The sequence below is a fragment of the Pseudophryne corroboree genome, chromosome 9 (assembly GCF_028390025.1).
Source record: "Pseudophryne corroboree isolate aPseCor3 chromosome 9, aPseCor3.hap2, whole genome shotgun sequence".
In the NCBI taxonomy this organism is placed as follows: domain Eukaryota; kingdom Metazoa; phylum Chordata; class Amphibia; order Anura; family Myobatrachidae; genus Pseudophryne; species Pseudophryne corroboree.
The window spans coordinates 405,124,415-405,196,503 of record NC_086452.1 but is presented as its reverse complement, the minus strand read 5'-3'; positions in this window follow the sequence as shown (position 1 = coordinate 405,196,503).

Below are 72,089 nucleotides of genomic sequence, written 5' to 3'. Positions count from 1 at the left end.
ATCTGGTTGACTAAGAGCTGACCGGGATTTGGCCCTAAACCTGTCGGATTCATGAGGCCGATAAACTCTCACAAAAACAGAATGAGAAAAAATTAAACCCCGTTTAATTTTAAGTTTTGGTATGGCCGGTAATAATGTTATGATTCCAGCACTCTGGTCTGGGGAGATCTTATAGCAAGGACCTGAGCAGTGGAACGTAATGCTGGGAAAGGGAACGGGAATAGCCCCTGGCGCCCTAACTCCGTTGTCTCGCCCGTGCTGTCAGAAATCTCTTGGAGACTATGGTTGCTTGAGCCCATGGCAGCCGCGTTTGGAGGGCGGATTACGTCTGCCCAACTCCGATGCCCCCTCAGGTCTTAATGGGAGACAAAGAGAAATCCGAAACAGGGTGATAACAAAGGGCCCTCTAACTAAACAACAAAGCCAGGGGCTACAGACTAACCTAAAACTAGAATATGTGCGGAAAACCGCCAGGGAAAGGACAACCAAAATACCCACTTGTCCACTCTCCTACCCGGCACCGCCGAGTTCCGGAGAGGACTTGTGGAAGCGGAAACCTCCGCAAATGCTCCGAAACAGAATACAAAATGAAGCGGGCTAGGCCGCAGCACGCGGCAGAGCCGCAACTCACGAAAACCACACGAGATCCTCTGGCGACTATTGCGGGCAATTGAGGACCAGAAGACTCCTTGGGATGAGATGACAACTCCAAGATTCAGGAACTCTGAGGACAGGAATGACCGGACACAGCAGGACTGGAACAGACGTTCAGCAAACCTAAGCAGCATGCAGGAAGCTATTACCGGCGTCTGTGTGAAGCACTGAGAAGGTATTTAGCAGGGAGTCCTCCAATCAGATGTTCAGAGCCTGATTAGCATAAATGCCGTGCAGCTGCCTTGCTGCACGACCAGAAGACAAGTGTATGTGGTTAACTTGATTGACCCTGCAACGGGGAGCGCGGTCCGCCCGTGGCGTCCCCGTTGCTAGGGTCCAGGCGGCTCAGCGCGCCCGGCGTCCCAGCATTGCTAGGGAGCCGGCGGCTCAGCGCGCACGGCGTCCCAGCGTTGCTAGGGACCCGGCGGCTAGCACGCTCGGCGTCCCTAGTTGCTAGGCGCCGGGCCGCGAGGACATCGCGGACCACGGCGCCTAACAGCTGGATGGTTAAGCTAAGCGACCCAAGTGGCCGACACAAACACCTGGCCCATCTAGGAGTGGCACTGCAGTGTCAGACAGGATGGCACTTAAAAAAATAGTCCCCAAACAGCACATGATGCAAAGAAAAAAAGAGGTGCACCAAGGTTGCTGGATGGTTAAGCTAAGCGACCCAAGTGGCCGACACAAACACCTGGCCCATCTAGGAGTGGCACTGCAGTGTCAGACAGGATGGCACTTAAAAAAATAGTCCCCAAACAGCACATGAAGCAAAGAAAAAAAAGAGGTGCACCAAGGTCGCTGGATGGCTAAGCTAAGTGACCCAAGTGGCCGGCACAAACACCTGGCCCATCTAGGAGTGGCACTGCAGTGTCAGACAGGATGACACTTAAAAAAATAGTCCCCAAACAGCACATGATGCAAAGAAAAAAAGAGGTGCACCAAGGTCGCTGGATGGCTAAGCTAAGCGACCCAAGTGGCCGACACAAACACCTGGCCCATCTAGGAGTGGCACTGCAGTGTCAGACAGGATGGCACTTAAAAAAATTAGCTCCAAACATCACATGATGCAGAGATAAATATATATATATATATATATATATATATATATATACTGGTGGTCAGCAAAATTCTGCACTGTCCTCCTACTATATACTGCGCACAACTACAATGCAGCACAGATATGGATAGTATACTTGATGACACAGAGGTAAAGCAGTGGACTACTGTACTGTACTGCTATGTATATATACTGGTGGTCAGCAAAATTCTGCACTGTCCTCCTACTATATACTGCGCACAACTACAATGCAGCACAGATATGGATAGTATACTTGACGACACAGAGGTAGAGCAATGGACTACTGTACCGTACTGCTATATATATATACTGGTGGTCAGCAAAATTCTGCACTGTCCTCCTACTACATACTGCGCACAACTACAATGCAGCACAGATATGGATAGTATACTTGACGACACAGAGGTAGAGCAAAGGACTACTGTACCGTACTGCTATATATATATACTGGTGGTCAGCAAAATTCTGCACTGTCCTCCTACTATATACTGCGCACAACTACAATGCAGCACAGATATGGATAGTATACTTGATGACACAGAGGTAGAGCAGTGGACTACTGTACTGTACTGCTATGTATATATACTGGTGGTCAGCAAAATTCTGCACTGTCCTCCTACTATATACTGCGCACAACTACAATGCAGCACAGATATGGATAGTATACTTGACGACACAGAGGTAGAGCAATGGACTACTGTACCGTACTGCTATATATATATATACTGGTGGTCAGCAAAATTCTGCACTGTCCTCCTACTACATACTGCGCACAACTACAATGCAGCACAGATATGGATAGTATACTTGACGACACAGAGGTAGAGCAAAGGACTACTGTACCGTACTGCTATATATATATATACTGGTGGTCAGCAAAATTCTGCACTGTCCTCCTACTATATACTGCGCACAACTACAATGCAGCACAGATATGGATAGTATACTTGACGACACAGAGGTAGAGCAATGGACTACTGTACCGTACTGCTATATATATATACTGGAGGTCAGCAAAATTCTGCACTGTCCTCCTACTATATACTGCGCACAACTACAATGCAGCACAGATATGGATAGTATACTTGACAACACAGAGGTAGAGCAATGGACTACTGTACCGTACTGATATATATATATATATATATATATATACACTGGTGGTCAGCAAAATTCTGCACTGTCCTCCTACAATGCAGCACAGATATGGAGCGTTTTCAGGCAGAGAACGTAGATATTTGCAGCACACTGAGCACAGATATTTGCAGCACACTGAGCACAGATATTTGCAGCACACTGAACAGTGAACACAGAAACTGAGAGAACTCAGCCACGTCCTCTCGCTATCATCTCTAAAGCACAAGTGAAAATGGTGGCGAATCGCGGCTCCTTATATAGAATACGAATCTCGCGAGAATACGACAGCGGGATGATGACGTTCGGGCGCGCTCGGCTTAACCGAGCAAGGCGGGTAGATCTGAGGCTGCCTCTGAACCGTGTAAAATGGGTGAAGTTCGGGGGGGTTCGGATCTCGAGAAACCGAACCCGCTCATCTCTAATTAAAACTAAAAAAAATGTTGAATTAAGACTAAACATTTATGTCGTCATCGTTTATTTTTTAGCCTAAATCATCCAGTGTGTATGGGGGTATTATTGGTGAACGATGCACGCTCCAACACGTCGTACAGCGATCACCAATATTAAACTGACATGAAGCTCAACCCGTCAATGGAGGTCATTCCGAGTTGATCACTAGCTGCTTTCGTTCGCAGCGCACTGATCAGGCAAAAAAATGGCACTTCTGCGCATGCGCATGGGGCGCAATGTGCGCGCGCGATGTACTTTCACAACAGCCGATGCAGTTTCACACAAAGTCTAGCGACGCTTTTCAGTCGCACTGCTGGCCGCAGAGTGATTGACAGGAAGTGGGTGTTTCTGGGAGGTAACTGACCGTTTTCGGGGAGTGTGTGTAAAAACGCAGGTGTGTCAGATACAAACGCAGGCGTGCCTTGGGAAATGCAAGCGTGGCTGGCCGAACGCAGGGCTTGTTCATGACGTCAAAACAGTAACTAAACAGTCTGCAGTGATCGCATGCTAGGGGTAGGTCTGGAGCTACTTTGAAGCTGCACAAAATTATTTTGTAGCCGCTCTGCAATCCTTTCGTTCACACTTCTGCTAAGCTAAGATACACTCCCAGAGGGCGGCGGCTTAGCATTTGCACGGCTGCTAAAAGCAGCTAGCGAGCGAACAACTTAGAATGAGGGCCAATGTCAGACTGAGCTGCTTGTCCGGGAATGCCGGCGGTGACGTCACTGATCGTTATTGTTGAACGATAATGTTCAGTGTGTACGTGCTATATCATTGAATGCTAAATCGTACAACAATATAGTCGTTTACAGCCAGCATTTATACATCAGCTAGCATGTAACTGAACAGAGCATGAAACACACAAGCTAAGAACGTCATAAGCAGCGGCGGCTCTTACTTACAGTTGGTAGGGGGCTGCAGTCCATAGAGGAGAGGAGACAGCCAGGCCTGGATCCCGACACCTGCACACTGGTTCTGGCAGGTGCCATGACCTGCATATATGCAGACACTGAGGTGCGACTACACATACACAAACCCCCAGCTTCTATGGACTATACCGACAGAAGCCAGATTTGGATGCGTGAAAGGCAGGGAGTAGTTTCCTACAGGAAGCCAGCTCTCTTCTAATCGCAGCCCAGTCTGGCAGTCCCAGAGGATGTAAACACCTCCCAATGGGACTGCCTTGTGTGTCTGTGACTGTCAGGGAGGACTTCCAATAGGAAGTCACGGACTGCATCTGGCTCACAGACACTGAGCTGGGTGGCGGATTTTACTGCAGCCCATAGGTAAAATCCACCACTCATCCAAAGGTTAGGCTGGGTACAAACTAGAACGATGTGTATGTTGGCCAACATCACACCCGATGGAACAAGATGTCAATCAGCTGTACATACTGAACAATATAGCGCGTGATTGCGCAATATATAATTCAATAGCCGCATTCAGCAGCATGGTGTCGGGCGCCGGGTTGTCCCATGGGCCGTGCAACACAGCCGATGGGATGACGTGATGTCAGCAGGTGGAAGCATGCGGTAATGGTACACACTACACAGTGTACACGATATGTTTGTCTGATCTGCGGGATTGGACAACATATTGCCTAGTGTGTACCCAGTCTAAATCATTGTCATGTAGATCTTTTGACCCTGTAGACCTAATGCATGTTGACCATATGTGGTGACCTAATAACTGTCTACCTAGACACTTTCCCGTCCGGCAATGTTTGGCAGTGTTTGAGGCGTCAGTTGGTGTGGCTCCTCTAATTGCATTGTGGACTTTGCTGCAGCCCCACATCAGGAACTGCTATGGATTACAAGTAGTATAATTTACAAAGACTCAGCTCTTTGTCCTTGATTTTGCTTTCCTTAAGTAGTATATTTGATTTTACAAATAACAAAATGTTGGAGCATAATGCTTCAGATTGCAAGGTTATGCCTTGGTTGAAAGGGCCATGATGACACATTTTACAGACAACAAGCAACTACAGTCGACTTCACCACTGGCGTATCTATAATGGTTGCAAAGTGTGCAGTGCATACGGGCCCCTGGGTCCAGCGGGGCCCTGACACCGCACATTCTGCACCCATTTTTTGATACTCACCTCTTTGTTGGCCTGGCTCTAGCTGCGCAGCTGCAGAAATCATTCAGAAAATGGCCACTGCGGCTATTTTCCGGTGACTTGCACATGCGCATTAGAGCTGTCCCCAGGTATGCGGCATGGGTGCCATGTTTCTGGAGACCTGCTCATGTGTGGTAGACTCTGGCACAATGCCAGAGTCTACTGCACCGCTGGAGAGGAGGGGGCCCAATTTGAGCCTGCACACAGGCCCCCTCCTCCCTTAAAGTGCCTCTGGACTTCACTATGGAAGTCGGCAGGATCCTGGAGGATCCCTTACTCTTCCAGGTGTCAGAGGGATCTCCTCAAAATTTGGAACACTTAGGAAAGTAGGCAAGTATGATGTACTGCTATCTAACTAAGGGATTAACCCTCAGTCAGGCACAGCTGGCCTGACAGGTGCAGCAAAGCTGTTGTCGCTCCCCTCTCTGCCCCAAGGGGGCTCAGGGGCCTGTCCCTCCTAGTACCTTCCTATCTCTAGGTGCTGTTCAAAACCCCCCTAGTAAGTTTTCCTGCCGCCTGCGTGGAGGCCGGTAGTGACCTTCCTGGCCTCTCAGGCACACTGCGCCCAACTCCTCCGACTTTTGAAGGTTCATATTTCCTTTTATTTTCATCAGTTGTTTATTTCGCTCATTTTATGACTTGAAATTACAAAGGTTGTAGATATTTTGCGTATATATGTAGGTTTGTCCAAGGTGGCCTCTCAGGCATACTGCACCTTCAAATTTCAGTATTTTTTGCTTTACTTACTTTGAGGTTAATAAGTGAGCTTTTTTTTAATCAGATTTCAAATGTTCTCTCTTTGTACATCCTAATGAAGGTCACTGATCACTTTAAGAGCGTTAGAATTGAGCTAATTAGGTGCTATTGACGATTTTCTAACAAGCGCCTGTCAGGCGCACTGTGCCTGAACCCGGGAGTCCCAGAGGACGAAGTGTTAAGAGAGGGTTGGCTGTCTCCTGTGCCTCCACACACTCCATTTTGAATCAGAGGAGGCTCCCTCTGGCGGCTCAGCTGTTCAGTAACAGCAGCCGCCGAGGAGCTCTTCCATGCACAGTCAGTCTCATGGGACAAAGAAATCCCACGAGACAGTGACCTGCTGACATAAGCTGCTGAGGCTTGCTGTCCCTGCTGCTGCTGTCTGTAAGGGACATTCAGAGAGTGTGTGTGCGCGCGCGCGTGTGTGTGTGTGTTGGGGTGGGGGGGGTGGGGGGGCTTTGCAAGCAATTTTAGTAGTGGGGGCCCCCCACAGCCTCCATTGCCCTGGTCCCCCACCAGCCTTAATCCGGCCGAAGGTGTCTTGTGATCTGTGGGCTGAGACCTTCCTGGGACTGACATTTTGACTGTGAATATATCATACATAGAGCATAAGGAACACTTAGTCCACTTAAGGCAGAGCATGAGATTCTTCCAATGTACTTTAGCAGTGCAATGCAACAAGTGCCATATTACGTTATACAATGCAAAAACACATACTGAAAGCCTCCCTAAAGAGCATGTACTGTACAGACGTAAAGGCTTGTATGACTCATATCTTGTCAGTCATCTCATCCCTGCACTCCATCACCTCACTCCTCTTTGCTGTGATTGCTATTTTACAGCTGTATGTTCACTGTATGGAGGCTTCTGATGAGGTGACAATAGGTCCAGGGTTACCACATTTAACGACCAAATTATGATGGAATTTCATAGACATTTTAAGTTTGTGTGATATACTGTATTTCTGTTGCTTCTACTGACAGTGGAAACAGGACGGGAAGGAAAAAGATACAATTAAATATATCTAAATATATATGTAATGTGTATATTATATTGAAAACCCTTTCAAATAACAGAAGCACTTTATGATTATTTAGAAAAAAATATATATATCTGCTTCCTAAAAATATATATACACACGGTTGAGCCCAGATGGACAAAACGAGAATATGACAAAATAAAAATTGGAACCATTTAGCTCAGGCTTTTTCAACCAGTGTGCCGTGGCACACTAGTGTGCCGCGACCAGTTGCAAGGTGTGCCGCGGAGCCAGAGCAGCTTCCTGCACCTTCAGAGTGAACTGTTGGCCCGGGCTCTTCTTAGAGAATCATTCATGCTCCGGCTGTGACCTGTGCCTTGATGACACGGCGGTGTGATATCATAGGTCACGACCACCGCATCTCACCACCCAGCCAGCCCACCCGCCTGCATACACATCTTCCAGTTCCCGCCTGCATCCACTGTTTTCCTTGCCCACTCCCATCCACACCTGCCCAACCGCCCGCTGCTCAGTATTCACAGCAATCCACTATGAAACCACTCCGACAGCTGACCGGTAGGGGCTAATATTTGTTATGTAATTTCTCCTGTGGGGAGCAATAGGATTTATGGATTTATTGGGGGAACAATGTGAATAATTCATGTGGGGAGCAATAGGATTTATGTGGGGAGAAATGTGATTAATTTATGTTTGAGCAACATGATTTATGTGGGGAGCAATGTGATTGATTTATGCGGGGAGCAATAGGATTTATGTAAGGAGCAACAAGATTTATGTTGGGAGCAATGTGATTGATTTATGTGGGGAGCAATAGGATTTATGTAAGGAGCAACATGATTTATGTGGGGAGCAATGTGATTGTTTTTTTCTGTGTAGGCCGATGTATGTGTGGATTTTTTATTACTGTGAGGGCCAATGTGTGTTTTTAGTTTTTTTTCTGTGGGGAACGGATGGTGTGCCTTGGCAATTTTAAAATATTGTTTGGTGTGCCGCGAGTGAAAAAAGGTTGAAAATCACTGATTTAGCTGTTTATCAGAAAACGTTATTTATTGTATTGTTTACCAGACACGGTTGTTGAAGCGGGAGAATTCCGCTCACTGGTAAACAAATAGATGCCTATAAAGGGAAACACAGTATTAAAGTAAATGAGCCTTGATCAGCCAAATGGTCTTCACACACTCCCCTAAAACTGTGTTATGATCATATTTTCTTATTTCTGCTGTGTAAATAATGAGGAAAACTGCTCTAATAAGACTAATTATTGCCCTTACAAACAGCCAATACAGGAATATATTGCACTGTGCAGGTCTGGGTAAAGTGTGGTGCCAGGTTCTCTCATGCTGCTAATTCAACTGAAATAGCTGCTGATCTCGGAAATGGAATACACGTCTCCATGACAGTACCTGTCATATGTACATACTATGTATATATATATATATATATATATATATATATATGTCCAATAAAGAAAGGCACTCCAGAGACTTACATATAGTTGAAATTTGTATTAGGTCGAAAGTTTTCGGGGATACAACCCCTTCCTCAGGACCACACCAGTACAAAACAGTGATAAAATGACCTTACCTATATACCCCACCAAACACTCACCTGACACTTGTCAGATCATTAGGAGCAAATCAATTTGCCTCACAGACAAACCCATTTCCACCACAGGTGTATCGGTTGCCACGGGAACAACCCACTCATGTTCCACAAGGACCATAGCTCACCTGCGTGCGCTGGTAGTCTGGAACGCAAAGGGTAGCTCACTGCGGCTCTTAGTAGTGACATCGTCAACCGCAGCCACTCCCAGCTGCACCCGCCGGAGCGGGTCGCCAAGGAGACATGTAAACACAGTCTCCACAGCGCCAGCACCGTATCCACGAGTACACTGCAGAGAGCGGCTCAGGAGACGTTCACCTACTCAATCAGCAGCAGGGGTGTATAAAAACAGAACAATATAAATCTTAACAAAAAATAATAATGACAATGATAATAACACTGTGCAGGTAGAAACAATATCGATAATTATAGTGCAAAACATCAAATTGCAAAAAGATACAGTAAAATTAATATGCAACATATCTAGTAATTTGTCACAGGAATTATAACATGTTCCAATTGATCTTTTTATTGAGGCCACCAGGAGAGATGGTCCCCAGACGAACAATCCATTTGGATTCTTTGATTAATAAAATTTTTGCTCTATCACCCCCCCGTAATGAAGGGGGAACATGGTCAATTCTAAAATGCCTAAATGAGGCCAAAGAATGCCCGGCCTCCGTAAAATGCTTTGCAATAGGTTGGTTGATTTTGCGGCCTAGGGAGGACAAATGAATGGCTGAACGATGTGCAGCCATTCTTTCACTAAATATACGAGTGGTTTGTCCCACGTAATGTAAATTACAGGGACAAACCACCACATACACCACATAGGAAGAACTACACTAAAGCACATGACGAATATCATACACCTTGTTCACATGTGAGCGCTTAAATGATTTACATGCCACCATATGACTACAGGTGGTACAAGAACTACATCTGTAGCACCCAGGGGGTTTAAAGTACACATTACAGGGCAACTTATTACCCATTCCTGTAATATCAGGGCGTACCAAACGGTCATGTAAATTACGGCCTCGTTTAAAGGTCGCCACTGGTCTCACTTGTGAAAAACAGGGTAGCTCCGGGTCAGATCTAACTATAGGCCATAAAGCCTTAGAAGCTTGCTTAATCACTGGACTAGCAGTAGTAAACTCGGACACCCATGGGATAATCTTATCATCACGTTTGTTAGACCCACTCAACAAGACACTACGAGGAATCAAAAGTACTTGTTTCTGTCTCAAAAGTGTATTATAGTCATACCCTCTAGCTCTGAATTTATCTATCAAATTATCCAACTCATCTGTGATTTTATTAGGATCACTCATGATGCGCGCACAGCGCATCATTTGTGATCTAGGTAAACCCTTCTTTAGAGCTGTTGGATGGTGACTAGAGGCAGTAAGAAAAGTATTCCTGTCTGTGACTTTGTGGTGTACAGTGGTTTCAAATCTCCCATTTTGAAAACAAATGTTCACATCCAAAAATACAGCTTTCTCGTTACTATAAGCATACGTGAATTTAATGGGAGAATCACATGAATTGATATCCTCCATCAAGCTCACAAACCTATCCACCCCTCCTGTCCAAAGCAAAAAAATATTGTCTATATACCTGGTATACCAAAGTATATGCGATTTTGCAATCGGATTATTCAAAAACATCTTCTCTTCCTGTGCAAACATAAAGATATTTGCATACGAGGGGGCCACGGAAGACCCCATGGCACACCCTCGTAATTGCAAATAGAACTGTCCATCGAACAGAAAGTAATTTCTGCCCAAAGTCAGCTCAAGTAATTTACGTGACCGTATGGTACGCCCTGATATTACAGGAATGGGCAATAAGTTGCCCTGTAATGTGTACTTTAAACCCCCTGGGTGCTACAGATGTAGTTCTTGTACCACCTGTAGTCATATGGTGGCATGTAAATTATTTAAGCTCCCACATGTGAACAAGGTGTATGATATTCGTCATGTGCTTTAGTGTAGTTCTTCCTATGTGGTGTATGTGGTGGTTTGTCCCTGTAATTTACATTAAGTGGGACAAACCACTCGTAAATTTAGTGAAAGAATGGCTGCACATCATTCAGCCATTCATTTGTCCTCCCTAGGCCACAAAATCAACCAACCTGTTGCAAAGCATTTTACGGAGGCCGGGCATTCTTTGGCCTCATTTAGGCATTTTATAATTGACCATGTTCCCCCTTCATTATGGGGGGGTGATAGAGCAAAATTATTATTAATCAAAGAATCCAAATGGATTGTTCGTCTGGGGACCATCTCTCCTGGTGGCCTCAATGAAAAGATCAATTAAAACATATTCTAATTCCTGAGACAAATTACTAGATATGTTGCATATTAATTTTACTGTATCTTTTTGCAATTTGATGTTTTGCACTATAATTATCGATATTGTCTCTACCTGCACAGTGTTAGTATCATTGTCATTATTATTTTTTGTTAAAATTTATATTGTTCTGTTTTTATACACCCCTGCTGCTGATTGAGTAGGTGAACGTCTCCTGAGCTGCTCTCTACAGTGTACTCATGGATACGGTGCTGGCGCTGTGGAGACTGTGTTTACATGTCTCCTTGGCGACCCGCTCCGGCGGGTGCTGCTGGGAGCGGCTGCGGTTGATGATGTCACTACTAAGAGCCGCAGTGTGCTGCCTTTTGCGTTCCAGACTACCAGCGCACGCAGGTGAGCTATGGTCCTTGTGGAACATGAGTGGGTTGTTCCCATGGCAACTGATACACCTGTGGTGGGAATGGGTTGGTCTGTGAAGAAAATTTATTTGCTCTGACAATGCCTATTCTATACCTTGTATAAAACACTCTAAAAGGTTAAAGAACACAGTACGCAATTGGCGTATGGAATACCGTAAGAGTACGCACGTAGCGTAACGAACACTTAGCCGTGGACGAGACGCACGAGCGGCACGTTCGCTCACGGCTTAGAGCGTAAAGGCAAGCACGCTATAGGCTGCCGACTAACGTAATGATACGCTAGCAGCGTAGCGGACGCTCGGGACCACGAGGAGATCACAAGCGGCGCTGACGCTCACGGTGTTAAACCTTTAAAACAATACCATAAACAACGTACTTATACTGTAAACCCTTGTGCAGTGATAAGGTGTAAATGCAACACAGTGTAACCTTGTTAGTTTAAAAGCTGTATGAGCGTATGTGACGCTCTGAGAACCCCTTAGCAATATAATAAACACTCAAATACCGGTCTAAGGGTCTAACGCCTTTTAAGGAAATGAATGAACGTTCAATCGCAAAAGAATAATACAATACAAGTTATACACTACCAAGATAACATAAAATACCTAACCGAATCACTACACATAAAATACAATAAAGATACAATTACATTTAAGGGGGAAGGAGAGAGAGAATGGCTTATAACATTAAAATAAGAGACAATATGGTTGCAGAGAACTTACGCACCAGGGGAAACAATCGCAAGCGCCTTTCTGGATATCCAGCTCCCGATTATCAGCAATGAGAACCGTTGAAGAGAGTAGAGAGCTGGCCCAGATCGGCTTGTCTTTATATACACTTACACACAGTACAGTACAATGGTCCCTACATTCTTATTGTTCATTGGACACAGGAATTTGTCTTCGCATTATAACAAAAGGTCATAGGTTGGTTCATACAGGTGGGCTGTGACTATTTCAAACTGCTCAGGTGGGAGGGAAACTGGGTTTCCCGCCGCATGGGTAATAAAGTGCAAATATAGTAAATGTCCATAAACTTCTTATGTCCATAACTATACGCACGAGCGATTAATCCTCTTCAAACCAACACCGGAATATTGCTAATTATATTCTCTTCCGATGGATACTAAACACCACTGTGTAACCCCTGTCTGACCCTTCGTATCAAACAAAGAGGGATCTCTTTGTCCCCGAACATACTACATTAACTAAACTTTCAGATTCTATCAAAGGGACCATAATCTACAAAATACATTATATGGATGAAATATGTTACGATTGAGTCGCCCGCTAGACGAACACAAACTCTACCGTAAATGCGCATACCGCGCGTCCGCGAGTGCACGCGACCTCGAGTATACGCACGGGAGAGCTCATGCACGTGCAGCGGGCACGCGCATGAGGTGCATATATGGCAGTGTGCAGCGTGATATTTTTCTGACTTTGACAGTCCACCCTTTGGCAGTCACCAATAACTGCCACTTCCTAAAACAGTTCAAAAAGAGAAAAATATATGTCATGTATAATACATTTCTATGATTGGGTAGGGGAGGAGAGGAGAAGGTAGGAAAAGGGTATGACCTAGTGAGATAGCAGAAGCATGTGTGTATGAATCCATGTTTGGGGGGTCATGTATCATCGTGCCGTACGTGTTTTAAATCAAGCTTCGAGGTATTGCGAAGTATACATTTGAATTCCTTCTTATCCCGTGGTACGGGTCTGTGGATGGGCTGTCAAACTTTACCGAGCTCTTTTCGGCTTTTGGTTGCAACAAAATGGGGGAGCACATTTTAGTTGATGATACATGAATAGGGGAATATGTGAGTGCTGATATCTGTGCCTATATTCCCTATCGACTATGTGTGTTATTACCTGAAGGTTGTAGAGATGAAGATAAAGAACAATTATGGTAAATGCAGTGATAAACTATGTGAGTTTAATATACATTTGCCGATTGAGGTCTTGTCTTGTGTCTTGTCTTGTCTCGATGTACATGTTGACTGTAGTCTCCCGATGCTTTTGCTATAAACGGTATGCAAAAAGCTTTTTCAATGTCCATAGACTTACAAAAAAATGTTGGGCTAGCGTAAAATTTAAAGTACTAGGGATATGGGGGTCTATGGCATAGTCCATCAGTTGTCTGTGTAAAAGGTTGTCAAATTCTTCTTCCAAGCGGATGTCTTTATACCTTGGAGGAAAACAAAGGAGAAACGGGTGAAAGAAACGGACCGTGGAATCACATTTTCATCACAACATTGTCTCTATCGTTGGGTCATAAACCAAATCAGTCGTTGTTATTACAGTATCTTCACTTCTTAAACTCATCACTCGGGCGCTACGTTTACACTTTGTTAAAACCCGAACGCATCTAAATATCAGACCGACCAATATGATGACACCCAGAGTACACAAAAGAAATTTCCCTACATCCATGATAATTCCTTGAGTCCATTCTCCTAAACCAGAGAACCAATTTCGTGGGTTCAACCATGACACCCAACTGGTCAGCTCATTACCCACAGCGGCAAGGGTGAGATTGTGTTTCCTTCGGAACTCCCACTTTAATTGGAGAATGTCGTCCATCTTTTGGTCTATGACCTCGACCGGGTCCTCGGTGCTATTCGTAATATATGTGCAGCACTTTATTCCATACTGAGTCACTAGGGTAACACAATACCCGCCTGTCACAGCTGTGAGATAATTGAGAATCATCCTATGCTGAACCAGTTCTGTTTTATAAGCTTGGAGCTCCCTTCCGGTATACCTGAATGTGTCATCATACATTTCAGTGATATTGTCTAATAAATTTGCAAGCGCAGATATATATTTAGAATTTATCACTCCTCTGGCGGTACGAGTGATATCTAACGCGATTAGGAATTGAATCCCGGTGGATTCATGGATCAGGTCAGAGGCCGTATGCTCTGTTCTTTCTATTAGGTGCCGTTTAACGATGTGCTCGTAATGAGTGTGAGTATAAGGAGCTTGGGCACTGCGGTGAATATCCTTCATTTTAGTGTGGGATACGGTCATTACCTCAGGCAGTACTTTTCCAATGTAACATAACCCTTCTGAGTTTGGGGCAAGCCACTTATACGCCTTCCTCCCGCATATGAAATATGCATCATCGGGGAGAACATATGGGACGGAGTAGGACATTACCATATTACACATTTTCCATATGAAATCTCCTAACCCTAATTCTCCCATCTGTTTAGTACACGTATCAGTTTGTACGATATGTGCACAGTATCCTGGTAATACTTCTCCAACTCTCATGATCCTACTTCCTAGGCTATACCTATATCGGAAATATTTTCCACTACCGGCTATGTGGCGTATAAGTTCTGTATCTGTAGGCATTCTATCGGCTCTGTATGAAAAGGTCATGGTTTGGTTATTCCATGACACTTCCCAATTTCCCGGCTTTCGGGGATTGGAAATGTTAAAACATACTAGGGATCTATCCACATGATATTGGTGGAGCTTCAAACTAGGAGGACTGGAGATATTAAACCTCCTGTCCACCGGCCTCCCACCACTTAGCTCAAGTACCTCCCCTATAGTTAAAGGGAATGGTACTAATCCTGATTTGCTATGGCTTTGAGGTACTTGAGAGCATACCCAACAATCTGTCTGATTTAACACTTTACCCACTAAGGAATGATAGTCACTCAATGGATGCCGGTCCATGTGGATATTAAAACTGGACTGACATTTCTTGATACACCCATCCTCAACTACACTGTCACAGAGTCTACAGATACAGTTCTCTTCAGCCAACAATCCTTCACAATTTCTTCTATTATCAATGCTACCAGATCGTTTTCTGATACTCGCCTTTACTCGGTGATTATGTTGTTTTTGGAAATCTACGCCTCCATCTCTGTCATCAGAACCCATTCCAGAACCTCTCTCGACCTCCATGGTACTCTCGCCGGAACAGACTGCTCTGGTCAACATCATGGTCAACAGGAAAATCCGGATCACAGTCTCTTGGGGCAAGTCCATCTTATAGGAGGAAATGGAGAAGAATGAGAAGGGGGAAAGAAACAATTGAGGGAGATGGGATGGGAAGTGGAGAAAAACAATAAAAGGGAACAGGGAATCGACAACTGCCTCCGATCTTATTATTCTCAATGCTCAGGTGCCGTCTCAGTCCTCCTGAAACAGACACTCCAGTGATACAACTTCCTCTACCGTCTGTTCCTTATCACGGGACCTCTCTGGATCAGCAACCTTCTTACAATGGGACGAATGAACCCAAGTCTCTCTCTCGGCAACCTTCAATGCTGTCGTGCTAATCAATAAGACTTGGTATGGTCCTTCCCATCTGTCAATAAGGCAACCTGAGCATAGAAAATTCGGTATCATTACATAATCCCCAGGTTCAATGTCATGACAATTACTATCTGGCAGATCAGGAATCACTAACTTCAAATTATCATTCTGATTCTTTAGCTGTTTACTCATCTTAACCAAATACTTTACAGTCACTTCATTGTTACACTTCAAATCATCCTGAATCAAATCATTCAAATCATGACATGCGGTTGTCGACCAAACAGAATTTCAAAAGGGGACAGATTAAGAGGGGACCTGGGAGTGGTTCTGATGCTGTATAATACAAGAGGCAAAGCTTCTGGCCATGTCAATCCTGTTTCCGCCATAACTTTGCTCAATTTATTTTTAATAGTGCTGTTCACTCTTTCTACTTTTGCACTAGCCTGGGGGCGGTACGGAGTGTGCAGCTTACTATCAATTCCCATCAACTTACACATTCCTTGAAAGACATCACCTGTAAAATGGGTACCCCTATCACTTTCAATTATTCTAGGGATACCGTATCTACACACAAATTCCTGTACAATTTTCTTAGCAGTAAACATTGCGGTATTTGTGGCCGCAGGAAATGCTTCGACCCAATTTGAAAACACATCTATACAAACTAGTGCATACTTCAAATTTCGACAAGGGGGTAATTGTATGAAATCAATCTGTATTACCTGAAAAGGACCGCCTGTAGGTGGGATATGAGATGGTTCTGTTGGTATTGCCTTTCCGATATTCTTCCTCAAGCAGGTGAGGCATGACATTGCTCTCTTTCCCGCATGGGAAGAAAATCCTGGGGCGCACCAATATGCTCTTACCAACTTGCACATCCCTTCCTTGCCTAGATGAGTCAGCCCATGTGCTGCTTCAGCCAAACTTGGAAGGTATGCTCTGGGTGCCACTGGTTTACCCTGTCCATCTGCCCAGAGTCCTGAGGACTCCTGGCCATATCCCTTTGCCCTCCAAACTGCCTTTTCCTGTGTGGAACACAAATTTTGCATTTCACACAATTTCTGTGTGTTGACGGTATTAAATACCATCAGTTGTGTGGTGTCTGTCTGTCTGGGGGTACCAGCTGCTAACTTAGCAGCTTCGTCTGCTCGGCTGTTACCAAGTGATATTGGGTCTTGACTATATGTATGTGCTTTACACTTGATAACAGCCACTCTGTCGGGTTCCTGTATCGCTGTTAGAAGCCTTTTGATGTGAGCTGCATGCGCTACTGGTGTACCAGCTGCCGTCATGAAATTTCTGAGGCGCCATAGGGCTCCAAAATCATGGACTACCCCGAAGGCGTATCTAGAATCGGTGTAGATATTGGCTGACTTGCCCTTAGCCAATTCACATGCTCTGGTCAGGGCAACCAGTTCAGCAACCTGGGCTGAGTGAGGTGGGCCTAGCGGTTCTGCTTCTATGGTGCCTTGGTCATCTACGACTGCGTATCCAGTACACAAGTCTCCCGAGTCCGTCTGTCTGTGACAACTACCATCAGTGTAGAAAGTAAAATCTACATCTTCCAGTGGGTTGTCACTGATGTCAGGCCTTGCCATGAAATTTTGGGTCAAATACTCCATACAATCATGCATGTCATCTCCTGTATTAAATCCTCCTTCCCCATCACTCTCATCCTCCACCCTTTGTGCCTGTCCAGGCACACCTGGGAGATACGTTGCAGGATTTAATGCACTGCATCTCTTTATGGTGATGTTTACGGGGGCCATTAATGCCAATTTCCATCTTGTAAACCGCGCTGATGAGACGTGCCTGGTTTGGGCAGAATTCAGCAAGGCTGACACTGCATGCGGTGTATGGATTGTGAGGTTGTGTCCTAGCACTACATCTTCGCTTTTTGTAACTAGCAATGCTATCGCTGCAACACTTCGCAAGCATGTGGGGAGGGATCGCGCTACCGTATCTAGCTGAGCGCTGTAGTATGCTACCGGCCTGCTGGCATCACCGTGCTTTTGGGTTAGGACGCCTGCCGCGCAACCAGCACTTTCTGTTCCGTACAGCTCAAAGGGTTTCCCATAGTCTGGCATACCTAATGCTGGTGCCTGCGTTAGGCACTGTTTAAGTCTCTCAAATGCCATCTCGGATTCGTCTGTATGCGAAATCCGATCAGGTTTGTTTGATGAGACCATCTCCTGCAAAGGTAATGCTAGAATGGAAAAACCTGGGATCCAGTTACGGCAATACCCACACATTCCTAGAAATGTTCTGATCTGTTGCTGGGTTTGTGGCAGAGTCATGTCTCGAATTGCTTGAATTCTATCAGCGGTCAGGTGTCTCAGTCCTTGTGTCAGACAGTGTCCCAGATATTTTACTTTAGTCTGGCATAATTGCAACTTGTCTTTGGAAACCTTGTGTCCTGTGTCTGAAAGATGAAACAGGAGCTGTTTCGTATCTTTCAGGGACGCTTCCAGTGAATCTGAACATAGTAGTAAATCATCCACATATTGGATCAATACTGATCCACTTTCTGGTTGGAAAGACTGTAAACAATCATGCAAAGCCTGTGAAAATATACTTGGGCTGTCTATGAAACCTTGTGGTAATCGAGTCCATGTGTATTGGACTCCTCTGTATGTGAATGCAAACAAATATTGGCTTTCAGGGTGCAGAGGTACCGAGAAGAAGGCGGAGCAGAGGTCAATAACAGTGAAAAATTTTGCAGTGGGAGGGATTTGCATTAGGATGACAGCTGGATTTGGCACTACGGGGAACTGACTGTCAACTATTTTATTAATCCCCCTTAGATCCAGCACTAGCCTATAACCCCTCCCCCCACTCTTTTTCACAGGGAAGATGGGACTATTGGCAGTGCTGGATGTTCTTACCAGAATGCCCTGTTGTAGCAAGCGCTCTATTACGGGGTATACTCCTAACTCCACCTCTGGCTTCAGAGGGTATTGTGGGATTTTTGGAGCTATCCTACCATCTTTTACTTGCACAACTACTGGAGCTACGTTTGCCATTAATCCAGTGTCTTGTCCATCTTTAGTCCAAAGTGACTCTGGTATTTGGGATGTCATTTCTTCTACCTGGGATGAACTCCTATTTATCATAACGGTCTGTGACATTAATTTTGATGGGGAGTCTAGCATGTCTCGTACTTCCTGAGCGTGATTCTCAGGTATGTCTAAGAATACACCTTCAGGAGTACAATAAATGACACACCCCATTTTACACAATAAATCTCTTCCCAGGAGATTAGTCTGTGCCGATGCAGCCAGCAAAAAGGAATGCTTGGTATGCAAAGGCCCTATTGTAATCTCTGCTGGTTTGCTAACAGGGTAGTGTTGTACTACTCCCGTTACTCCCATGGCTGGAATTGTTTTACCAGTGGTTCTCATGCCCACTGTCGAATTTATCACTGATTTGGCCGCCCCCGTTTCTACAAGGAAATTTAATGATTTACCAGCTACATCAATTGTGATCTCGGGTTCACTTCCAAGACTTGCAATCAATTTCACTGGCTGCAGATTACAGGTGTGGCCACACCCCTATTGGGTATGGTGACCTCCCTGAATCGCGCTGGCAGCAATTACCTGTGGTGGGGGTAGATGGGAACTATCAGAGATTTGCCAGTCTCTTCTTGGGGGATACCTTTTTGTTTCCCCTGCATGTGGCTCATAGCTCTGCCCCTTCGGTCCTTGATCCCAATGTCTCGTATCAGGTCGTTGTCTATAGGGTTGATATGAATTTTGTATTTGTCTTGCTTTACAATTACGTGACATGTGTCCCTCTCTGTGACAACTATAACATTTTATACCTCTTGACTTACCCACAGGGGTCACAGTTCTGGGCTGAGGTGGCCGGGTAGTGAGGGCCTGTATGCTTACAGCCATTAACTTATCACTCTGTGACTCCCTGTGTCTGATGATATTCCGATCATGCCCAGCAGCAGCCTCTCCCAATGCATCCACCGACATACCTCTCCAATCAGGCCTAGTGGTTTGTATTCTATTCCTTAAAACCTCTTTTAGACCGTCCATTAATACTGAAACAGCTACTTCCCTGTGGTGTACATTTGTTTTAATGTCATCTATACCAGTGTACCTAGCCATATCCTGCAGAGCCCGGTGGAAATACTCTGGTGTGGATTCACCTTCTTTTTGTTTTATTGTAAAGATTTTATTCCACTTTACTACTGCAGGAAAATACACCCCTAACTGTAAGTTGATTCTCTTTACATTATCCTGATTATACTCGTCTGTTAGTGGTACTTCCTCATCTAACTTGCAATCAGCGATAAACTTTAACGGATCAACGCTGGGGGGTAAACAAACTAAACATGCCCTTAAAACTGTCCTCCAATCTTTGTTATTTGGCTCTGCAGAATTTCCTAGCTCCCTAATATACTTTTGACATGCAACTAAGTCTTTCCTAGGATCAGGGAATTCAGACATCATTGATCTTAATTCTGCTCGGGAAAAGGGACAGTGCATGGCGATGTTCCTGACAGGAGTTGCCCCTGAAGCTTCAGTTTTCCCATTTGGCACTGCTATTACCCTAACAGGATTAAGTCCAACAACGTCATTCTGAGTAGATTCTACAACATGTGGTGAAATGGTTTCAGCATAGTGTATGGTGCCGTACTTACCAGTCGATACGACCTCACCTGTCCCTCCGCTAGGGGCCTTTGCTACTAATCTTACGGGTTGAGTCGTGCCTACTGCTGTTTCTGATATGGTGGCTGCTAGGGAGAGTGCTGATATTGTTGTGGGCTCATCCTCTTGGTCACAATCCTGGGGAAAGTTCAAAACAGGGTACAACTTGCACGGATTAGTGTTAGCATTAATTACTTTGGTTACATTATCCTTAACTTCTACACATTTAACATGTCCCTGAGTGCCATTCTCTGCAACCAATTTCTCTCCAGGTATGTATGGTGGTGGGGGAGCAGTGGCTATCAGTTTCCTGATAGGGTTAGATCCAGTGGCTTGCGCCAACCCCCTTTGTATCTCACCTTCCTGTTGCCACAATGTTAAATAATCATAATGTCTAATACGCCTTTTTGAAGACTTAATCAGGCAAACTCTTCTCCTTAAATTCTGTAACACTTCTGGGTTAAAACTACCTACCCGGGGAAACTTTTCCCCGTCATGCACAGTCATCCTTTCCCATTCATTGCACAACATTTCTGTGTGATGACCATATTTCTCACACATGATATACCTTGCTGACCCGATTGGTCGGTTTACCAAATCAACCTGAACCTGGGTTGATCGCCCCTTACCTGAACAACTGGCCCCCATCTCTGCAGGTGCTGCTTTCACTACCTCTGACTTCAAATCAGGGTCTCCGGCAACCCTTACAAAAACCAAGATGCTCGGGGTAAGGCTGCGGTGGGGGTTTTGCTCCGAAGTCCGCCCACTTAACTCCCGTCCACGCTGGCCAATACGGCGACCAAAGTTCCCAGAGGTTCCGTACCCAGCCTAGGGCACCTAAGTACGTCTACTTGCTCGGGCGTGTGGGAGTGTCTTACCCTCCCCAGCAAGTGTCAGTCGCTGGAATGTCCCTGAGTGATCAGGCTACTTCCCTTAAAATAAAAAAAATTACACAAATCACGTTAACAATGTGCAAGTAGCGTTCTTCTGAATTCAAGACACGCTAATGCACACAATCACATGCGGTACAATCGTATCTGCACACAAGCAACTAATCTTATGTGCGGAACGATCAGTGGAATCGAAAATTTCAGCTGCGAATTCTTTCAGCAATGAGCTTCTTTGGCCTATATGGGTCTAGCACCAACCCTCTTCGGTTGTGCTTCTCTACTTCTAGTCTGCTGTACCTGAACCTCCTGTTCTGTGACCTCCTGGTCTGTGACCTCCTGGTCTGTTATGTACAGCAGACTCTACTGCTCATAAATGTGTCGAGACTAACAAGGGACGCCTCCCAAGCCACCCCACGCTATCACTCTCGCTGGTGTACCTCTTTCTACTGGCCTATGGTTCCCACTTCCGTAATAAAAGAGAAATCTTATATATACACACACTCTTACCACATGTACACTTTAATTTTTTATTTCTGCGCAGAAATCCTTTCATTCGGTATTAGCCTAACCCAGAAGAATTGCAACAGAGAAAGTCTTTTTCTTTTAACTTTTAAACTTTTGGATTTGAGATAGATTTGTGTTATTTTCGCGTTACCTCCTTATCGCTTACTAAACAATACTATCGTGCGGTTTGTATCATGTGGGCGTATCCGTACGCTCCGTTGCGTAATACACGCTCCGTGTGTCGACCCTTGCTGCGTACGCCCTGCCCTTGTAAGGACACGTGTACACAGACCAAGTACGTCCACAGTTACACACTATACGTTTATCAATGTGAATGATCTTTAACAGTAATCCTTCACTGACCACCACTCAAATCTCCCTTGTATTCTAGGCGAGATTGTGTGCGTGCCTTTTACAATTATTCCTTTAAATATTTATCCTTTAACTATTAATAACAACAAATGTCTCAGCACGTTTATCACTAATGTGTGGCAATCAGGAGAATGAGGCACGAAAACAATACTAAACAAGAAATACAGATGTGTATGCTTATGCGTACGTTCGCAAAACAGAAACTAAACAGGTTTTAAAAGACAATAACGTACTGTTCCTACCTTTTGGTTCCGGATTCCTTCAGCACTCCTTACTAAGTGAAGCAGACGCTTATCTGGTCAGCACTACGAGGAATATTACCTCCCGCCTTTTGCTGACCGATAATGTCTGCTGAAATTACCTAGTGCAGATATGTGAAGAGCGGGCGAGTGCCCAATTGACAATGCCTATTCTATACCTTGTATAAAACACTCTAAAAGGTTAAAGAACACAGTACGCAATTGGCGTATGGAATACCGTAAGAGTACGCACGTAGCGTAATGAACGCTTAGCCGTGGACGAGACGCACGAGCGGCACGTTCGCTCACGGCTTAGAGCGTAAAGGCAAGCACGCTATAGGCTGCCGACTAACGTAATGATACGCTAGCAGCGTAGCGGACGCTCGGGACCACAAGGAGATCACAAGCGGTGCTGACGCTCACGGTGTTAAACCTTTAAAACAATACCATAAACAACGTACTTATACTGTAAACCCTTGTGCAGTGATAAGGTGTAAATGCAACACAGTGTAACCTTTTTAGTTTAAAAGCTGTATGAGCGTATGTGACGCTCTGAGAACCCCTTAGCAATATAATAAACACTCAAATACCGGTCTAAGGGTCTAACGCCTTTTAAGGAAATGAATGAACGTTCAATCGCAAAAGAATAATACAATACAAGTTATACACTACCAAGATAACATAAAATACCTAACCGAATCACTACACATAAAATACAATAAAGATACAATTACATTTAAGGGGGAAGGAGAGAGAGAATGGCTTATAACATTAAAATAAGAGACAATATGGTTGCAGAGAACTTACGCACCAGGGGAAACAATCGCAAGTGCCTTTCTGGATATCCAGCTCCCGATTATCAGCAATGAGAACCGTTGAAGAGAGTAGAGAGCTGGCCCAGATCGGCTTGTCTTTATATACACTTACACACAGTACAGTACAATGGTCCCTACATTCTTATTGTTCATTGGACACAGGAATTCGTCTTCGCATTATAACAAAAGGTCATAGGTTGGTTCATACAGGTGGGCTGTGACTATTTCAAACTGCTCAGGTGGGAGGGAAACTGGGTTTCCCGCCGCATGGGTAATAAAGTGCAAATATAGTAAATGTCCATAAACTTCTTATGTCCATAACTATACGCACGAGCGATTAATCCGCTTCAAACCAACACCGGAATATTGCTAATTATATTCTCTTCCGATGGATACTAAACACCACTGTGTAACCCCTGTCTGACCCTTCGTATCAAACAAAGAGGGATCTCTTTGTCCCCGAACATACTACATTAACTAAACTTTCAGATTCTATCAAAGGGACCATCATCTACAAAATACATTATATGGATGAAATATGTTACGATTGAGTCGCCCGCTAGACGAACACAAACTCTACCGTAAATGCGCATACCGCGCGTCCGCGAGTGCACGCGACCGCGAGTATACGCACGCACGGGAGAGCTCATGCACGTGCAGCGGGCACACGCATGAGGTGCATATATGGCAGTGTGCAGCGTGATATTTTTCTGACTTTGACAGCTCCTAACGAGCTGATAAGCGGCAGGTGAGTGTTTGGTGGGGTATATAGGTAAGGTCATTTTATCACTGTTTTTTACTGGTGTGGTCCTGAGGAAGGGTTTGTATCCCCGAAAACGTTCGACCTAATACAGATTTCAACTAAGTAATGTTGTCTTGTCAATGTAAGTCTCTGGAGTGCCTTTCTTTATTGGACATATATGCTGAACTTTGACTGAGCACCATGAGCAATTTGACTTTGGAAGTTTGAGTGCCGACTGCTTTTGGAAATATATATATATATATATATATATATATACATACATATATACACTATATATATATATATATATATATATATATATATATACACACTATATATATGGTGACAAGAACACTGGAATAGTGTTTGAGGGCAGGTATGTTTGTCCGAGGTTCTTGTCTTACATGTATTAGGAAAATGTTTTGTTCTGTCAGAACCTTTTCAGTTTGTTGGAAAAGCTGGATAAGGGCCCTGAAAGAGAGATAGGGCAAGTTCCAGACATTGGGCCCAGTTTGGGTCTTTGGCCTCACAGAGGGCTAATCAGGGTTTCAGCTGTGTAAGTGGGTTATAGGGCTGCTAGCCTGATTAGTGTGTGCAGACTGCCTGGGAAGACTGCAGGATCTCTGTGAGAGGAACACGCTTCCTTAGACAAGTGAGCCAAACAGTGTTGACTGGAAAACTCTGTGTTTTTTTGTTTAGAGACAGTTAGGAACGTCTTGTGTTTAGTTAGTGCCGGACAGGCAAGGTATTTTCTTTTGATGTTTGTTTTGTTTTCTGTTTAATAAAACTGGTCGTGGCCAGTTGCACCATAAAAACTTGACTTGTATGACTTCTCAGCTGCTGCCGGCTGCCATCTACCCCAAGAAACGGGGTCCGGTTCCCCTACAGTGTTACAATTTGGTGGAGAATGGAGCAAGTGAAAGCCGCAGCTTTATGAGGCCTGCGGAAAACGGTGGTTTATGCAGATACAGCCCAGTGTGAAGTTGCTGAGACTCCCCCCTGAGTGTTTAATATATGTCCCGGGTGAAAGCAGCTACAAAGCCGCCTGAAAAATCTGTCGACATGGAGCTGCTTAAAGCCTTGCTGCAAGCTACAGCGGCTCAGCATGAGGCCAACAGACAGCAGCAGGTGGCAATGGAGGAAAATAGGAGACAGCAGCAGCTGGCGATGGAGGAAAATTGGAGAGACTGTAAACACTGGCCCTGGAGACAGGCCAATGGGGCTAGAACGGTCTATGCTGCCCAAACGGGTTAATAATCGTGTGGTTAAATGTTTTAGGTGTGGTATGCCAGGTCATGTTATTGCCAATTGCCCAGTCACGCAAGAACCCATGCAATGTGATGCTGCCTTTGAATGTCGCAGAATGTCTTTCTTTGCTAGGTTAGCCTGTACTGTGGTACCTTCACCTGAGTTGGAAAAACAAATGTGTGATGTGTTCTTAGAGGGTAACCGGGTAGAGGCCTTGCTAGATTCAGGAAGTTTAGTTACCCTCGTGAAAGCTGGGTTAGTGAACCCCTTAAAGGTCCAGCAAACACCTATTGGGGTAACTTGCATGCATGGGGATACCCAACATTATGTCACTGCTGAAGTGAATATAGAAACTTGTTGTGGGTCAGCAATTGTTAAAGTAGGATTGGTCCCCACCTTGGTGCATGAGGCCATAATCGGGAGGGATTTTCCTCATTTTTGGAAACTGTGGGAATCACGTTTATCAACAGATATGAGAAGTAAAGAGCCAGTTGATAATCACGGTGATTTTATGGATGTACGTGTGTCTTCGGAACTTTCTGACCCTTTGCTTTTTGCTAGCTTGGCTGGGGAAGTGACAGATGGGGAGTCCAGTGAAGACCCTCTTGCTGGGAACAGAGACATAGTAGTTAGAACTGAAAGCGTGCCTGACCTGGAGGTAAAGAAGGATCTGTTTGCACCTGAACAGTTAAAGGATCCTACCTTAATAAAGGCTAGAGATAATGTTAAGATTGTTGATGGGGAACCTGTGGTACCAGGTGACAGGGTTACGTATCCCCACATGGCCATCTGTAATGAGCTCTTGTACCACATTGTCAAAAGGGGTGAGGATGTGGTGGAACAGCAGGTAGTTCCCCTGCCTTATTGGAGAACGGTACTAGATTTAGCTCATAGTCACGTTACAGCAGGACATTTAGGGGCAGAAAAAAATACTGAAAGAGTTTTACAAAGGTTCTTTTGGCAAGGGGTTTATAAAAAAGTGTCTGAATATTGTTTTTCTTGTCCTGAATGCCAGTATCATGCCCCTAGACCCCATTTCAGGAGCCCACTAGTTCCCATGCCTATTATAGAGGTCCCGTTTGACAGAATAGCCATGGATCTCGTGGGGCCCTTGTTAAAGTCCTCTCGGGGCCATCAGTATATCCTGGTAATAATGGACTATGCCACTCGATATCCTGAGGCTGTCCCTTTACGCACTATCACAACCAAGGCGATAGCTAGGGAGCTGGTGCAGGTTTTTAGTAGAGTGGGAATACCAAAAGAAATTTTGACTGACCAAGGTACTGCATTTATGTCAAGGATCATGAAAGAATTGTGCAAATTATTTAAGGTCACTCACCTCAGGACGTCCATTTACCATCCCCAAACTGATGGGTTGGTAGAAAGGTTTATTAAAACATTAAAAAGTATGTTAAAAAAGGTTGTTGATAAAGATGGGAAAAACTGGGATTGTTTGTTGCCCTACTTGTTAATGTCCATCAGAGAAGTTCCTCAGTCCTCTACGGGGTTTTCTCCATTTGATTTGTTGTATGGTAGACACCCCAGAGGGCTGTTGGACATTGCCAAAGAGATGTGGGAAGGACAGCCCACTCCTTATAGAAGCGTTGTTGAACATGTAACACAAATGCAGGATAGGATTGCAGCCGTGGTACCTATTGTCAGAGAGCACATGGAACAAGCCCAAAGTGCTCAACAGAGTGTATATAACCGGAGTGCCAAGATACGGGAATTTGCTCCTGGAGATAGAGTTCTTGTTTTGGTACCCACTGTGGAAAGCAAGTTCTTAGCTAAATGGCATGGTCCATTTGAGATTAGGGAAAAAGTGAATGAGGTTAATTACAAAGTATACCAACCGGGAAAGAGAAAACCCGAACAAATCTACCATGTTAACTTAATCAAACCCTGGAAAGATAGGTTGTCTCTGTCAGCGGAGCCTTGCCCTTCGGTGTCTTCACCTCAGTTGCTTCCCGCAGTAAAGGTGTCAGAGACATTGGGGGTAATTCCAAGTTGATCGGAGCAGGTTTTTTTTTTTTAGCAGTTGGACAAAACCATGTGCACTGCAGGGGAGGCAGATTTAACATGTGCAGAGAGAGTTAGATTTGGGTGTGGTGTGTTCAATCTGCAATCTAATTTGCAGTGTAAAAATAAAGCAGTAGTATTTACCCTGCACAGAAATAAATAACCCACCCAAATCTAACTCTTTCTGCACATGTTATATCTGCCTCCCCTGCAGTGCACATGGTTTTGCCCAACTGCTAAAAAAAAATCCTGCTACGATCAACTTGGAATTACCCCCATTATCAGCTGATCAGAGCAATCAGGTTAAAGAATTTCTCATCCAAAATAGGGAAATATTTTCAGAGCTGCCTGGCCGAACAACCATAATAAAACATGACATTGTCACAGAACCAGGGGTCAGGGTCCATTTAAAGCCATATAGGATTCCTGAAGCTCAGCGAGAAGCTGTTTCTAAAGAAGTTAAAACCATGTTAGAACTTGGAGTCATAGAGGAATCTAACAGTGAGTGGTCTAGTCCCATAGTTCTCATCCCGAAGCCAGACGGTAGCATACGCTTCTGTAATGACTTTCGTAAGTTAAATGAGGTGACCAAGTTTGATGCATACCCCATGCCCGTGTAGATGAGCTTATAGAAAGGCTGGGAACAGCCAGGTTTCTCACCACGTTGGACCTGACCAAAGGTTACTGGCAAATACCTTTGTCTGATAGCGCTAAAGAAAAAACAGCCTTTTTGGTTCCGGAGGGGCTTTACCAGTATAAGATGTTACCCTTTGGGTTGCATGGGGCTCCAGCAACCTTTCAACGGGCGATGGATAAAATTTTGAGGCCTCATAGAAAATCTGCAGCTGCCTATTTGGATGATGTGGTAATTCACAGTACAGACTGGGGGTCCCATTTGGTTAAAGTACAAGCAGTACTGGACTCAATCAGAGAGGCAGGGTAAACTGTTAACCCAAAGAAGTGCTGCCTCGCAATGGAGGAGGTCAAATACTTGGGCTTCACCATAGGCAGAGGTCTGATTAGGCCCCAATTGAATAAAATTGATGCTATTCAAAACTGGCCTCGTCCAGTGAATAAAAAACAGGTAAGGGCTTTTTTGGGAATAACTGGGTACTATAGACGGTTTATTCCCAATTTTGCGACCACAGCAGTGCCGTTGTCAGACCTTACCAAAGGGAAGCAGTCAAATATGGTGAAATGGAACCCTGATGCAGAAAAAGCGTTCCAAGCGTTAAAAGTGGCTTTGTGTTCACAACCTGTATTGATAACACCAGGTATTTCAAAATAATTTGTGGTACAGACAGATGCCTCAGAGATAGGGATAGGGGCTATGCTGTCCCAAACCAGAGATGGGGACGAACACCCTATCATTTATTTGAGTAAGAAACTCAATGAGCATGAAAAAAGGTATGACATTGTGGAAAAGGAGGCTTTGGCCATTATGTGGGCACTAGATACCTTGAGATATTACCTTTTGGGTAGACAATTCAGACTAGTGACAGATCATGCCCCTTTAAAATGGATGTATATAAATAGAGGCAAGAATGCTCGTGTAACTAGATGGTTTCTAGCATTGCAGGATTTTAAGTTTACTGTCGAACATAAACCGGGTACACAATTGGGCAACGCAGATGCATTGTCCCGCATCTTCTGTTTGGGGGCTACAAGTGTTCCGGCCCCTAGGTCGAAACAGGGGAGGGGGATATGTGACAAGAACACTGGAATAGTGTTTGAGGGCAGGTATGTTTGTCCCAGGTTCTTGTCTTACATGTATTAGGAAAATGTTTTGTTTTGTCAGAACCTTTTCAGTTTGTTGGAAAAGCTGGATAAGGGCCCTGAAAGAGAGATAGGGCAAGTTCCAGACATTGGGCCCAGTTCGGGTCTTTGGCCTCACAGAGGGCTAATCAGGGTTTCAGCTGTGTAAGTGGGTTATAGGGCTGCTAGCCTGATTAGTGTGTGCAGACTGCCTGGGAAGACTGCAGGATCTCTGTGAGAGGAACACGCTTCCTTAGACAAGTGAGCCAAAAAGTGTTGACTGGAAAACTCTGTGTTTTTTTTGTTTAGAGACAGTTAGTAACGTCTTGTGTTTAGTTAGTGCCGCACAGGCAAGGTATTTTCTATTGATGTTTGTTTTGTTTTCTGTTTAATAAAACTGGTTGTGGCCAGTTGCACCATAAAAACTTGACTTGTATGACTTCTCAGCTGCTGCCGGCTGCCGGCTGCCATCTACCCCAAGAAACGGGGTCCGGTTCCCCTACAGTGTTACAACATTATATATATATATATATATATATATATATATAGTCCAGTGTAGAAGTTGCACTCACAAGTTAACAGAAATCCACATCAGCTGGGGTGTCAATGCAGAGGAAATCTGTATCAGCAGAACCTCGAAATATATGCATGTAGAAAAGGATGCACTCACCAGACTTCTTAATAATGAAAGTAATTTTAATCCAACCTCATATCAGTGATGACAGCATGTTCAGGGTCAACGTTTTGGTACCCCACAGGACCTTTGTCAAGACCAATGTAACAGCAGTCAAAGTGACTTTTCTACATGTGTGTGTATATATATATATATATATATATATATATATACACATACATACATACATACATACATACATACAAATACAAAAGCACTTACTCACACTGACTGACTGATTCATCACTAATTCTCTGACTCCCCGATATGTTGGGATGTTGAAATCTAACACATGTATTTTTTAGGTAGGAAATAGATAAACTACGTATTTCGAATTTTAATAAACCTCCCCTAAGGGGATAAAAAGGGTGTTGACATCATTACCAATGCGTGGCTTTCATTGCATTAATGATAACGCTCAAATGGAAAATCGGATCAAAATTTGGATTGCACCTCCAGTGTGTAGAAATTAAGTAAACTACAAAACTGGTCCTGTCACTTTTTACCATATCTGCTATGGGTGCACCTCGGGTAACGCCAAGAACCATGGATTAATATTTACTTACATTAAGACGTCTCAAATTGACATCTCTATAGATTTACCAAATTTTTAACACTCATTTATATTTACAACCGTTAAAATGAGAAACGGGAAGAACAGCTAGTATATATATATATATATATATATATATATATACAGTATATATATATATAAAATAAATCACAGGGGCTCTGCACTCAATACAGTATATTAACTAACAATAATAAACAGTGGAGTTTTAGTTCATGAATTGATCAATGCATGTTAGCCTGCTGCCCCCGGCAAGGGACCCCACTATACTGCAGGTCCTACTCTAGTAATTACAATAAATATATATATATATATATATAGAAGCAGTAAACAGGCGGCACTCTCAGGTCTTAATGAGAAAAGAATACACAGACAACTTTGTCTAGTTCATTTGATGTTTCAGTCTGGCATAAATTTTTCAAGAACATAAAGACAAGTATACAACACATACCTTATATAAGTAAAGACCCAATAATCCAGTTGCCCACTTCCGCGGCCACCGGTGGAATGATGTCATGTCGGTGCTCACCTGCCATCCCTTCCCCTTATTCCCGCATTGCAGCGTCATGATGTCAAATGCCATTATTGCCGTTCACACGGCAAACTGGGCGGGTCATGACGTCAGCCACCCACAATGTCCCTAGCGTGGAAGGCTGGGCGCTGCCTTCACAACTCCTTCTCCGTTTCCCCAGCAACTAGAACTCGGCACCACCCTATGTATACAAAAATACAGCAATACAGATAAACTAACAGTTTTGGGAAAAGATTTGGGGGTACTCATTGATAATACGCTTAATAACTGAGTACAATGTCAAAGCGCAGTAAAGAAGGCAAGTAAGGTGCTAGCGTGCATAAAACGGGGAATTGAGACAAGAGACGAGGATGTAATCATGCCGCTGTATAAGGCATTGGTACGTCCGCACCTGGAATATTGTGTTCAGTTTTGGGCACCACTGTATAAAAAAGATATCGGTGAACTCAAAAGGGTTCAAAGGCGAGCTAGTAAATTGATTAAAGGGCTAGAGGGACTGGATTACGAGGAAAGGCTTACTAGGTTGAATATGTATACACTGGAAAAGAGGCGTCTAAGAGGAGACATTATTAATGTCTTCAAATATGTAAAGGGACATTACAAAGAGTTATCAGAGGAATTATTAATTAAAAGAACACTGTTTAGGACATGTGGGCACTCGCTGAGGCTGGAGGAGAGAAAATTCTGTACGCAACGGAGGAAAGTGTTCTTCACCGTTAGGGCAATTAGGATATGGAATTCCTTGCCAGGGAAGGTGGTAATGGTGGACCCTGTAAATGCATTTAAAAGGGGATTGGATGAATTTCTGATTGATAAGGATATCCAAGGTTACAACATTTAAAATATTGACATTGTTAATCCGGGTGTAACATGATTTGTATTTGTCAACTAGTCATAAAGCATTCTTCAGCAGGTACAGTAAAATCAACTCAACGTAATACAAAATACAGGTTGAAACCGATGGGCATTTTGCCTCTTTTCAACCTCAATTACTATGTTACTATGTTACTTACCACTTTATATGTAGTTTACATGTAGTTTACAGCTACCAATGAGAAAAACAAACTAACAACCACAAAAACATACAAATGCATATAAAGCAATTAGCAGTCACGCTGGTCCTTGTAATAAATTAATATATATATATATATATTACAATGCCCCATTCATACTTTTATGCAGATTGAGGCAGTTACTGTATTATCATATCTATAGATCTAGTTCCACTTCCTAGAATATCAGCATCAACTTCAAAAGGAAAATGCTATTAAATATATCAGTACTCAAAACTATAGTTGCACACGTAGTACTTTAGTAAAGAATAGGGTCATCACTACCTATACCACTATATACTATAGTCAATGTATATATAAACGATATACATTCTTTACATAAAAACTCAAACAAGATTCAAGGTAATAATCTTGTCTGAGTTTCAATATGAAGAATGTCAATCCAGTATATGGTTGTGAAGGACTATTGGGAATAAAGGTTCTATAGATTCTCCAGATTTGTTCAAAGATTGCAGATGATGCAAATATTTAGGCTAATTTAATCTATTATTTAAGTAATGTGTCACCCTGGGTTTCTGCTAGAATCAGAATATTAGTAATAATGTCCCACAATACTGCTAAAAATTGTCCATCACAGTAACAAGGCCACTGTGATGCAGTTGACTGGAGCTTAAATTACATGCTGCCTCTCACAGATTTACAACATGATGCAGGAGGCCAAAACTATTACACATTGTAATACTGTGCAGGTTACGATATGCTTATATTATCTGTTCCAGCCATCACCATGACAACAAACAAGTGCGATTTGTATATGATCATGTTAAGGTTGCCAACTGTTAAAGGGAATAGGGCATATTACTGTAAATACATTATTATGCACTCACTAGTACAGGTTGAGTATCCCTTATCCAAAATGCTTGGGATCAGAGGAATTTTGGATATCGGATTTTTCCGTATTTTGGAATAATTGCATACCATACTGAGATATCATGGTGATGAGACCTAAATATAAGCACATAATGCATTTATGTTACAAATACACCTTATACACCAAGCCTGAAGGTAATTTTAAGCCAATATTTTTTATAACTTTGTGCATTAAAGAAAGTGTGTGTACATAGGCCCTCATTCCGAGTTGATCGGTCGCAAGGCGAATTTAGCAGAGTTACACACGCTAAGCCTACGCCTACTGGGAGTGTATCTTAGCTTCTTAAAATTGCGACCGATGTATTCGCAATATTGCGATTACTAACTACTTAGCAGTTTCAGAGTAGCTTCAGACTTACTCTGCCTGTGCGATCAGTTCAGTGCTTGTCGTTCCTGGTTGACGTCACAAACACACCCAGCGTTCGCCCAGGCACTCCCACCGTTTCTCCGGCCACTCCTGCGTTTTTTCCGGAAACGGTAGCGTTTTCAGCCACACGCCCCTTAAACGCCGTGTTTCCGCCCAGTAACACCCATTTCCTGTCAATCACATTACGATCGCCGGAGCGATGAGAAAGCCGTGAGTAAAATTACTTTCTACATAGCAAAGTTACTTGGCGCAGTCGCAGTGCGAACATTGCGCATGCGTACTAAGCGGATTTTCATTGCGATGCGATGAAAAATACCGAGCGAACAACTCGGAATGAGGGCCCTAGTACATACACACAATTCATTTATGTTTCATATACACCTTATACACACAGCCTGAAAGTCATTTAATACAATATTTTTAATAACATTGAGTATTAAACAAAGTTTGAGTACATTGAGCGATCAGAAAACAAAGGTTTCACTATCTCACTCTCACTCAAAAAAGTCCGTATTTCGGAATATTCCGTATTTCGGAATATTTGGATATGGGATACTCAACCTGTGCCATACATTCCCCTATGCTGTTCATACGGTAGATAGACTTGTTAATCAACCACATGCTTTCATGGTTTTTCTTATGAACCGCACCAATTACAGTCCTTTAGACAAGTGGAAATGAAATCCAAGTTCTCTGCACATTATTTTCTGTATTAAGGTGGCATCACAACTCATACATTCAGTATATTTATAAAATAGTATATTTTGCTTATAAAATAATGTTAGTTAGTTAGTTAGTTAGTTAGTTAGTTAGTTAGTTAGCTTATCCTAATAAAATAATATTACACACCAGACATAGAACAATTCAACATAGATGCTACAATATTTGTCTTTTGGTACATTCATTTCCATCTGTTAATGTGCCTCCCATAGAATTTCTAACACCAATGGGGGGGGATGTAATTCAGTCCAGGATCTCCGAAGATGCGGGTTGTTGGACTTTTTTTTAAAGGGACAAATCACTTATAATTCATGGTTTTGCCTTGTGATTGTTCCTTTAAAAAATGTCCGATATCGCCCTGCAACCCGCACCAACGGCGAACTCGGACAGACTGCATGTGTACAATTCCCATGTATTTTCCAGTATATTTTTCCACAGATTGTTAAGCGAATATTCCCGGTAACAATTTTTAAAACTGTTACTTCTAGGCACAAACGTTATGGATAGAGGGAAACAATAGCATACAGTATAACGCAAGACTCAAAATATATACTGTACATACTGTAGGATTCACTGGTTCATATTGCATAGACCAGCGGATCCCGAGCCGCATGCATCTCTTTCCATTTTGTAATGCTCCCGCACCCACTCCCAGCATCAGCCTGCCTCCTCTGTGGCTCTGAATTGTTTCAGTGTGACTAAAAACAAGGATGTGACACATGGTCATGCTCCTACAAACATCATACCGAACGCGAACGCTCAAAAATGGGGTGTGGCTTCATGCCAGTCAGGCCACGCCCCATGATACCGGCTCATTGGAAATCAAGGGATGTATTCATTATTGGGAGCCTGTACCCCCTCAATAATTAAGTATTCAACTAACCATGAGTTGCTTCAGTGTATACTTAACTACCAGAGCAATTCAGCATTGCCGCAGTGGACGCAGGGCCATAGGAGGTGGAGGGGTTCGATTGGGTCTCTCTCTTCAGAACCCAGAGCTTCTTGACATAGAAAGTAGTGGGCTCCCACAGGCAAACTCCAAAAACGTTGGCGTTTGCTGTATATTAAGCGTTTCCTAATAATTAATGAGCCCATTATTAAAAACATATGGAAACGAGTGTTTCCACATGTGGCTCATTAGTGATAATGAATAGGTGCCTAAGACCCCTTTAACTTGCAGAAATATGTGTATTTAAGAAAAATGCACATTTTAAATGAATTGTATTAATAATAGTGGCTAAACAGTTTCGTGTTATGACTAATGCGCACCTGACACTGAATTGCAATGTAATAGCCAGCATTTTCCATGTAAGACTTCAGCACTTATTACTCTGGAGAAAAAGAATGCAGCTGTAAATACATACATTTGTAAGACTGGAATTCAAAATAAATCAGCTTTTATTGATGAATGCATGAAAGAACGTAAAATAGAATTAGTAAGAAAAGGTTATGTGTAATAACTGGTCAGGTTTGTTTTGTAATATAAGAAAATGAGAATTTAGAAATTACACCTGTTTTAATGCTGCATATTGCATCTTGATACTGTATACTGGAATAATTGTATTTGATTAACGGGTCTAAGTATGAAAACACCTACCTTCAAATACAATATTAATAGTTGGAAAGTCATTGAACTGTTGTCTGTTCTGGATGTGTAGATTGAAGTTTTGGGTCTAATATACGTATATGTTAATAAATATTTGCTAGATACTGTACTTTTTTTTTTTTTAAATCAAAGCAGCTTTATAGACAACATTACATATAGGGGGTCATTCCGATCCAATTGCTCGCTGCAGTTTCTTGCAGCATAGCGATCGGGTTTGAAGTGCGCATGCGCCGGCACCGCAGTGTGCCGGCGCATGGCAGCCATCGTTGCCTAGCGATCACCTCTGAGACAGAGGCGGTCGCTGGGCAGGAGGGGGCTGGACGGAGGTGTTAAGCCGCCATTTAGGAGGAGCAGTCCGGCCAATGCAGGCGTGGCCGGACCGTTAAGGGGGGGCATTCCACGGCGGCTGCTTGACATCACACGCAGCCGCTGTGGGCTGGGGTGCGACGAGTAGCTCCCGGCCAGCACACTAAAGCTGCGCTGGTCGGGAGCTACTCTGGAAGTGCAAAGGCATCGCCTCTGCGCGATGCCTCTGCACTTCTGCGGGGGGTGAGGCCGGATTGACATGCGGGGCGGACTAGCACTATGCTGGGCGTTCCCCGGCATGTCAGTGAAGGATCGTAGCTGTGCTAAATTTAGCACAGCTACGGTCAACTCGGAATGACCCCCATAGAGTACGGTATTCAGACAGTATTCTGATTTCTAAATACAGTAACTTGCATTTGCTGTGTCCCTAGACAGGTGGATGAGGAATGTAAAGATGCAAGCTACAGTGTGTACAGAAGAGTTGTGCGCATGTAAGTGTAGCAGGCCTGATTATTTTATTGTAGGATGCCTCGACAAATGTAGATGTTTGGAGGTGCATCTGGTGCAGCTCCTGGAGGATACATCACATATACAGCTAAAATACAAGCTGCTGATAACAATATAGGTGGAAAAATGCGTTAAGGGAGAATGATCCAGTGGCATATATGCACAATATATACCTACACTATGCATCTCCTCGTGGATGTAATAAGCAAACTAGAAGTTGAAATATCACCCTGTTAAGATGCTTTCAGTGTGTTGCACTAGCAGCTAAAGGGTAAATTGGCTGTTTCAGAATAATAGTGCTGCAAAGGGACTTGTATGCTGCCTATACTGACTTGAATCAAAGTAAATTGTATGATAAGCCAAAAAAATCTGTGTATAATTCTGGATGAACCAGCACTGAGATGCAGCAAGACTGCTGGATGAGTAAGTGCCACCACCACATCCTTCTTCCTAATGAAATGGGGAGAGTTGGGACGAGATGACGTGATTTTCATAGAGTCACATATACTTGGCCCCGCCCCCTCCTCACAGACCCATGATACACTGTATTTTGCTACAAGAGGGAGGGGAGTAATGATAAGAAGCTCCCTGTGCCACCCCCCACCCCCCTTCCCTGCTTCTCTCCTCCAGAAATTCCCACTGATGGAGAGTAAAACCATCATCATCATCATAATCAAAGTAAAGACATCATCAGCATTTACAAGAAAAACAACCTTAAGCAATAACTATATGACCAGCAACTCCACCCTGATCTAGTCACTGCTAAAGCATGAGTTTAATGAGCATGGGATCCTTCTGCAAAAGTGTCAGCCACCACTAAGCTATGCCAGGCAGGGCTGCACAGCATGGGGCAGAGGTGTCTAGATAAATCAGGCTCCTAATGTGGCTTCTTCCCCTAGGCAAACCAATCCCATATCAAATAACACAAAAGTTAATTTTGGCATCCCTGGGGGCGGTGACTGGCGGGTGCTAGAAATATATATTTAAAGTAAAAAAATCATTTAGCACATTTGTGAATCTATTAGTCCCAGGAATCTCTGACAGCCATTGGCTGCCTGGGATTCTATGTTTCATAGGACTGCAAGTGACAGCATGACTATGACAGTATGCTGGAGTGTGTGTAGGCAAAATTAAATAAATTATCAAATATTGTATTCTTTTATTTGGAATAAATACTCACAAGATCACTAATTTACCACAATGTTAGTCATCTAAATCCACAGGGAATCTTCTTCTTCTTCCCTATGGTAGTCTGTCTAGAAAAAGCAAAACAACTCTGAAAGTATGACAAGTGCCTTTGTGGAGGCACAATATGAGGGGTGTGCAATAAGTTTTCAGATGTGCAGTGCATAAGTAGAGTAGACACAATCTGACTGGTTGTGATCTGTAACCTCTGACAAAACTTGTTGTGAAATGTCAAAGCACTGCACACTGAAGTCAGCATGTTCTCTTCCTTCACAAACACGTCATGGAGCTCGACAGAGGCCACTGGAGAGCCATGACCATCTATGAGTACAAGAGTGCTCTGCGACAGCAGGAGAGATTTGACCAACTGCGAGCTGCTTTTGGGGAGGAAGCACTGACCTGAACCACTGTGTTTGAGTGGTTTGCAGAATTTCAGCATGGGGATGGTCCCTGGAAGAAGAAGAATGCTGTGGCCAACCTGAGTCCACCATCACCGAGGCTAGTGCTGCTGCCATGCGGGCTATAGGCGAGTTGGATGCAGGGTGACTGTGGCGCAGTTAGAAAAGAAGATAGGCATCTCATCAGGAAACATCAGTATAATACTGTAGAAATGCTTAGACTAAGCAAGGTTTCTGCAAGCTGGGTGCCCTATCAGCTGACTCGATAGCAGAAGGAGGCTCGTGGGGCATTTTTTGGCCAATGAACACATCCAGGAGCTTGGTCATCTGCCACACAGTCCAGACCTGGCCCCCTGTGACTTCTTCATGTTCCCACAAACTAAGCGCAAGATGCGTGGGATTTATTTTGAGTCACTGCAAGCTGCAGTGGAGACCTTGATCCAGCATGTAGAAGACATACATGTTTAGAACTGGTCCAGCTGCTTCACCAAGAGGTTCTAGGGCATGTAACTTTGCATAGACTCTTCTGGTGAATGTTCACTTTGTTTGTAAATATAATATTTTTGCATCCGGAAACATATTGCACACCCCTCGTATGATTAAAAGAAAGAGGTAACAATGCAACAGACTTGTGAGTTAAGTGTCACACCCAGTGTTCCAAAAAGGGCCTGCATGTGTTGAAGCCATGCACATCCGCAAATTGGGCATATCCTCATGGGAGGAGGAGTGGCTTAGCAGTACAGCCTTATTTAATAATGACTCTTGGAGCGTGCACAGTACTTCCAGAGATGTTGAACTGTCCACACACTGCCTGCATGTTCTCAGTCACTGGGAGCCAGGCGCTACCCAATAACACAGGGCCCAGGTCTCGGTCACTGAGGCAGAGCTGGCATTTTGGCGCCACTTCCCTCAAGTAGTGATGACCGGAGAGCTCCCCACCCCATCACCCTCCTACTGTCACCACTGGTGTGATGGGGCTGAGTTATGTATAATTCTGAGGGGTAGATTTACTAAAGTGTCTAAAAATGAAAAGCGGTGGTGTTTCTCTATTGCTTCATGGAAAATCATAGACAGATTCTGATTGGTTGCTATGAGCAACAACAACACTTTTAATTCTTAGATGCTTTAGTAAACCTACTCATGAATCTCTTGTAGCTGCTCACATCTGTGTATGCCCGTCTACGGAAAACAGACACTTGCTATTCAGAATCAGCCTTTTTAAATGCAGGTATCTAAAGCTACAGTACATGTAAATAAAAAGAAAATGTTACGTTGGAATTTTGTGGACATAATATTTAGTGATGAGCGGGTTCGGTTCCTCGGAATCCGAACCCCCCCGAACTTCAGCCTTTTTACACGGGTCCGAGGCAGACTTGGATCTTCCCGCCTTGCTCGGTTAACCCGAGCGCGCCCGAACGTCATCATCCCGCTGTCGGATTCTCGCGAGGCTCGGATTCTATCGCGAGACTCGGATTCTATATAAGGAGCCGCGCGTCGCCGCCATTTTCACACGTGCATTGAGATTGATAGGGAGAGGACGTGGCTGGCGTCCTCTCCGTTTAGAATAGAAATAGATAGAGAGTGAGAGTGAGACACTTGATTTACTGGAGCTTAGGAGTACTCAGAGAGTGCAGAGTTTACTAGTGACTGACCAGTGACCACCAGTGCAGTTTTATTATTATTTAATATAATCCGTTCTCTGCCTGAAAAAAAACGATACACAGTGACACAGTATGCCATATCTGTGCTCAGCCTCAGTGTGCTGCATCATCTATGTATATCTGACTGTGCTGAGTGCTCACTGCTCACACAGCTTAATTGTGGAGGAGACTGGGGAGCAGTTATAGCAGGAGTACATTAACAGTGCACACTTTTGCTGCCAGAGTGCCACTGCCAGTGTGACTGACCAGTGACCACTGACCACCAGTATATTGTGATTGTCTGCCTGAAAAAGTTAAACACTCGTCGTGTGGTGTTTTTATTCTATAAACGCATTCTGCTGACAGTGTCCAGCAGGTCAGTCATTATATAATATATACCTGTCCGGCTGCAGTAGTGATATATATATATTTTTTATATCATTATCATCCAGTCTATATTAGCAGCAGATGCAGTACGGTAGTCCACGGCTGTAGCTACCTCTGTGTCGGCAGTCGCTCGTCCATCCATAATTGTATACCACCTACCTGTGGTGTTTTTTTTTTCTATTTTCTTGATACTAGTAGCTTACTTTAGGAGTCTGCAGTGCTGACAGTGTCCAGCAGGTCCGTCATTATATAATATATACCTGTCCGGCTGCAGTAGTGATATATATATATTTTTTATATCATTATCATCCAGTCTATATTAGCAGCAGACGCAGTACGGTAGTCCACGGCTGTAGCTACCTCTGTGTTGGCAGTCGCTCGTCCATCCATAATTGTATACCACCTACCTGTTGTGTTTTTTTTTCTATTTTCTTGATACTAGTAGCTTACTTTAGGAGTCTGCAGTGCTGACAGTGTCCAGCAGGTCCGTCATTATATAATATATACCTGTCCGGCTGCAGTAGTGATATATATATATATATTTTATATCATTATCATCCAGTCTATATTAGCAGCAGACGCAGTACGGTAGTCCACGGCTGTAGCTACCTCTGTGTCGGCAGTCGCTCGTCCATCCATAATTGTATACCACCTACCTGTTGTGTTTTTTTTTTCTTCTATCTTCTTGATACTAGTAGCTTACTTTAGGAGTCTGCAGTGCTGACAGTGTCCAGCAGGTCCGTCATTATATAATATATACCTGTCCGGCTGCAGTAGTGATATATATATATTTTTTATATCATTATCATCCAGTCTATATTAGCAGCAGACGCAGTACGGTAGTCCACGGCTGTAGCTACCTCTGTGTTGGCAGTCGCTCGTCCATCCATAATTGTATACCACCTACCTGTTGTGTTTTTTTTTCTATTTTCTTGATACTAGTAGCTTACTTTAGGAGTCTGCAGTGCTGACAGTGTCCAGCAGGTCCGTCATTATATAATATATACCTGTCCGGCTGCAGTAGTGATATATATATATATATTTTATATCATTATCATCCAGTCTATATTAGCAGCAGACGCAGTACGGTAGTCCACGGCTGTAGCTACCTCTGTGTCGGCAGTCGCTCGTCCATCCATAATTGTATACCACCTACCTGTTGTGTTTTTTTTTTCTTCTATCTTCTTGATACTAGTAGCTTACTTTAGGAGTCTGCAGTGCTGACAGTGTCCAGCAGGTCCGTCATTATATAATATATACCTGTCCGGCTGCAGTAGTGATATATATATATATTTTTTATATCATTATCATCCAGTCTATATTAGCAGCAGACGCAGTACGGTAGTCCACGGCTGTAGCTACCTCTGTGTCGGCAGTCGCTCGTCCATCCATAATTGTATACCACCTACCTGTTGTGTTTTTTTTTTCTTCTATCTTCTTGATACTAGTAGCTTACTTTAGGAGTCTGCAGTGCTGACAGTGTCCAGCAGGTCCGTCATTATATAATATATACCTGTCCGGCTGCAGTAGTGATATATATATATTTTTTATATCATTATCATCCAGTCTATATTAGCAGCAGACGCAGTACGGTAGTCCACGGCTGTAGTTACCTCTGTGTCGGCAGTCGCTCGTCCATCCATAAGTATACTAGTATCAATCCATCTCCATTGTTTACCTGAGGTGCCTTTTAGTTGTGCCTATTAAAATATGGAGAACAAAAATGTTGAGGTTCCAAAAATAGGGAAAGATCAAGATCGACTTCCACCTCGTGCTGAAGCTGCTGCCACTAGTCATGGCCGAGACGATGAAATGCCATCAACGTCGTCTGCCAAGGCCGATGCCCAATGTCATAGTACAGAGCATGTAAAATCCAAAACACCAAATATCAGTAAAAAAAGGACTCAAAAATCTAAAATAAAATTGTCGGAGGAGAAGCGTAAACTTGCCAATATGCCATTTACCACACGGAGTGGCAAGGAACGGCTGAGGCCCTGGCCTATGTTCATGGCTAGTGGTTCAGCTTCACATGAGGATGGAAGCACTCAGCCTCTCGCTCGAAAAATGAAAAGACTCAAGCTGGCAAAAGCACAGCAAAGAACTGTGCGTTCTTCGAAATCACAAATCCACAAGGAGAGTCCAATTGTGTCGTTTGCGATGCCTGACCTTCCCAACACTGGACGTGAAGAGCATGCGCCTTCCACCATTTGCACGCCCCCTGCAAGTGCTGGAAGGAGCACCCGCAGTCCAGTTCCTGATAGTCAGATTGAAGATGTCAGTGTTGAAGTACACCAGGATGAGGAGGATATGGGTGTTGCTGGCGCTGGGGAGGAAATTGACCAATAGGATTCTGATGGTGAGGTGGTTTGTTTAAGTCAGGCACCCGGGGAGACACCTGTTGTCCGTGGGAGGAATATGGCCATTGACAAGCCTGGTGAAAATACCAAAAAAAACAGCTCTTCGTTGTGGAAGTATTTCAACAGAAATGCGGACAACATTTGTCAAGCCGTGTGTTGCCTTTGTCAAGCTGTAATAAGTAGGGGTAAGGACGTTAACCACCTCGGAACATCCTCCCTTATACGTCACCTGCAGCGCATTCATCATAAGTCAGTGACAAGTTCAAAAACTTTGGGCGACAGCGGAAGCAGTCCACTGACCAGTAAATCCCTTCCTCTTGTAACCAAGCTCACGCAAACCACCCCACCAACTCCCTCAGTGTCAATTTCCTCCTTCCCCAGGAATGCCAATAGTCCTGCAGGCCATGTCACTGGCAATTCTAACGAGTCCTCTCCTGCCTGGGATTCCTCCGATGCATCCTTGCGTGTAACGCCTACTGCTGCTGGTGCTGCTGTTGTTGCTGCTGGGAGTCGATGGTCATCCCAGAGGGGAAGTCGTAAGACCACTTTTACTACTTCCACCAAGCAATTGACTGTCCAACAGTCCTTTGCGAGGAAGATGAAATATCACAGCAGTCATCCTGCTGCAAAGCGGATAACTGAGGCCTTGGCATCCTGGGCAGTGAGAAACGTGGTTCCGGTATCCATCATTACTGCAGAGCCAACTAGAGACTTGTTGGAGGTACTGTGTCCCCGGTACCAAATACCATCTAGGTTCCTTTTCTCTAGGCAGGCGATACCGAAAATGTACACAGACCTCAGAAAAAGACTCACCAGTGTCCTAAAAAATGCAGTTGTACCCAATGTCCACTTAACCACGGACATGTGGACAAGTGGAGCAGGGCAGGCTCAGGACTATATGACTGTGACAGCCCACTGGGTAGATGTATGTACTCCCGCCGCAAGAACAGCAGCGGCGGCACCAGTAGCAGCATCTCGCAAACGCCAACTCTTTCCTAGGCAGGCTACGCTTTGTATCACCGCTTTCCAGAATACGCACACAGCTGAAAACCTCTTACGGCAACTGAGGAAGATCATCGCGGAATGGCTTACCCCAATTGGACTCTCCTGTGGATTTGTGGCATCGGACAACGCCAGCAATATTGTATGTGCATTAAATCTGGGCAAATTCCAGCACGTCCCATGTTTTGCACATACCTTGAATTTGGTGGTGCAGAATTATTTAAAAAACGAGAGGGGCGTGCAAGAGATGCTGTCGGTGGCCAGAAGAATTGCGGGACACTTTCGGCGTACAGGCACCACGTACAGAAGACTGGAGCACCACCAAAAACGCCTGAACCTGCCCTGCCATCATCTGAAGCAAGAAGTGGTAACTAGAGATGAGCGGGTTCGGTTTCTTTGAATCCGAACCCGCACGAACTTCACTTTTTTTTTCACGGGTCCGAGCGACTCGGATCTTCCCGCCTTGCTCGGTTAACCCGAGCGTGCCCGAACGTCATCATAACGCTGTCGGATTCTCGCGAGACTCGGATTCTATATAAGGAGCCGCGCGTCGCCGCCATTTTCACACGTGCATTGAGATTGATAGGGAGAGGACGTGGCTGGCGTCCTCTCCATTAGAATAGATTAGAAGAGAGAGAGATTGTGCAGACAGAGTTTACCACAGTGACCAGTGCAGTTGTTGTTAAGTTAACTTTTATTTAATATATCCGTTCTCTGCTATATCCGTTCTCTGCCTGAAAAAAACGATACACAGCAGTCACACAGTGTGACTCAGTCTGTGTGCACTCAGCTCAGCCCAGTGTGCTGCACATCAATGTATAAAAGCTTATAATAATTGTGGGGGAGACTGGGGAGCACTGCAGGTTGTTATAGCAGGAGCCAGGAGTACATAATATTATATTAATTTAAAATTAAACAGTGCACACTTTTGCTGCAGGAGTGCCACTGCCAGTGTGACTAGTGGTGACCAGTGCCTGACCACCAGTATAGTAGTATATTGTTGTATACTATCTCTTTATCAACCAGTCTATATTAGCAGCAGACACAGTACAGTGCGGTAGTTCACGGCTGTGGCTACCTCTGTGTCGGCAGTCGGCACTCGGCAGGCAGTCCGTCCATCCATAATTGTATAATTATATACCACCTAACCGTGGTATTTTTTTTTCTTTCTTTATACCGTCGTCATAGTCATACTAGTTGTTACGAGTATACTACTATCTCTTTATCAACCAGTGTACAGTGCGGTAGTTCACGGCTGTGGCTACCTCTGTGTCGGAACTCGGCAGGCAGTCCGTCCATCCATAATTGTATTATTATAATATATACCACCTAACCGTGGTTTTTTTTTCATTCTTTATACCGTCATAGTCAGTCATACTAGTTGTTACGAGTATACTACTATCTCTTTATCAACCAGTGTACAGTGCGGTAGTTCACGGCTGTGGCTACCTCTGTGTCGGCACTCGGCAGGCAGTCCGTCCAACCATAATTGTATTATATACCACCTAACCGTGGTTTTTTTTTCATTCTTTATACCGTCGTCATACTAGTTGTTACGAGTATACTACTATCTCTTTATCAACCAGTGTACAGTGCGGTAGTTCACGGCTGTGGCTACCTCTGTGTCGGCACTCGGCAGCCCGTCCATAATTGTATATACCAGTGACCTAACCGTGGTTTTTTTTTCTTTCTTTATACATACATACTAGTTACGAGTATACTATCTCTTTATCAACCAGTCTATATATTAGCAGCAGACACAGTACAGTGCGGTAGTTCACGGCTGTGGCTACCTCTGTGTCGGCACTCGGCAGCCCGTCCATAATTGTATATACCACCTAACCGTGGTTTTTTTTTCTTTCTTTATACATACATACTGCAGTGCCACTCCTAGATGGGCCCGGTGTTTGTGTCGGCCACTAGGGTCGCTAATCTTACTCACACAGTCAGCTACCTCATTGCGCCTCTTTTTTTCTTTGCGTCATGTGCTGTTTGGGGAGGGTTTTTTGGAAGGGCCATCCTGCGTGACACTGCAGTGCCACTCCTAGATGGGCCCGGTGTTTGTGTCGGCCACTAGGGTCGCTAATCTTACTCACACAGCTACCTCATTGCGCCTCTTTTTTTCTTTGCGTCATGTGCTGTTTGGGGAGGGTTTTTTGGAAGGGACATCCTGCGTGACACTGCAGTGCCACTCCTAGATGGGCCCGGTGTTTGTGTCGGCCACTAGGGTCGCTTATCTTACTCACACAGCGACCTCGGTGCAAATTTTAGGACTAAAAATAATATTGTGAGGTGTGAGGTATTCAGAATAGACTGAAAATGAGTGTAAATTATGGTTTTTGAGGTTAATAATACTTTGGGATCAAAATGACCCCCAAATTCTATGATTTAAGCTGTTTTTTAGTGTTTTTGGAAAAAAACACCCGAATCCAAAACACACCCGAATCCGACAAAAAAAATTCGGTGAGGTTTTGCCAAAACGCGTTCGAACCCAAAACACGGCCGCGGAACCGAACCCAAAACCAAAACACAAAACCCGAAAAATTTCAGGCGCTCATCTCTAGTGGTAACGAGGTGGAATTCAACCCTCTATATGCTTCAGAGGTTGGAGGAGCAGCAAAAGGCCATTCAAGCCTATACAACTGAGCACGATATAGGAGGTGGAATGCACCTGTCTCAAGCGCAGTGGAGAATGATTACAACGTTGTGCAAGGTTCTGCAACCTTTTGAACTTGCCACACGTGAAGTCAGTTCAGACACTGCCAGCCTGAGTCAGGTCATTCCTCTCATCAGGCTTTTGCAGAAGAAGCTGGAGACATTGAAGGAGGAGCTAACACAGAGTGATTCCGCTAGGCATGTGGGACTTGTGGATGGAGCCCTTAATTCACTTAACAAGGATTCACGGGTGGTCAATCTGTTGAAATCAGAGCACTACATTTTGGCCACCGTGCTCGATCCTAGATTTAAAACCTACGTTGGATCTCTCTTTCCGGCAGACACAAGTCTGCAGGGGTTCAAAGAACTGCTGGTGACAAAATTGTCAAGTCAAGCGGAACGCGACCTGTCAACATCTCCTCCTTCACATTCTCCCGCAACTGGGGGTGCGAGGAAAAGGCTCAGAATTCCGAGCCCACCCGCTGGCGGTGATGCAGGGCAGTCTGGAGCGACTGCTGATGCTGACATCTGGTCCGGACTGAAGGACCTGACAACGATTACGGACATGTCGTCTACTGTCACTGCATATGATTCTCTCCCCATTGAAAGAATGGTGGAGGATTATATGAGTGACCGCATCCAAGTAGGCACGTCAGACAGTCCGTACTTATACTGGCAGGAAAAAGAGGCAATTTGGAGGCCCTTGCACAAACTGGCTTTATTCTACCTAAGTTGCCCTCCCACAAGTGTGTACTCCGAAAGAGTGTTTATTGCCGCCACTCACCTTGTCAGCAATCGGCGTACGAGGTTACATCCAGAAAATGTGGAGAAGATGATGTTCATTAAAAAGAATTATAATCAATTCCTCCGTGGAGACATTCACCAGCAGCAATTGCCTCCACAAAGTACACAGGGAGCTGAGATGGTGGATTCCAGTGGGGACGAATTGATAATCTGTGAGGAGGGGGATGTACACGGTGATGAATCGGAGGATGATGATGAGGTGGACATCTTGCCTCTGTAGAGCCAGTTTGTGCAAGGAGAGATTAATTGCTTCTTTTTTGGTGGGGGTCCAAACCAACCCGTCATTTCAGTCACAGTCGTGTGGCAGACCCTGTCACTGAAATGATGGGTTGGTTAAAGTGTGCATGTCCTGTTTATACAACATAAGGGTGGGTGGGTGGGCCCAAGGACAATTCCATCTTGCACCTCTTTTTTCTTTCATTTTTCTTTGCGTCATGTGCTGTTTGGGGAGTAGTTTTTGGAAGGGCCATCCTGCGTGACACTGCAGTGCCACTCCTAGATGGGCCAGGTGTTTGTGTCGGCCACTAGGGTCGCTTAGCTTAGTCACACAGCTACCTCATTGCGCCTCTTTTTTTCTTTGCGTCATGTACTGTTTGGAGGGTGTTTTTTGGAAGGGCCATCCTGCGTGACACTGCAGTGCCACTCCTAGATGGGCCAGGTGTTTGTGTCGGCCACTAGGGTCGCTTAGCTTAGTCACACAGCTACCTCATTGCGCCTCTTTTTTTCTTTGCGTCATGTACTGTTTGGAGGGTGTTTTTTGGAAGGGCCATCCTGCGTGACACTGCAGTGCCACTCCTAGATGGGCCAGGTGTTTGTGTCGGCCACTTGGGTCGCTTATCTTAGTCACACAGCTACCTCATTGCGCCTCTTTTTTTCTTTGCGTCATGTGCTGTTTGGGGGGTGTTTTTTGGAAGGGCCATCCTGCGTGACACTGCAGTGCCACTCCTAGATGGGCCAGGTGTTTGTGTCGGCCACTAGGGTAGCTAAGCTTACTCACACAGCTACCTAATTGCGCCTCTTTTTTTTCTTCTTTGCGTCATGTGCTGTTTGGGGAGTAGTTTTTGGAAGGGCCATCCTGCGTGACACTGCAGTGCCACTCCTAGATGGGCCAGGTGTTTGTGTCGGCCACTTGGGTCGCTTATCTTAGTCACACAGCTACCTCATTGCGCCTCTTTTTTTCTTTGCGTCATGTGCTGTTTGGGGGGTGTTTTTTGGAAGGGCCATCCTGCGTGACACTGCAGTGCCACTCCTAGATGGGCAAGGTGTTTGTGTCGGCCACTTGGTTTGCTTATCTTAGTCACACAGCTACCTCATTACGCCTCTTTTTTTCTTTGCGTCATGTGCTGTTTGGGGGGTGTTTTTTGGAAGGGCCATCCTGCGTGACACTGCAGTGCCACTCCTAGATGGGCCAGGTGTTTGTGTCGGCCACTAGGGTCACTTATCTTAGTCACACAGCTACCTCATTGCGCATCTTTTTTTTCTTCTTTGCGTCATGTGCTGTTTGGGGAGTAGTTTTTTGAAGGGCCATCCTGCGTGACACTGCAGTGCCACTCCTAGATGGGCCAAGTGTTTGTGTCGGCCACTAGGGTCGCTTAGCTTAGTCACACAGCTACCTCATTGCGCCTCTTTTTTTCTTTGCGTCATGTGCTGTTTGGGGGGTGTTTTTTGGAAGGGCCATCCTGCGTGACACTGCAGTGCCACTCCTAGATGGGCCAGGTGTTTGTGTCGGCCACTTGGGTCGCTGAGCTTAGTCATCCAGCGACCTCGGTGCAAATTTTAGGACTAAAAATAATATTGTGAGGTGTGAGGTGTTCAGAATAGACTGAAAATGAGTGGAAATTATGGTTATTGAGGTTAATAATACTTTGGGATCAAAATGACCCCCAAATTCTATGATTTAAGCTGTTTTTTAGGGTTTTTTGAAAAAAACACCCGAATCCAAAACACACCCGAATCCGACAAAAAAAATTCGGTGAGGTTTTGCCAAAACGCGTTCGAACCCAAAACACGGCCGCGGAACCAAACACAAAACCAAAACACAAAACCCGAAAAATTTCCGGTGCTCATCACTAATAATATTACCAATTTATATTTATATTTCTAAATCACACCCAGTGACTTGTATTCACAAATGTCTTTCTCTTTTCGAAATTTAATATTTAAAATCTTATTTACACAATTATTCAAATGATTTTTTGAATTGTTAGCCATTTACACTGATAAAAATAATTTATTATTGATGAGTAATATTGATGAATTACTCGGTAGACAATTTTACATGTTTTGATTCGGAGATGGGCGCTATTTGCATTTTTAGGTGCAGCAGCAATGCAAAAATAAGCTAATGTCGCAGAAGGCACCTGAAAAAAAAAAGCCTTCTCTTGTATCGCATATCCAAATGCTGCGTCTGTAGAGGCATCATCAGATTACCATCATGACCATCGGTTGCTAAGATTGCAGTCATCACCCAACTGAGTCTAATCTTACTCAGAATGGGTAATGGAATGCCTCTGTCAGAGCCAAAATATCTGCATCAGAAGACACAGACTCTGGCCTCAACACGCCTAAAAAATGGGGTGACACGCCGATCCCACCCTTCCCCATATGGCTGCAACGTGATCTTGTACCATTGGTGTTGTCCACAAGCCTGCACATTTCAGGGGAGAGAAGACAAGGAAATGCAAATTACTAGTCTAATAATAATGATTGGATGTTAAACAGACACCACTTAAAGAAGTATCTTCTAAACTTGAAATATTATTTTAATTCCAAGACCCAAAGTAACATCTACAGATAAGTAGAGACAATGAAAATTCTTCTTGGTACTTCTTCCCCTATCAGATGTGAACCTTGTTAATAGGAAAAGTAGCCTTGTGAAATGTGTGCCAAATATTTAACATTTTAATGATTACATTTGTTCCTTATTTATTCATGCAGATGAGCTAATCCAATCAGATCTGTACAACACATCTGTATACCACATTCATGCAGTAAACTTGAGAGCTTGTTGTTATTCAGTTACAATACCCTTTATTAGTTAACACATTTCAATATACTGCAATACCCAGGATTCAAACCTTTAACCTGTTGAATTCTAATCAAGCACCCTACTCATTGATCTATTTGATCCTACATAAAAACTATGAAAACTATATGAAGCTGCTTGTACTTTGTAAAAAAATAAAAATAAATTGGCATTGCAATTGAGCAGATCTATGTAGTGTGCAGCAACACATCCAATCTCTTGCAGCCACACACTACATAGATCTGCTCGGCTGCAAAGCTGATCAACTTTTCACAAAGTACAAGGTATTGTCAGCTTCAAATAGAATTCTCTAGCGTAGAAGTCTCTACCTTTCTATGCAAGGGCAGATAGCTCAATGAATAGATTGTATGACTGCAATGCCACAGGCAATTGGTTAGAATCCTGGGTATGTCAGCGTCTTGAAATGTAATAAAGGACTGGGTGACTGTATAAGGAAGAATTCTCAAGTTGAATTGATGAATGTTGTATAGGTATTAGCCAGCAACAAAAGGGGTTAGGGTAGGAGACAGGGGAGGTCAAGAGATGCTATGCTTCAAAAAGGGGGGAAGCTGCAAGTGAAAGTAATTACAACAGACAATTGACAAGTGCCGCCAACAGCGCCCCCTACTCCGTACACACCTAGATACGGACCTGCCTTCAAGCCCCAGTTCAGCAATGCTTTGGAGTATCCCTGCATTTACTGTAGCAAAGTTTTAAGGCAGCGGTAGTTTTTTTTTCTCCACACCGTCAGGTATGTAGCAAAGAAAAAATAAATAAACCCTATCAAACAGCGTACTGTAGCTACTGTACTGTGTTCAATAATAGAAAACCTAATAATTACAGTTAATAGATATGTGAATGCACTATACATGAAAAAAAATACCATTAGCATAAATTGATGTAAATGCTAGCTGTAAGCAAACATTTGCTTTATCTTCATCATAGTACAGTCATTATCCTGGGTCTTGTAATACGCATTTATTAAAGAGGTCATACGCATCACATGTGTCATTATCAAAGACATTACACCTAGAGAGACCATAGATCATTTGCTCAATTTCAGCATTTGGGCTCAGGTTTTCTGTCTTGTATTTATCGTGTGCCGCACAGCTGTATTAAACTGTGGACTTTTGTTCTAAATAAAATAATTTATTTGTCAGCTCCCCTGGGATGATGTGCTATTGATTTTTGCAGTTTTCGCCCTGGAACGCAGCAGGATAAGATGCCAAGCTTATGAGAAACACTGCAGCATTTGTGAACTGATTAAAATCCATTCATAATGACCAAGATGCAAAATCAATTGTACAGCAGCACTCTCTACTGTAATATGTCAAAGGCGATTTAACAATGCATTGAATGGTGATTTACATGATGTAACTAAAGCAGTCCTTTACAACACCACTCTAATATCCATTTATGATAAGCACATACTGAATATAGGCTACGTGGCATTTCCAGGGCTAGAAGTGAAATTATACTGAACCTTTAGTTGTCATGAAGGGAATTAAGATTCCGGCGGTCAGAATACCGCCGATGGGATCCTGACCGTCAGAATGCCGGCAGAGTCACAGCTATATGGAAATAGCACCTGCCCGCAGTGCAGCGAGCCTGCAAGGGGATTCGTTGTGCTCTCCTCCTTGCCGGCATTCTGGCGTTCAGGGTCCCGGCGTCGGTATTCTGACCGCTGGGAATTTAGTCTTGCATGCCAAAGATAAGTTTCTCACTGCTCCTCCTGGCATTCCTCGGCCTGCTTTCATCCTCTCTGTGAGCATTGCATTCACTGAGTGCAGGTGGAAGCATAAGGTATGATTCAGAGATGAATCCAGAACACATTGCTGCTGCATCTTTGGGCGTGGCCCTGGCAGCATCAGTCATCTGAGTAAGCCGCAGCATACTCAGAATCACCTCTGAAACTGCTCAGCCGGGGCTACGAAATCTGCATTGAAAGACTCATACCCTGGCCTTGGCACTCCCAGATAAGAGGGGGCAACATGGGAACATGGAAAACTGGGTGGGCCAGTGGGCGTGATGACGCAATTGTCACCGTGGCCCTGACCCCACTGCACAATGAGGCGATGGCCATCAATGTGAAGGCACAATGATGCAATTCAGTGCAAATAACGTCATTGGGCGCCCAGGCCACCTACTTTCACTTATTAAGTGGGAGTCTGTGGGTGAGTGGTAGCTGGCTGCGGGGGTCTTGCCGTGTCTTCCTGGCAGATGGGGGTGCCACTTGATTTTCAGATGCCTCCTAGCTGTTGGGGGAAACTAGGCAAGTATGTGATGAGCCCTGTCACACGGCTCTGGTGTACACTCACTGTTACAGTACATACAAATGACTAAACTGAGTTATGTTGGGAAACCTGCTTGCAGGCAATGGAAGAGGCAATGGATTTATAATTACATTTTTACAAAATATGAAAAGAGGAATATTTCACTGAAGAGGGAATCTATTTAGGGTTGGTAGGGCCACCTTGGACTGCACACCCTAATTAAAATAGAGGTGCTATCATACTGAGACTTGTAGTTCCGCAAAGCAAAAAGAAATGCAGATGTACACTATATAGTACTAAGCAGAATAATTATGATAAACTTTGTAACATAACATATAGCAAAATTGAGGTGCTTAGCATAATTGTCAGCCCAAAATATGTGGGCCCACCAACCACGGACAGGTGACCTCATTTGGTGGGTCCCTGACACTAATACGAACATTCAAGTCCAGGGCACGGGACTTCCCAAGTCAGCACTGACCAACCAACCCAAGCCATCACACTAATGGTTAAAGTGTTAGTAGGTAATAAATAGGAAGCAGAAGCTATGTGTTAGGAGTGTTACATTGGTGAGAAATAATAATTAGAAAGTTAAAAGATGTTACATATTGGGGACGGTTCCTCTTGTCCCAGCCCTTAGAAATACTGAACGCTACAAGATGGACCATATACATAAGCCCTGTCCACTTTCCTAATTACCTGCTCGCTGTTTGGCTCACGCTCTACATATACACGCGCTCTCTAAACCTGGCCTGAGACATTCTTGGCATCATCTCCCCCATTTTCTTTTTCTTTTATCTCCCTTTCTTTCTTCTATCTTCTTCTCACTTTTGCTTTTTATATATGTTCTTTAACGTTATTATTCTATATTTACGATTGCAGACTTACTGTTAACATGACATTGGGGGTCATTCTGAGTTGTTCGCTCGTTATTTTCTTTTTGCAACGGAGCGATTAGTCGCTAATGCGCATGCGCAATGTCCGCAGTGCGACTGCGCCAAGTAAATTTGCTATGCAGTTAGGTATTTTACTCACGGCATTACAAGGTTTTTTCTTCGTTCTGGTGATCGGAATGTGATTGACAGGAAGTGGGTGTTTCTGGGCGGAAACTGGATGTTTTATGGGTGTGTGTGAAAAAACGCTACCGTTTCTGGGAAAAACGCGGGAGTGGCTGGAGAAACGGAGGAGTGTCTGGGTGAACGCTGGGTGTGTTTGTGACGTCAAACCAGGAACGAAACTGACTGAACTGATCGCAGATGCCGAGTAAGTCTGGAGCTACTCAGAAACTGCTAAGAAGTGTCTATTCGCAATTCTGCTAATCTTTCGTTCGCAATTTTGATAAGCTAAGATTCACTCCCAGTAGGCGGCGGCTTAGCGTGTGCAAAGCTGCTAAAAGCAGCTTGCGAGCGAACAACTCGGAATGACCCCCATTGTCTTTAGTTGTATTCAAAGTGTCATGTATGATCTGTACTGAAAACCTTCTTTAATAAAAATTCTTCAGTAAAAAAAAAAAGATGTTACATAGGTAGAAAAATAGATGATAAAAAAAAATGTTAGATCAAGTATTACAATATGGTGCCCCAAAGCAGCCAGACCACACCAACGCAGGGGGCCCAGCGCCCTGAACTCATCCCTAAAACTGACAAATTGTATAAATGTATAAATGTCTTCAGGACATCATAGTGCCTTTCCCAATATGCAGTCTGTAAATGCCAGAGATCCATGCCAATTAAAAACACCCTTGGGTAGGTGGAGGGGTGCTTATCCAAGCTGATGGAGTCTCCGCCTTCAAGTGTATTGGCAAAGGAACCATAGAGTGCGCATCTTCATTTCTTTTTTCTATTTAGGGCTGGTGCAAGGTTTCTAGGATCTTTAGGCAAAGCATCACCTCGCTGCACCTTCTCCCTAACCTTCCAGTCACCTCACACACATTTTACTTTTCAAATATCATTATACCTTTTAACAAGAATGCATATGTGCATGGGTGACCTGGCTGTACTGATTGTCACATTTGCAGTGGAATTTAAACCTAAGTTTCAAAAAGGAATGATTGTACAGTATATGACAGGTTAATAAGAAAAAAACATTACATTTCTCCCCTTGTCTTAGTGTGGGAGGCATTCGATATGCCGGCTGTTGGGATCGTGGCGCTCAGCATACCGGCGCCGGGATCCCAACAGCTGGCATACCAACAAATATTCTCCCACTTGGGGGGTCCACGACACCCGTGGAGGGAGAATAAATAGCGCGGCATGCTACGTGCACCACCGTGCCCGCAGTGTGGCGAGCTCAGCGAGCCCGCAAGGGGCTCTTTTGCGCACGCCCCGCTGCCGGCATGCCGGTGGTCGGGATCCCAGCGCCGGTATGCTGGGTGACGGGATCCCAACAGCCGGCATAACGTAGTAGACCCCTTAGTGTAACACTTGACTTAGAGCCTAATTCAGACCTGATCACAGCAGCAAAATTGTTCTCTAATGGGCAAAACCATGTGTACTGCACTGGCTGCTTTATTTTTAAACTGCAATTTAGATTTTAGTTTGAACACATTCCACTCAAATCGAACTCTCTCTGCACATATTATATCTGCCCCTCCTGCACTGCACATGGTTTTGTCCATTAGAGAACAATTTTGCTGCTGTGATCAGGTCTGAATTAGGCCCTTAATTCAGAGGCAGACAATGCAAAAAAATGTTTATACAAACCACCAAAAGTTGTTTGTACTGTACTGCGAATGTACCTCAGGGAGTGATGTCGCTCACAGAAAGGATCTGGATGCAGAGCAAGTGACAGGCAGAATTTGTGGGAGGTAGGGGTGGTGGCGACACCAGGGGCGTTTAAAGAGAGGAGGGGGCTCTTGTGCAGTCCCCGTCTGGTGCGGCACGAATGGGGCCATGATGCAGCTGTTGCCGGGGGGCGTGGAATCAGGCCCTGTATTAAACAGCAGTGACTGATAGCATTAATTTCTGTAGAGTTTGCATTTGCAAGTAGTGATTTATCTGCTGTATTAAATATTCTTAAAATGAACCTGGCTGCTCATGCCACAGGTTGACATTTGCAGTCTGTTATTGTGCATTTTCTGCCAGATTAATGAACGGATATCATGATCCTGAAGTACAGTATGTGCTTCCGGCTACATTAGCCGTTTACTGATGATGGTTTCCTATATGTTGAGTCACATGTATCCGGAGCTGTGCCCAGCTAAATAACATTGGGCATTCACAGTTGTATGTTATGCCAAAGTTTTCTGGATTGGTAAACTGCAAATGCATCACTGCCACAATGCGCACAGGAAGCAGCAATTTTTTGGGAGGTAACAGGCAGTGGCGACAAAAATGTGGCCATGTCAGAACCAACCATTTTTGGGGGTTGTATCAGGCGTTGACTGCGATCATGTATGCAGGAACTTGTGACGGACATTCTGAGGAACTGTAGCCTCAATCAGGGAGTCAATGTTTTACGGACTTGCGTTGATGCTGTGAATGTGTACATAGTTGCGGGCAGCTGCGGGGGCTGAGGTGGGCATCTATATACATATCCTGGCAACTGTACAATTAGCATATTTCCGCACATCCTCTGAGTCACAAATCGCATCTGATTCAGTATTTGCGTGCAACTATGAGTCAGGCCCAATGGCATTAATGGGTGTGTATACCTTACGAGAGGCGTAACTAGGGTTTTTAGAGCCCAGGGCAAGATCAATAATGGCGCCCCCTCAAAAAAAAAAACCTACAAAGGAAAGTATGTGCGCACGCCACCGGCGCACACTGAAAAAAATGCCCATGGCCACACATCAGAAGGGGGCGTGGACACAGAAAATGGGATGTGCCAACATGACACGCCAGCTGTTTCATGTCATACTGGGAACATTCTTTTCAATTCCACATGCACCTTACCATCATCATCTCCTGCACAAATAGGTGTCACTGTATATAAGATGTCAGAGTGTGTATGTATAGATGTAGGTGCAGTGGTCGAAGTGGAATTTCTGAAGTGGGGGTATGGAAAAGTGAAGGGAGTAAGGGGGCGTGGCCACGCAAAAGGCGGGGTGTCCTTCAGTGTAGTAGGACCCATTATACTATCTAGTACTGGTGCCCCTTTCACATTTTAGCACATGGTATGAGCTGAAATTCACATCATAGCACACAGAATGAGACAACATTCACATTATAGCACATGGTATAAGCCGAAATTCACATTAAAGCACATGGTATGAGCCTAAATGCACATTCTAGCACATGGTATGAGCCGAAATTCACATTAAAGCACATGGTATGAGCCTAAATGCACATTCTAGCACACGGTATGAGCCGACATTCACATTCTAGCACACAGTATGAGCCGAAATTCACATTATAGCACATGGAATGAGCCAAAATTCACATTATAGCACACAGCATGAGCCGAAATTCACATTAAAGCACACGGTATGAGTCGAAATTCACATTATAGCACACAGCATGAGCCAAGTCACATGGTAAGGGAGGAGGAGCGGCGGGGTAGTGGAGGTTGGTGGGGACCCGTTTTTTCAATTTCCTGATCCACGGGGCCCCTCTGTCCCTCGGGGTCCTATACACTTGTCCCCTTTGACCGCCTCTGTCTCCGGGCGGAAGCCAAGAGAACAGCGGCAGCGCAGGGCGGAAAGGAAAGGAAGGGAGGGAGAGCGCGCGGTGTGACGTGCTGATGTCACACTGCGAGGAAGTCAGATGGACCATGACGGCAGGTGGGCTGTGCAGCCAGCCACAACAAAGCTGACGGTGCAGATCTATAGTAGCGGCGGTGAGTGGGCATGATGCCCTGTCCGCCGGCAGCACCCCCCTCTGCTGGGCCTGCCAAGGCGCCCAGGGCACGTGCCCTGCTCGACCCCCCATAGTTACGCCTCTGTACCTTTCAAGCTCCATCTGTACTTAAGCCCCAAGATTGCGTAGAGTTGGCATGTGCAAAGTGTAGATGTAGTGCAGAGATATGACTTGTCAGTGTTAGCAGTAAATGTTAAAGTCACATTGCTATATTTCTTCACATAATAATAATAATATAATAATAATAATAATAATAATAATAATAATAATAATAATAATAATAAGGGTGTGGATTAATAAATAAGGTAAAAAGACCTCTCAATGCTTAAATATATTCAACTCATACATATACAGTACTTTTTATCAATAGTATGGCCTGGGTCACAAAGTCCCCATACTTGTCTAAGCATTTGTTCCAATAGTACATGAAAGCATCTATCACTGCATAGAAAAAAAATCAATGCCAAGTGCCTGAAGCCAATATATGACAGTTTGCTGAACTTCACCATTGTTGCAAATCGCCTTCCACCCAGATGCTTCTTCAATGGTCAAAAGAGATGGAAATCATCTCAGGGCTGTAGGAAGAAACTTTTAACACTTAAACTGCTACTTCTCACTTGTGTGTTGCCTTGGGGTGGTTAGATTGTGCTTGTCCAGGGGTCTTATGCTCTTAACTTAAACCTATGGGCCCACCTACCTGGCCGTGGTAGGGTAGCCCAAATTTTTTGGTCAAGAATTATGCTAAGAACCTTCATTTTACTACATGTTAAATTGCAGAGTTTATTATAAATGTACTGATTGTCAGTTCTTAGTGTTGAGAATGTGCACCTGCATCTTGTCTTTTTTTCTGTATTAAGCTACAAGTCTCAGCATGGTTACACCTCTTATTATGTTTAGAATTAGGTTGTGCAGTCCAGCCCCCCCCATCCCCTCCCCTGTAAGGTGCAAGGTTCAGTATCTTGCAATGGTAGATCCATAACAACTAACTTGTGCAGTTGGCTGAGTGTAGCCTGGCGTTATCGTGCATCAATACGAGACCTGTTCACTAGAACCTAAGTCATTTAGACAAGTTGGAAATTAAGTTCAGTTGCTGATATGACAGTTTGCTGCAGAAATCTGATCACACTACGCGCTTCAATGTCTGACCCACAATGTCTGACCCACTGCCCCGCCATCTTACAGTTGATGTTGGGACAGTATGACAGATATGAGGTGCAGTTTAATGGCTGTGAGGGGAAGCAGTGGTCTACCTGCTCTGGCCTGGTGGGAAATTAGAATGAAATATAGAGAACATGATAGAAGTCTTGTTACTCTTACTTATTGAACCACCCTCATATAACAACGTGTGGTATATACAAGATGGAATATTGGGGGTCATTCCGAGTTGATTGATCACTGCCGTTGTTCGCTGCAGAGCGATCAGTGAAAAAAATGGCTAATCTGTGCATGCGTATGGTCAGCAATGCGCACGTGTGTCGTACAGGTACAAAGTCCATTGTGGTTTTGCACTGATTCTAGCGATGATTCCAATTGCACAGACGGCTGCAAGGTGATTGACAGAAAGTGGGCGTTTCTCGGTGTCAACTGACCATTTTCATGGAGTGCTAAGAAAAACGCAGGCATGCCGGGGAAAACGCAGGTGTGGCTGAGCGAGCGCTGGGCGGGTGTGTGACGTCAAAAGCCAACCCTCCAACGTTAGAATCAACGCACACGAAGAGTAAGTCCAGGGCTGGTCTTGTTTTGCACAAAATGTTTTTGCAGGTGCTCTGCTGCACAGGCGTTCGCACTTCTGCAAAGCGAAAATACACTCCCCGGTGGGCGGCGACAATGCGTTTGCACGGCTGCTAAAAACTGCTAGCGAGCGATCGACTCGGAATGACCCCCATTGTGTAGAATGTAAAATGTAATTAAGTACATATAAAAAAAACGCAAATTTCATTACATCCAAACATCTAATGCTTCACTCTCTCAAAAATATCAAAATCTTCTGTTTTGCAGTAGTACACATTTAAATGTGAAATATTCTTGTGAACAGATGTCTGGAACTTCATATAATATCATCGCCATTTATTTATAAGGCATCGTAGATTTTTCAGCATCAGACAGAAGGCAAACAGAGACAGGAATATAACGTAAAGCAACTACATGAATACACAAAAACAAAAAGCGTAATAGCAGATGTGTGGTACAAAGCCCAAGTGTAAGTTATGCTACAACAATTACAGGTAGTACAATAACAACTTTAGTTTAAGTGTGTGTGAGTAAAGAATGAGCATAGGGGTAGATTAAGAATTCAGTGTAGGACAGAATGTTAAAGGCAAATTCTACATACAGTAATTACACAAACACTGGTATTCACATAAACCTAACATACAGTAATATGCATTCTGCTAGCATTCTCCAAATGTCCCTTTAAGTAACAGAAGCTCTCAAATACCAATGGGGGTAATTGTGAGTTGATCGCAGCAGGAATTTTGTTAGCAGTTGGGCAAAACCATGTGCACTGCAGGTGAGGCAGATATAACATGTGCAGAGAGAGTTAGATTTGGGTGTGGTGTGTTCAATCTGCAATCTAAATTGCAGTGTAAAAATAAAGCAGACAGTATTTACCCTGCACAGAATCAAAATAACCCACCCAAATCTAACTCTCTCTGCACATGTTATATCTGCCTCCCCTGCAGTGCACATGGTTTTGCCCAACTGCTAACAAAGTTCCTGCTGCGATCAACTCAGAATTACCCCCAATGTTCACAACACTATGAAATGAAATCTGATGAAGAGCTGCAATTTATGTGAATGCTGGTCAGAGGCAAATGCAAGTTTTCTGGAGGGGTTTCCAAATTAAAGAGTGTTTCACCATGAAGAATGTATACCTACTGCAGCATATAACAATCTGTAGTCTGTCCCAAACAAAGCGCAGTTTATATAATACAGTACATCAGACATATGCAGGCCCAATGATCACGGTAAGATACTTACAGTACCAGATTCTCTCCCGGTGCAATGATTGAGTGATCAGACACACACAGACTTAGGGCCTAATTCAGAGTTGATCGCAGCAGCAAATTTGTAAGCAGTTGGGCAAAACCATGGGGGTAATTCCGAGTTGATCGCAGCAGGAATTTTGTTAGCAGTTGGGCAAAACCATGTGCACTGCAGGGGAGGCAGATATAACATGTGCAGAGAGAGTTAGATTTGGGTGGGTTATTTTATTTCTGTGCAGGGTAAATACTGGCTGCTTTATTTTTACACTGCAAATTTGATTGCAGATTGAACACACCACACCCAAATCTAAGTCTCTCTGCACATGTTAAATCTGCATCCCCTGCAGTGCACATGGTTTTGCCCAACTGCTAACAAAATTCCTGCTGCAATCAACTTGGAATTACCCCCCATGTGCACTGCAGGTGGGGCAGATATAACATGTGCAGAGAGAGAGATTTGGGTGGGATGTGTTCAAACTGAAATCTAATTGCAGTGTAAAAATAAAGCAGCCAGTATTTACCCTGCACAGAAACAAAATAACCAACCCAACTCTAACTCTCTCTGCACATGTTATATCTGCCACACCTGCAGTGCACATGGTTTTGCCCAACTGCTAACAAATTTGCTGCTGAGATCAACTGTGAATTACCCTCTTAAGGGCCCTACACACTGGCCGATTTTTTGAAAGATATGAACGATCTCGTTCACAAAATGTCCGTCATCAGAATCGCATATAGAGAAATAGTTTCTAAAATCATTTATATGTGGGTGAGAGAGGTCTTTAAGTGAAACCTCCCAACTGAAGGGTATCACATATGTTCCGTAAGCAAAACAAAAAATCAGATGTACAGACAACTCTAAAGGGGAGATATACTGAGGGGGGACATGTACTAAGCAGTGATAAAAGTGGAGAAGTGAGCCAGTGGAGAAGTTGCCCATGGCAAAAAAAACAGCATTGACATAACATTTCTAATTTGCATACTATAAACATATACAGAGCAGCTGATTGGTTGCCATGGGCAACTTCTCCACTGGCTCACTTCTCCTCTTTATCACTGCTTAGTACATCTCCCCCTTTAAGCCTTGAAAAGTGATAAATTTCACGGTGATAAAGTACAGCAAACCAGCTCCTATCTGCCATGTTACAGGCGGAGTTTGAAAAATGACAGGAGCTGGTTGGTTGGTACTGTATCACTGTGAAATGTTTCACTTTTCAAGGCTTAGTACATTTGGCCCTAAATGAGACCCCATTATCTCTAAATACCCATAAGTCACGCAAATCTTAAGTCCCAAAAACATCAACATTGAAACTCTGCGAGGCCTCGTTTTACTCCATCTGTAATTGCATCTCTAGTAACACTAGAGGCGAAACTGTCTAAATTAGAACACAACTTAGGGGTACATTTACTAAGCAGTGATAAGAGCATAGAAGTGAGCCAGTGGAAAAATTTCTCCATTAACCAATCAGCAGCTCTGTATCATTTTATAGTATGCAAATTATAGATGTTACTTCAGTGCTGATTGGTTGACATGGGCAACTTCTCCACTGGCTCACTTATCTGCTCTTATCACTGCTTAGTAAATGTACCAGAAATACCCATCTACATTTTCATTTCAGTGTAAAAGATGTCTGGAGAATCCAATCTGAAACAGTCTATTAGGTGTTATTATAGCAATCAATGGCCCTCATTCCGAGTTGTTCGCTCGTTCTTTTTCATCGCATCGCAGTGAAAATCCGCTTAGTACGCATGCGCAAAGTTCGCACTGCGACTGCGCCAAGTAACTTTACTATGAAGAAAGTATTTTTGCTCACGGCTTTTTCTTCGCTCCGGCGATCGTAATGTGATTGACAGGAAATGGGTGTTACTGGGCGGAAACACGGCGTTTCAGGGGCGTGTGGCTGAAAACGCTACCGTTTCCGGAAAAAACGCAGGAGTGGCCGGAGAAACGGTGGGAGTGCCTGGGCGAACGCTGGGTGTGTTTGTGACGTCAACCAGGAACGACAAGCACTGAACTGATCGCACAGGCAGAGTAAGTCTGGAGCTACTCTGAAACTGCTAAGTAGTTAGTAATCGCAATATTGCGAATACATCGGTCGCAATTTTAAGAAGCTAAGATTCACTCCCAGTAGGCGGCGGCTTAGCGTGTGTAACTCTGCTAAATTCGCCTTGCGACCGATCAACTCGGAATGAGGGCCAATGTCAGCATTCACTTCTCAGTTACAATGTGTAATGTGAGTGTGCGCATTCAGTCTTATTATAGGAAAATGCTTGGACATTGAATGAAGAGTAGACACTGGCTCTTGAAGTGATGGGTTGCATTTTATATAGATTTGTATTGTGACTGGAGAAATGGAATTCAGTTCGTAAAATACAATTATTGTGTCGTTCAAGAATCATCAAATGTGTAGAGCGCAATTGTGGTTTGATGGTAAAAGTGCTTTTGTCACCCATAAACAGATATTTTCTGTGTGTGTGTGTGTGTGTGTGTGTGTGTGTGTGTGTGTGTGTAAGTCTTTTATTACCCCTCTACATTTTTCATTGTGTTAGTTTCCAATATTATGTGCTAATGTTTGATAATTTCATTTATTTGCACCTGTCAGGGATAATTCTGCAGAACAACTAGAAATAGCAGATGGTGCTTTTCCCCGAGCTTTTTGTTGCAATGTCTCATGTTTTATACATAATCCATGGAAAGAATAATTCAATTAAAGGCAGAGACATCGCATTAGCTTCCTGTTATTCACCCTGCAATGTTCATTGAGGCACAGAATTGCACAACATTTTTATCAATTAGTTTACAGTTGTAGCAGAACGCAGCAATTGGGATTGGGGATGAGCAAATTCTTTGGTCTGAAGATGCAAGCAACTTTATTCAACTTGTACAAAAGGACAGTTTGCTTTATAGCTTATTATTACCAATATAACCAATAAGACATTATTTTTAGTAGTGCAGAGGAATTTCGCAAGCGGAGGATTGTCACTGACCTGATTTTTTGGGTAGTCATTCACCACCCTTGGAAGAGTGGGCATCCCTCCTGCATCCCGCACACTTCCTAGTATGGTGGCCAGAATGCAGAGAATAATAACAGGGGATGCTGAGTAAGAGGTGGGGCCTAGTAATACATTTATATGGTAATCTCGTCATTTTAACCCTGAACCCTATTCAAATATGCTTGAATTGTGGCATTTTTCCACAAGGGGGCAGGGCTTTATGATGCAACAAGTTTGGCCCTGCCCCTATCTCCACTTTCCTGCATGTCCTCCCCGGGATTCTCCTGGAGAGGAAACTTTAAATGTAGGTAGGTAGGTAGGAGTTACAGGTATACTGCATATTGCAGTGCAGCTAATCTGGTTTCCAAGGCCAAAAAGGAGTCTGTCAACCAGGGCCTAGTGTTCTGAAAGCAGTGCCACCACTCAAGGCACAAGGCCCTGGGACAGACACCGTCTCTACACCATGGCACCTGTATTTGGCTACCAATGGGGCACTCTAGGCACCCTGCAGCCACTAAGGTGCTGCAGAGCTGACCAGAGCATCCAAAGGATCTGTTTAGAATCCTTCGGATGCTCCAGACAGTGCTCTTCTTCCTGGTACCAATGGCTCTGCCCCCTTGGTGGTACATTGTGATGTAACATGTTTGGGTGGTGGGGCTGGCAAAGAGTGGAACGTTGCCCTGTTACAGCACTGCCGTCCAACAGAAGATATTTTATCATCAAATAGACACTGAGACCCAAATGACTGCTCTGAACCAATACTAGTTCCCCAGTCTAACACTTCTCAACAGATATCTGAACAGGGTAATTCTTCATTCATTCTTCATAAATATGGTAAGCTACTGCCATAACAATAATTATGAGGGAGATTCATCAAACCTCTAAGCTATCGTGTTATAGGATGAACTTGATAAATGATAGCAGGAAGTTGAGTGGTTTGGAAACTTCTCCACTTGTCCTCTTTTGATAGCTTGATACATCTTCCCTTAGACTAGAAAGTTGGATCCACAGCAATGACCCAATCATCAAATAGAGAAGATAAATAACCATTTGTGCTGCACTTACAGGATTAACTCTATTTTTAGAAGAAATGCACCAAAAAATATAAAGAGCGAGCACTAAGGAATGCCATTACTTCTCTCTTTAAAATATTCCACTGTTCAGAATTCTGCTACCACAAAGAGGACCTGACCCTCTTAGAACTTCTACAAGAACCAAAGGACAGATGGAGCACTATACTCTTACAGGTAATATGCTAAAATAAAATTTTGTTGTTTGGAAAATAAATATAATCTTAGAAAATTCCCTGTAAGAGCAGGGCCGGTGCTAGGGTGTTCGGCGCCCCCCTGCAAACTATAAATTTGCGCCCTCCCATATTCCTTTGGCGCGCGCCGGGAAAAGAGGTGTTGGCTCACAAGTAAGGGGCATGGCCACATAGTAGTACTCCCATTTAAAATTACGCCACAATGTAGCACAATCTTATTAATCTTATACGCAATGCCCCACACGTAGTAGTAGCGTCCTTATACGTAATGTCCCACCCGTAGTAGTAGCGTCCTTATATGTAATGCACCCCAGTAGTAGTAGCATCCTTATACATAATGACCCCCCAGTAGTAGTAGCATCCTTATACATAATGCCCCCCGAGTAGTAGTAGCAGCATTCTTATACATAATGCACCCACAGTAGTAGTAGCGTCCTTATACGCAGTGCACCCCCAGTAGTAGACGCGTCCTTATACGTAATACCCCCCAGTAGTAGTAGCGTCCTTATACGTAATGCCCGCCCGGTAATAGTAGCGTCCTTGTACATAATGCCCCCCGAGTAGTAGTAGCATTCTTTTACATAATGCACCCACAGTAGTAGTAGCGTCCTTATACGTAGTGCACCCCCAGTAGTAGACGCGTCCTTATACGTAATACCCCCCAGTAGTAGTAGCGTCCTTATACGTAATGCCCTTCCGGTAATAGTAGCGTCCTTGTACATAATGCCCCCCCAGTAGTAGTAGCGTTCTTATACGTAGTGCACCCCAGTAGTAGTATCGTCCTTATACGTAATGCCCCCAGCCCCAGTAGTAGTAGCGTCCTTACACGTAATGGCCCCTCCAGTAGTAGCGTTGTTACACGTAATGCCCCCCTGTAGTAGTAGCGTCCTTACACGTAATGCCCCCCCAGTAGTGGCGTTTGGGGATTCCCAGGAAGCTGAAGCAGCCTCGCTGGGTCTCCATCCAACTTTTGCTGTGAAGCAGACACTTAGAAATTCCACACAAACACACACACACACACACACACACACACACACACTTCACACATATATACACACACATACACTCCCACCATACACACAATTCACACATATATACACACACACACTTCTCTCTCACCCTCCACTTACCTAATCCAGTCTCCCTCTGTACAGCAGCCAGGTCCGTGTAGCTCCGCCCCCTTAGGCCCGTTTAGCCACGCCCCTACCGTCCCGTGTAGCTCCGTCCCCTTCTGTCCCGTACTCGGCGGCGGCGCACACAGATGAGATGAGGGGAGGGGAGGAGGCGTATCATGCTGCAGGTGCCCGCTGCCAGTGCCTGTCATACAGTGACAGACACAGCAGTGGCAGCAGCAGCAGCGGGGACAGGACGGCGCAGCAGGGAAGGGATGCAGAGTAGGGGAAGCACCTATCCGTCCCAGCGCCTCCCTGCACTGCATCCCTTCGCTGAGCGGGTAGCGCCGGGCCTGTGTAAGAGTATAGTGCACCATCTGTTCTTTTTGGTTCTTGTATTTTTAGACTTCCATTGTTTTGTATCTTTATGGCTATATATCCTGTATTATAATATTCATTTATGTAAAACATATTTACTGCATGTTTTCTCATGTTAAATTTGCAGTTAATTTTGACCTTCGGAAACCGTAAAATTAAGCATTCATTTACAGTGGGCAGACAAATGTGGAATTGGTGATTTATGCGTGTCAATGATTTTCTATCTGAAGGCAGTGAGTAATACCACCAATTAACAACTAGCCCATTTTGGGTGCATCATTTGCGACCACACCAGGCTGTGCATTATCTGACCTGCTCACAAACAATGCAACCAGTCAGAAATGTTGAGTGGGTGGCTGCCGGAAGATATTCTTCTAGCAGCCACCAATCACAGAAGGACCTTCCGGCCGCTCTGTATTCCTGCACCCTCCCCCAGTGTCACTGCTGATCAGTCAGCACAGCAGGACTCGCCACCTGGTGGCTGTATAGAGGATCAACTGCTTGGTAAATGTAAATTAACCTTCCCTCAGCCCCCCAGTGTGTACCTGGTGGCTGCACGTAAGAGCAGCCGCTAGGGAAATCAAAGTTGTGATGTTTAGATGTTCCAGTTGTGATTGTGATGATGTTCTGATGTTTGGAAATCAGATATTTTACAAATGTTAAAATAATATATGTTTTTTTTTATTCAAATTGTTTTTGATACTTTTTTAATATGTTCTCGATCTAATGCAGTAGCATTTTTTGGAGAGAAAAAAAATTGACAGTAAAATGGTTAACGGTACATAAAAGTGTATTCCTTCCTTTGTAAAGCCTCGTCTCTGCCATCTGTCTATTATGAAAAAAATACATATACTCTATGGAAAGTGCATTGACATAAAATGCTTTCTGGCTTTTTAATCCAAAGTTCACTTTGTTCCAGATAACTCATGTCCTGACTGTCCAGCAGAATTAATTCAGACTTGGGTGTATTTGTCTGTCCCAGTTTGGAAAAGTGACATCTAAACAATTTGAACATGTATATTTTCCTCGTCAAATGTAATGAAATCAAGCACTAGCAGAGGAGTGCATTAAGATATTCAATTATGCAAATTGCAGAAATGCAACCCAAACTAGAATTGCAATTAGAGAAGAGAGGATGGTTATTGTGCTGCAGTACACGTCAACGCCATGCCTCCTACAAAAAGCTTTAACCTTTCAAACTACCCTGTATTACCAGATGAGGGGTTGTGTATAAGCAAAGAAAAAATGTAAAGTATAATTTTCACATATAAGGTTCCAGAATGCATCAAAGCATCATTTTCAGCTTAAAATAGTCTACCATTTACTGTCTCCATCTTGCATTATTTTCTACATTGTTTTCAAAATGTATTAACTTTAAGTCATTTGCAATTTCACAATGTAAATAGCAGCTGCTTGTTATTTAAAAAGAAAATATAAATTACTTCTACTGCAATCTCATAATAATAATAATAATAATAATAACAAGAGCAGTAGGACACTCAGACCTCTCCTGAGATGGTAATGTAACCTTTCATGCCCACACACAGTGGAGCAGATATATTAACCTAGAGAATGGAATAAAGAAGTGATAAAGCAGTGATAATCTAACTCTCTCTGCACATGTTACATCTGCCACACCTGCAGTGCACATGGGGGGGGGGGTAATTCAGACCCGATCGTAGCAGCAAATTTGTTAGCAGTTGGGCAAAACCATGTGCACTTTAGGTCTGGCAGATGTAACATGTGCAGAGAGAGTTAGATATGGGTGGGTTATTTTGTTTCTGTGCAGGGTAAATACTGGCTGCTTTATATTTACATTGCAATTTAAATTTCAGCTTGAACACATCCCACCCAAATCTAACTCTCTCTGCACATGTTACATCTGCCCCCCCTGCAGTGCACATGGTTGTGCCCAACTGCTAACAAATTTGCTGCTGCAATCAGGTCTGAATTACCCCCTGAGCGGCATGCGCAGGATGGAGCTGTCCAGTAAGTCAAGTGCTGAAGTGACAGTCTGCTGCGCAGCGGGGATATTTAACAACACAAAGCCTCCATTACACAGTGTCAGCATGTCTGATGGCCCCCAGGTACCTGCCAGGCCCTAAGCTGCTGCTTTGCGGGAAGTCTGCTACTGTCCAGTACATGTATCATTAAACTGAAAATATGCATGACAGGCATACTTTGGAGATCTGTAAAATGTAGAGGAGGGCTAATGTTAAAAAGACCAAAGTTTAGTAGATCTGAGTTTTGCAGCCACATAGAAAGGTGTATTCAATTATAGTCGGAACTGCCGTCTTGTCGGAAAGACGGCAGTTTTTTGACATTGTGCGATTCAACCTATTCAATGGGGCTGATGTTTTTCCAACAGGTCGGCAATTCCGACTAGTCGGAGAACACGTGGATCAGCGGATTAGCCGCCGCTCCACGTGTTTGTCGGATTCGTGGCCAAATCCGACAGGTTTTAGCCCTGTTTCCGTCAATCCAGCTTTAAAAAAAGTCGGATTGACATTGTTGAGAACAGCCAAAACTTGTCGGATTTGGCCGAAAATTGAATACTGCATTGTCGGATCCTTTCCGCCGGAAAGGATCCAACATGCATTGAATAGACCCCATATTAGGTAATTTTTGAACAATATGGTAGAACTAAAATAAGTGTACCACTCCTTTGCACAAAAAAATTACTGCTCATTAGGGCTCACTTAACAACAGTCTAATTAACAGTAAATCGTGACAACCTCAGATAAAGTTAATGATTGATGGCTTATTGTTGTTTTTGAATATTTTGCAACTAAACACAACGTGAGTCTGTCCTATTGTATTTATTACAATACTCCAGCACTTATAGAATATACTTAAAAAAGTTCTGTGATAGCAACAAATAAATAAAAAATGTCAGCTACTGCACTGTAATACTGTATATGTTATAATAATATACCCCTATATGTCATAGCCTGCAAGAAGTTGCTGATTTAGCCGCTTTATTGGCATCAATTTTTTAACAGGGAAACCAAATCACTGCTTCAAAACTAGCAGCTAAATCGCCAACATCTTGCAGCTGCATGAAACCCGCACACTATTATATTTACCCCTAGTGTCTGTATAAGTAAGGCTGTGGTGAGTGGGTGGTTTGTGAGCAACCCAATACCCTTTCAAAGGGCAGAAAATTAAGATTAATCTCATTAAGTCAAAACAATACATTTAATCATAGAGACCCCAATCTGTAATAACATTCAGTATCTGTAAAAACATATCAAGGTGGATTTAAGGTAAGATAAACAAGTGTTACAAGGTATTACAAACACATCTGAAAATTCAATGTGACTTCTGGGTGAGCAGATTTTCTACCGGCTTTACAAACTTAGGTGTAAGACAGGTACAATGAAAATCTGCAGAGAGGTTTCCATCTGTCATCCTGCTGGGTTTTTTCAATGTGCCTCGTGATCTAAAATGTCTGTTCATATGTGTACGTGGAACCAGAAATAGCATCTTTGCACTTGCAGCACACTGCTACATATCAGAGCCTGCCTAAAATTCCTTGCCTTATCTTAATGAAGTACTCAGCTTTTGTGTGTGCAGGAAGGAGGGAGACCTTGTAGTGTATGCTATGCGTCCCTGTCATCTGTGCTGCTTGTACTGGGTGACCTTTCGTTGTCATTGTGCCAGCTCTACAGTATTTACTGTGGATAGATAAATGGATCTAAATTCTGCCGGATGCGCAATTTCTAATATGATGCAGAATTGTTGCGTTGCTCAAAAGAAAAGTGCACTGAAAAATAGCGTGGTTTCTGCAAAAATGCAGAGCAATATGCATCTAAATATTTGTACGCCTTTGCATTGAAAGCAATATTTTATATATATATATATATATATATATATATAAATCTGTAGGTGATTTTTTATTTCCAGTATAACCGGGAAGCATTGTTTATTCTGGACCTGTTGGGGAAAGCATTTAACATCTGAGGATTGTTCCTTACTCACTTGAAAGGCACAGCGATGGTCTTGTCAGTGTTTGAAAGTGAGCAGAGTATCCAAGGAATTGGGTTGGCAGTTTTGAAGTCTAATCCCTCAGTGTTTCCTATGTGTGTACATGACCTTTTTTTCTGTATATTCAGCATAAGTCTGTTCTATTCTTCGGAAACGCACTTGATATAAGGGCAAGATGAAGCTGCAAATCTCAGTGCCATTCCGTTTATGACAAATTGTCATTAAAAGGAGCGATCAGAGTGGAAATGAACGAAGTCACAGCAGAAAATGAAAGTCAAATTTGGCGGTATTACTGCAGTGTCGCACAGGTGCAAAGTTCCGCTGATACAATCTTAAAACTCCGCTTTCTCCAGCCCATGGAATAGAATTTTTTCAGTTAAAAATGTATTCAGTAAATTTGATAGCCTATGGATAGAGCGGAAGGGGTGTGTTTTGTTGACATTCCTCATGTAGACATTTTAACATGGTCGTAATGTCAACATTCCTGACATGTCGACATTGACCACGTCCATATTCATTATGTCAACACTGATGAAATGTCAACATGATTTGAATGGTAAAAAAAACGTGCCTAGTGATCCAGTGGTGACTTACCTGGTGGTACACATGTTTGGATGCTCCAGTATCATCTTCTGAGTCCAGTGGTGATGTACTGATTACTTCTGATGAATCCTGCGCCACTTATGGTGGTGAGAATATCCCTATCCTCTAGCCTGATCCACTAATCCTAACCCTCCTAGTATCTACCCCCTAACGTCCCCTCACATAAAATGTCGACATTTCACATTTTGAGTGACATTATAAGCATGGGGGTCATTCCGAGTTGTTCGCTCGGTAAAAATCTTCGCATTGCAGCGATTTTCCGCTTAATGCGCATGCGCAATGTCCGCATTGCGACTGCGCCAAGTAAATTTGCTATGCACTTAGGAATTTTACTCACGGCATTTTCATCGTTCTGGCGATCGTAATGTGATTGACAGGAAATGGGTGTTACTGGGCGGAAACAGGCCGTTTTATTTGCGTGTGGGAAAAAACGCTACCGTTTCCGGAAAAAACGCAGGAGTGGCTGGAGAAACGGGGGAGTGTCTGGGCAAACGCTGGGTGTGTTTGTGACGTCAAACCAGGAACGACAAGCAGTGAAATGATCGCAGATGCCGAGTAAGTCTGAAGCTACTCTGAAACTGCTACGAGGTGTGTAATCGCAATATTGCGAATACATCGTTCGCAATTTTAAGATGCTAAGATTCACTCCCAGTAGGCGGCGGCTTAGCATGAGCAAATCTGCTAAAATCCGCTTGCGAGCTAACAACTCGGAATGACCCCCCATGTTGACAGTTAAAAGATAGACAGTCATTAGTTAGACACTATAGGCAAAATGTAACAGAGTGAGAGTTTCAGTAAGTGAGAAATTTGGTAAGGTTTTGCAGTTTTTTTTAAAGTGACAATCATTTACACAGCAAGATCAACCTGGTTTTGTAGTGTAAATGATTGCAACTTAAAAAAAAACCTGAAAAACCATACCAAATCTCTCACTTTCCGAAACTCTCACTCTATTACATTTGGCCCTATATGGTCGACAGACAAAAGTCAGACAGGGTCAAAAGTCAGACGGTCATAAGTAAGACGGTCATAAGTCAGACACAAAAAAAAAAGTTTTTTGTTTTCCTGTGATTTTTAAAACTTTTGCCTCATTTACTATCCATGTCACAAACTATTACCTTGAGTAAAGTTGTGGCGAGCGAATCGGAGCGGAGCAAGACACCAAGCCCAAAGCTTTGCGAGGGTAGCGAGCCCGCAAGGGAACGAATTTCACCAAATTTGGGTTAAAAATGTTTAAAAACACAAAAAAAGAAAAGAAAAAAAAATTGTGTCTGACTTATGACCCTGTCAGTCTTTTGACTGTCTGACTATATAGTGTTTAACTAATGACTGTATATTTTTTAACTGTCTATGAGCTATAGTATACCACACCCGTTGACAGTCTGCAGATGCCGAAAAGGTAGACTATCAATATTTCAATTATGTCGACATAACTGTGGGCACCGTAGTGTAGACATTAAGATTGTCAACATTGTAAATGTTGACAAAGGCCAGATTAAAATTTTCTCTCCCCCCTCCCGGCCGCTATCACACCCGCCAACACTATTCTAATGTTACCGCCGATGGGCGACAAGTTTATTTCAGCTCGCTACCCCCGGAAATTCACGTAAAGAGACCCGTTTGGGTTCCCAAACGGGTCTTTTCACGATCGCACCTATTACTTTAGTTGGGTTTAGGTGCTTTGCGCGCCTAAACCCGACTATAATCGGCGCAAACAGCGCAATAACTGGTGCATTCGAATGTCGTCCCTCTATCTCCCATCACTTCAGACAGGAGATAAGGGGTGCGATAAGATATGAATTTCCCCCATAGAGCTGGCCAATGATGATGTTAAATTATTCTACTCTGTGATGTGGAATCTCTCTGTTACCATGTGACCAGTCTGTTGTGGCATTCAGGGGTGTCCGTGTACAGTCTCCCTCCGGGCCCAACCTCTATAGCAAGCTGCCGCACAGGAGCGGATCTTG